The 72,089-nt window shown below is 44.8% G+C and overlaps 3 protein-coding genes and 1 long non-coding RNA gene across 4 annotated transcripts; 3 read left to right on the top strand and 1 right to left on the bottom strand.

The window, feature by feature from the left end:
- The first annotated feature begins 21,632 nt into the window (after positions 1 to 21,632).
- Positions 21,633 to 22,509, top strand: LOC127307539 (uncharacterized). The gene has a single exon (XM_051338260.2). It carries the CDS (start codon positions 21,708 to 21,710, stop codon positions 22,281 to 22,283), a length of 576 nt encoding a protein of 191 aa, XP_051194220.1. The 5' UTR covers positions 21,633 to 21,707; the 3' UTR covers positions 22,284 to 22,509.
- Positions 22,510 to 26,438: 3,929 nt separating this feature from the next.
- LOC127309565 (uncharacterized) lies at positions 26,439 to 27,372 on the top strand. Its single transcript, XM_051340369.1, has one exon. It carries the CDS (start codon positions 26,521 to 26,523, stop codon positions 27,097 to 27,099), a length of 579 nt encoding a protein of 192 aa, XP_051196329.1. The 5' UTR covers positions 26,439 to 26,520; the 3' UTR covers positions 27,100 to 27,372.
- Positions 27,373 to 33,477: 6,105 nt separating this feature from the next.
- On the bottom strand, positions 33,478 to 35,138 carry LOC127309564 (uncharacterized). The gene is made up of 3 exons (XR_007857219.2): positions 34,872 to 35,138; positions 33,939 to 34,014; positions 33,478 to 33,810 (listed from the first exon to the last, which is right to left on the bottom strand). It is a non-coding gene; the product is annotated as an uncharacterized lncRNA (long non-coding RNA).
- Positions 35,139 to 42,295: 7,157 nt separating this feature from the next.
- Positions 42,296 to 43,165, top strand: LOC127309563 (uncharacterized). Its single transcript, XM_051340368.1, has one exon. The coding sequence runs from the start codon at positions 42,371 to 42,373 to the stop codon at positions 42,947 to 42,949; it is 579 nt and encodes a 192-aa protein (XP_051196328.1). The 5' UTR covers positions 42,296 to 42,370; the 3' UTR covers positions 42,950 to 43,165.
- Positions 43,166 to 72,089: the final 28,924 nt, after the last annotated feature.

Here is a 72,089-nt window from a genome sequence, read left to right as displayed (position 1 = left end):
TAAGCCACACGCTGGCCAACTTTGGTCGTCTACATGGTAATTCAGATGTTTGGCCTTTGTCAGGTCCGGGTGATGTTCGGGCACTTTGCCGAAACGAATGTAATCTGGATGTTTAATTAATACAAGGGCTCTCTTTCTCGCAAAAAAAAGGACTCTCTTCTCCGCCGAGAAACCTTGCCTACTAAGGAATGTCGCCTTCGCCGGCCGAAGTTGCTGCCCACATCCCCAAGCTCCAAGTCATATCCTGTTTACTCCTCCGCCGCCGCTTTCATGCCCGGAACATTCTTCCGTTGCGGCTGCGGAAGCGCGGGGAAGCGGCGGCGCCCACGCGTGCAAAGAATTCCGTGGCGGCTGTTCCGGGCATGCAAGGGCTCCCCAAGGCGCCTACGCACGCGGTGCCCTCGCTTCTGGCTGACCGGTTGGCCCCACGGGTTGGAATATCCAATCCAGAATGTTGACTGTCGAGCCGGTCAGTGGTCACTAGCAACTTTATGGGCGACCGGAGGAGTAGTCGTCGCTGTCTGGTTCCCATTCGGTGAAGTGAGTATCTGGAGTCAGTGCGCACAATGCAACAATGAGGCAATAGCGTGCGTCACCGCTCACGGTAGCGATTGGCCTTGCTACTTTCGCATTCCCAGCCCTGTGAGAAGGGAGTATTACGATTGAGGATGACTAGTGTTTTTTTTTGGGAATTTCAGTTTTATTATAGAAGTTCACGAGAAGAGATTTGGTGAGGCATTTGGTGCACATTTGTATCAGTGCTCTCTTCATTTTTAGATTTTTCAAAATTTTAAAACCTCACATTTCAATATTTCTAAAAATTATGACGTTACAAATATAGATAGATATGTATAGGCGGAGTCTACGCAAAAAAAAGTCCCAATAAAGAATACTTTAAATTCCTAGAAATACAAAAAACAAATTTCAGACAGTAAATGGTATAAATCTGTATTTTTATATTTCTCAAAATACAATATATTTTAACGGCATTTTTTTGCATACACCCCTACTATATATATCTATCTATATATTTAACACTATAATTTTTAGAGACATAGTTTTGTGTGGTGTTGAAATTTTCAAAAATCTGAAAGTGGACGGAGCATTGATGCCATATGCCAAAGACAATTTATGAGAGTTCACATTTGATTATAGAAGACATGAAGTACAAACCACCTCATACAAAATAAAAATTACATCAAGGTACACTACAAGGAAAAGGGCTACCGCCGGCGAACCAAAAATGCCCATTGCCGGCGCACCACGAGCCCACCGGTGCGAACGCGCCGGTGATAAATTGTCACTGCCGGCGCACCAGGAAGTGCGCCGGCGATAGATGGTTACTGCCGGCGCACCTTCGAAGCTTCGCCGGCAAAGAACCATTTTCACCGGCGCACAATCAGGTGCGCCGGCAGTAGTGCTTCCAGCACTGGCGCATGCCACGTGCGCCGGCAGTATGTCATTTAGGTGCGCCGGCAACTAATTCGAAAATTCTTTTTTTCCAGCTTTTTTCCAGCATATTACAATACATATTTGACAGCAGTATATATTTACAACGCAGTTCATATTTATACAGTATTACATGCAATATGAGAAGCACATAGAGAGCCAAGTTTCATTTCGGTATCAGTACACAAATACGCAAGTTTCGTTTCGGAATGTTGATTCATACAACACATGTGCATATGCAACATCGAACGACGAAGTTTCACAAAGTTAGAAGTCTTGGTACATAGTCGTCACAAGTATCGTCATACACCTCACAATGTAGGTCCTAACCTAAACTAGAATCACATAGAACATGACCAACATGGTCATGATGACCATCATCACGAAGGCCATGGTCTTCATCCGGTTCCTCCTCATGTCCCTCATTTCTCCCGCTAGATAACGGGCGTATCTTCCTTCCGCCTCCACCCTAGTGGGGTATCCCTTGTAGCTGTTACCGCTGAAACGGTGCACCTGTCTCCGACAGTCCTCCCAGTCGTCGTAGACTCCAGGAACCCTCCCCTTGTACACGACATATGTCGTCGGCATCTCCATTCACAAGACAAGTAAAACGTTAGTACCAATGCAATGAACAAGTGCCAACTCAAATAAGAGACAAGTAGTATGAACTAAATAGCATGTGCCTCATACTTTGTTGGTCGAAATAAATAATAACATACAGGGATGGGGTCAGTGAGGCTAGGTAGGATGCACAATAGATTGATATTTGTGGCCATCACACCAAGCCTCACTGGTCCCACCCCGGAGTGTACAAGTGACCGAACATTTTAATCATCGGCCAATGCAATTAAGAAGTGCGAACTCAAATAGAAGACAAGTAGTACGAATTAAATAGCGTGCCTCATACTTTGTCGGTCGAAACAAATATTAACATCCAGGGATGGAGTCAGTGAGGCTAGGTAGGATGCACAATAGATTGATACTTGTGGCCGTCGCACCAAGGCTCACTGGCTCCACCCCCGAGTGTACGATTGACCGAACATTCTAATCATCGGCGAACTCCAAATACGAGGCAAGTAGTGGTCGAGTAAATGCAAATAATTATTAAGCTATGTACGCCATAATCTTGAAATATATAGCAAAATAAATGAAACTACAGACACATGTTCACATGCACATTCATACAACTAAATAAAAGCAACTAGTCGATTCTATGGGAATATATAGCAATTATTACAGTACGGAAGTTCAAGGACATATCGTTCAAGCTTTAGCAAGTGTTCCCGTCGTAGGATCAGGTTGTACGCCTAGGGGGAATGGACGGCAGCCCTCAAGCGAGTTGAACGGCCTCCTCATCACGCGACATCTCCAAGCGGAGGTCTATCTCGTCATTAGGTGGTAGACCATAGCCGTAGAAGAACTCGCTGCACCTATTGTTGACATCCTGCAGGATTATCGTGCAAATGAACCGCTGGATGCGACCCCAGCTCTTTCTAATCTCTCTATCGTGACATCCGCCATGTTTGCAAACCTGTTTCGAGATTCTCTGGCAGCAACATGTCATCTGCGTACTTTATGTACTCCTGCATCGAAGGATGGCGTACCACGCGTCCATCCCATTGTCGGGCGTCGATCGCTCGAGGCAGGGAAGTTGGTTGTGTGGGTTAAGACCAAGCCTCCTCGGGATTTCCTCTCTACTTTGAGGGGGCCTGCCTTGTTGGCGAAGCCGGTGAGAGCATCATTGAGAAGGGCCCGATGTGGGAGTAGTCTTTCTTGCGGTCCCTACCCGAGTCGAGATAGACTGCATGCGAGTGTTGCGGGTGCACGACGATGAGGGTGCAGAACTTGTCTCTGCGGAAAACACACGGATTAACCTTTGGAAATGCAAATGGAGATATAGGATAGAATGGTGATGGGGACTAGCGAGTGATTACTTACTCGGGGAAGTAAGGGATGAGAATGGCGCCCTTCTTAATGTTCGCCAAAGATGAAATCCTCGACCTGCCGGGTGGCAATCGTGCGATCCCTGTGGTTGCAGTATGATGCTCTCCCGCATATAGAAGGGGTCCATTATCGCGATGGTCGGCGTCCCTCCTTAACAATCCTGGGAAGACAAGCTAAGAGCAACTAGGCGAACCACACTAAAGTGGAGCGCTTGCATGCGATAGATGCTGAAGATGTCGTTGAACCGGATGAAGCACAAGTCCGCGGGGTACTTCTCGACGAAGTTCATGCCGCTGGCACCTTCGCCACGAAGAGAGGGTAACCAGGATCTTTTGATTTGAGAAGAAGGTTCTCCACATGCAAGACAAGCCTCATGCAAGCTCCTCATATCCGGGTGAGTTTCTTCACGACATGCTCCGGCAAAGATCGGTTGACCCAAGTGATGCAGAGGTCGCCAATTGTTTGGCAACTTGTCAAGGAGTGGGACCTTTGTCCTTGGATTTGGCCGCCGCCGCCTTGTCTTGGGCGTCCTTCTTATTTTGCCTCTTCCTCTTCTTGGGTTGTACCGATGGACCCTCCATCGCCGTAGTGGCCGTAGCACGGAGTGTGTTTGGGCTCAACATATTTTTGACGGCGGCGGTGGCGACCTCCTCAGATTTTCCTCCTCACCGTTTCTTGACAATAGAACAGCTTCATGCAGCACACAAATATCAAGCCCGGCGCATCCTCAAGGACAACTTGTGAAGACGTAGGAATATCCCATTGGAAGTTGTCACGTTCGTATTCCTCGGCCTCCGGCGCACTGGCTGTTGTGGTGGGGCGCCGACCTCTCGGCGCAGCCGGCCGTTCTGGTGGGGCGATGACCACGGCGCCGCTGGCTGTCGTGGAGGGACGCTGACATGTGGCGCCGCAAGGTGCTTGTCTTTGCTTGCCGTCGACCCCGAGTAGGTGTTGATCCGAATTAGGGTCTTCGGCCATAGCAGCACCCAACCCTTCAAAGGAGGCCAGATTCAACGGGCTATCGTCATCGGCACCATGCGGTTGATTAGGAGGAAACAAATCCTCATAGCCCGGTAACGCCCGATCCACTTCAACCCGGTAAACGTCATCCGCCATATCTCGTGTGTGCCACTTCTTATCCAGGGGCCGAAGGATGGACCCCCTCGCGACGTCTTTGAGTTCGTCGTTTACTCTCATCAAGAAGGTGCATGGCGTCGAGAGCGCCTGCGAGAACATGTGTATGGCGTTAGAGAGAGGGCAAGGATGACGAAACTAATATATTAACTTGATGTACACATTAGTTAATTACCGTGAGGGCGTTGAGTTCGGCTAATGTCGACGGGCCAGCACATGCGGCGGCGGGCGTGCAAGTGACGGAGGGGCTGCTACCCGGCATCGACGGTGAATCCCTAGCACCAGCGACATTGCCGGCGGCCGGAGGAGTCTCCATTATAACATTGTCATTGCCCGCGGACGGCGGCACCATCGAGTTGCTGCCGTTGAAGCTAACCACTTGCATTTTCGGGGGGGGGCCTTGTTTGCCACCCTCATACCACGCTTGTAGAGCGTTGAAATCTGCTTGGACTCCAGCGGCGACTTCAGCTTTGACTTCAGGTACGAGTGTAGCTTTGAGTTGCGGTACCAGTTGCGTTACCAAACCAGCTTGGACTTGGGCTAGGATTGACTCCCTCATTTCCTCCGCCTCCCGCTGCTTCCTCTCATTACACGCATTTTTATCGGCCGTAGACGACAAGCCATAGTGACCATGCTTGTAGCCTGTACCGGCGCCAGCCACACGGCCTCTATGCGGCCTTCTCGTCGGTGAATGCTCATTAACGATGTTTAGCGCCCGTACGAGAGGCTTGTCCCAGGCTACCCTGCCCGTCGACGCCTGGGACGAGGAGCCTTCGTCACCTTGAGAAAGTCTTTGTCTTTCTTCTTCCTGCGGAAGAAACGCGAACCATTTAGAAATGTTGCTACTATTATATGAACGATACTTGATCTAATTAAACCGGTAAATTGCTTACCGGTTTTTTCTCCAACGCCAGGACCTTCTGGTCGTTCGTGAACCAAATTATGTCGGTTACGACCTTCGGGTCCGTGACAAGTTCCCCGGTTAGTTTCTTCTTATGGTACCGGGACCTGATGAATCTTCTTTCAAGCGGGTCCTTGTACTTGAGCCAGGGGTTCTCAATGCCGGCATTTACATACGCCTCGTCCTCCTTCGCCCAATAGGGCTCCTTTCCCTCGTACCCACGGCTCCCAAGGTTGTGGTTGCCGATGTTAAGCTCCCGCATTTCCTTCCCCCACAACTTGCGATTCTTGGTTGCTTGTAGCTCTTCATTGGCCACAAAAGCATCAAAGTCCGCCTGGGTGACATGCGGAAAGGCGGAGTGGACCTCTTCGAAACCTTTGCCCTCAGCAACCAGCTTCCGCACCATGTACTTATAGCTGCTGAGGTGTTTGGTGAACTTCAGGAGGGCTTGTGAGTTCACAATGTTGTTGGTTTGATGACTGGAGGCGTAGTCGCCTAGGAACTTGTATCGTGCGTGCAACCTCGCAATGAGCTGGGCTCGCAAAGGCACTTTGCTCTCAGCTCAGAGGTCCGTCTCGTTGAGATTGACGACCTCTCGGAGGATACATGCCAGTTGGTTGCCGTACCCCTTGGCAACATCCTTAGGCTCCACCGGCAAACCACCGGCGGGGTCCACCTCTTTGATCGTGTCTCTGCCGGTGCCGACCGTGTTTTGGCGCCTTGCCTTCCGCGGCCTCTTGGCTCCACTTGTCCCGGTGCCACTACTCCCGGCGGCGCCGCTAGGATCGTCGCCGCTTGTCTCGCCGCCACCCCCAGCGGCGCCGGTTGCCTCATCGCCGCTAGGCTCGTAGGTACTACCCCCGGCGGCGGCGCTTGCCTCGTTGCCGCTCGGCTCGTCGGCACTACCCCCAGCGGCATCCTCCATCTCATGGTCCTCGTCGTCGCCAACACCAGTGGCCTCGGCATCCTCCTCCGTCCTAAAGAAGTGCCTATTGTAGTGCTCCTCTAACTCTTCTTGAGACGACATGGTGGCTTGCACTAATAGAAGATGAAAAAGAGTTAGAATTCACGGAAAAATTCGGCATGACCTTTGCTAAAAATTGGTCATGCCGAGTGCTAGAATTGCCGGAACGGAAATGAATCGACATTCCGGCACTCAATAGCAACTCAATCCCTGTAACAGAAATGCAATTCACATATATGATACATTTTTCATTTTCATTTCTTTTCCAACCATCATCAGAGAGTGAACATAGCAACAACATGTGTCATTTCTCATTTGTGAACACTTGACAAAGATCTACCGAACAAATACTAATAAGCGCTTGGAAATTCTTGTTACAGGGAATATGTAGCACACCAGTCAAGATGCTAGCAACATTTGCAACCAGAGACAACATTTCCATCTCAACCAGAAGCAAACCAGAAGCATTTAGTATAACAAATACAACCAGAGACAACATATCCATCTCAACATTTCCAACTACTGCATTTTTCTTTATTTATTTCTGTAGTTGCTACTATCATACCAAACATCTAAATACTGCAGAGTTTAGAAAATTAAACATAATGAAAAACTAACATACTGCCTAGTGCCTAGTTCTTCTCCAACAAACATTTCATTTTCTTTTTTCACCATGTATTCTAGTCTGTACAAAAAGCTAATTCATTTCATTTTCATTTCACAATAACCATCAGTAATAGCACTACAGTAGCATCATTTCCAAGTGAGTCGCTGATGAATTTCATCATGCTAGCCCTGGATTCAAACCATAATTCAAACACTAAAATAAAAACCATAACCATTTTACATCAACACCATGCTACTCTCTGGCTACATAATTAAAACAAAGGCCAAACAGAGCTTGTACCCACTTATACAAAATACACTAGGTACCTTATCATTTTCATTTTGTTTTAAATGAACCAGATAAGGAACATAGCACCAATTTTCATTTTCTTTTAAATGAACCAGAGAAGCTCACATGTGTCATTTCTCATTTGTGGATTATCAGAAAGCTCCAATTATAAATCAACTAAATGAACCTAGCTAGCTACTGTCCATTTGCAACAGCACATCATATATTTGCAAAAACACAATTTTAAATGAACCAGAGAATGAACATAGCACTTGTTCTTCTTAAATTAAGTAAACCAGTAGCTAAACCAGTAGTAGCATTTGCTACTGCCAACTAGTGTTTAGGTAATACATAACAGTAACTAGGTGTATTAGAAATACTGACTATGTTCTCTGTATTAAGAATGAACCCATCTTTAGCATGAAGCAAACCAATGAATTTTATATATCAAATTCTCTAGGTACTGCAAGCATAAAAAATCCTACTGCCTAGCTACCTAGGTACTGCAAGCATTTTTATTTTCATTTTCTTATTTTTGCAAGAAATGATAATATGTTGTTGTTGCCCCTGTGGGACATACTCTCATAGTTAGTCAAAAGTTCTCCCTGAGCTCCTTGTTGATAACAAATTTTGTGAAATTTCTTGTTAACTAATTCCTCTACTTACAAATCTTGTCCAAGCAATTCCTGTCTATGTCAATGAGGACATCAAAAGACCCAAAATTTGCATAAGGGCCAGTTTGACTGTAAGTGCAAGAAATGTTCAGAGCAAATTGCAAAATATAAATCAAGCATGCCTTTCATCATCCTGGATTCCTAAATTGCAAAAGAGCAACATGAGCATGAATAGACGATATCATTTTATACTAACAAAACCTAAATGAGCTAAATGAACCAGAGAACAAATTTATTTTCTTTTATTGTTTACCTAAACATTACTGCTTAATTACAACAGAAATACACCCTTGGTCCTAAATCCTAAACCAGAGAACTAGCATCAACCATGCATAGCACCAATCTAAATCCATTTTAGCAAACCAGAGAGCAAAACCAGATAGCATTCTTTTTTGGCAGTGAGCATGAGCATGAGCAGTAGCATTTCAAAACCATTTCAAAATCTTTATTTGCAACCAGTGAGCATCAACATGAGCATTCATTTCATTTCCATTTCCATTTTAAATAGTGAAGTAGCAATAGTGAACTAAACCAGAGAACTATTTTAAATGAACCAGTAGCATTTCCATTTCATTTACACTATAATAAAAAACCCCAACTCAATTTCTTTTTTCAACAGCACTTAGTATATAAAGCATTTTATTAAAGCATTTTATTTTTATTGCTAACATAATTTGACAGTAGCATGAGCATGAGCATGAGGTTTTTTCACAGTAGCATTTCACCATAACCATCACCCTCCAACACATAACATTCCAATTCTCCAGCTAAATGAACCATTTTAGCAAACCATTTTAGCAAACCAGAGAGCAAAACCTAAATGAACTAAACCAATTTAGCTAGCAAAACCATTTTCATTTTCATTTAATGAAGAACTAACATACTGTCTAGTGTCTAGTTTTTATTTTCAGTAGCATTTCAGTAGCATTTGCATTAGGCATTTTCAGTAGCATCCTACATCTCAATTTTTTCTTACTGCAACCAGAGAGCATAATCCTAAATGACCCTAAATCGACTAGAGCACATCAAAAACTATAAACTACTACAAGAACTAAGGATTTTTGGAGGCAAGAACTTCAATTTTTTCTTACTGCCACCAGAGCACATCAAGCATTCTTGCAAGAACTACTGCAAGCACTAAGGATTCGAATGCACATCAAGAACTACTGCAAGAATTCGGAGGCAGAGAGAGGGAAGGAAGAGGGGGATGGAGAGGGGAAGGGGGTTCTTACCAACGGTGATGGTGGCGTGCTGCTCCTCTCCGTGATGGTGGCCGGTGCGCAACGCCCTCCTCCTCCTCTCGGCGACGGTGGCGACGGCGGCCGGCGCGTGACGCCCTAGATCCCCCTCCTCTCCGCGGCCACGCCCTGCTCCTACTTGCACGGAGGCTCCGGCGTGCAGCGAGGAATCTTGGTCCAGGGCTTCCGCGTGGTGGCGCTCGAGATCGATGGTGGCGGCGACGCTCGAGATCGACGGTGGCGGCGCGGTTCGTCTCGATCGACTGGGAATGGGGAGGGAGAAGAGAGGATCGCGCGCAGCGGTTAAGTCCCAGTATAGCTGGGCTCACCTTATTGCCGGCGCACCACATGTTTGGTTCGCCGGGGACAACTATACCCCAACGAACCAAACATGTGGTGCGCCGGCAATAAGGTGAGCCCAGCTATACCTGGGACTTGTCCCCCAACCTGGCTGGCCATTTCTTTTTATTCTTTTCTTTATTTCTTTTCACTTTCTTTTTATTCTTTTATTTTTATTCTTTTCTTTATTTCTTTTCACTTTCTTTTATGTTTCTTTTCTTTTCCCACAAATCCTATACTATTTTATTTCCTTCTCTTTTCAAGATAATAACCAAGCAATATGAGTTATGCATTACAAAAAATATGAGTTATATACATGCATGCATAAAATATTGACCAACACAATATTAATTATTCATACATAAAATATTGGCCATGACCATATGAGTAGTTATGAATTACACAAAATATGAGTTATAGATTGCAAATAAAGTTTTACATCATCGATTGAGAAGAGTGTTTCGCTTTCTTCTTGCTTTTCTTGCTCGTCGTTGAATAATTTAGCCCCGTGTCGTGACTTCTTCTTTTGAAGGGTCGACCTGACCTCGGTAGCGTGGTCCTGCTTCTTCTTGTGGTGTATGTTGTCTCTTCGTCCTCGGATTCTTCCATCATTGGGTCTCCGACTTGTCCTTCGAAGTCTTCCTCGTTGGCGACTCCATCCATTCCGACGATGGTCCTCTTGCCTCTCCTCACGATAACACGGCTAGGCCTGGATGGGTCGGTTATGAAGAAGCATTGGTGCATGATGTCTACGTTCCCCCTCCTTTCCTGTAGACAGTGTTGGGCCTCCAAGAGCAGAGGTTTGTAGAACAGCAGCAAGTTTCCCTTAAGTGGATACCCAAGGTTTATCGAACTCAGGGAGGAAGAGGTCAAAGATATCCCTCTCATGCAACCCTGCAACCACAAAGCAAGAAGTCTCTTGTGTCCCCAACACACCAAATAGGTGCACTAGTTCGGCGAAGAGATAGTGAAATACAGGTGGTATGAATAAGTATGAGCAGTAGCAACGGTGCCAGAAAAATAGCTTGCTGGCGTGTAGTTGATGGTGGTAGTATTGCAGCAGTAGTAACGCAAAGAAACAAGAAACAAGCAATGATAGCAAAGATTTAGGAACAAGGCCTAGGGATTAGACTTTCACTAGTGGACACTCTCAACATTGATCACGTAACAGAATAGATAAATGCATACTCTACACTTTTGTTGGATGATGAACACATTGCGTAGGATTACACGAACCCTCAATGCCGGAGTTAACAAGCTCCACAATAATGCTCATATTTAAGTAACCTTATAGTGTAAGATAGATCAACAGACTAAACCAAGTACTAACATAGCATGCACACTGTCACCTTCATGCATATGTAGGAGGAATAGATCACATCAATATTATCATAGCAATAGTTAACTTCACAATCTACAAGAGATCATGATCATAGCATAAACCAAGTACTAACACGGTGCACACACTGTCACCTTTACACACGTGCAGGAGGAATAGAACTACTTTAATAACTTTGCTAGAGTAGCACATAGATAGTAGTGATACAAAACTCATATGAATCTCAATCATGTAAAGCAGCTCATGAGATCATTGTATTGAAGTACATGGAGAGAGATTAACCACATAGCTACCGGTACAGCCCCGAGCCTCGATGGAGAACTACTCCCTCCTCATGGGAGCAGCAGCGGTGATGAAGATGGCGGTGGAGATGGCAGCGGTGTCGATGGAGAAGCCTTCCGGGGGTACTTCCCCGCTCCGGCAGCGTGCTGGAACAGAGACTCCTGTCCCCCAGATCTTGGCCTCGCGATGGCGGCGGCTCTGGAAGGTTTCTGTGGTTTTCGTCGAACGCCTCAGGGTTTTCGATCCAGGGGCTTTATATAGGCGAAGAGGCGGCGCAGGAGGGCTGACAGGGGGGCCAAACTATAGGGCGGCGCGGCCCCCCCCTCTGGCCGCGCCAGCCTGTAGTTTGGTGGGCCTGTGGCCCCCCTCTGACCTCTCTGGTGTGTTCTGGATGCTTCCGGGGATTCTAAGATCTTTGGCGTTGATTTCGTCCGATTCCGAGAATATTTCGTTACTAGGATTTCTGAAACCAAAAACAGCAGAAAACAGGAACTGGCACTTCGGCATCTTGTTAATAGGTTAGTTCCAGAAAATGCACGAATATGACATAAAGTGTGCATAAAACATGTAGATAACATCAATAATGTGGCATGGAACATAAGAAATTATCGATACGTCGGAGACGTATCAGCATCCCCAAGCTTAGTTCTGCTCGTCCCGAGCAGGTAAAACGATAACACAGATAATTTCTGGAGTGACATGCCATCATAATCTTGATCATACTATTTGTAAAGCATATGTAGTGAATGCAGCAATCCAAGACAATGGTAATGACATGAGTAAACAACTGAATCATAAAGCAAAGACTTTTCATGAATAGCACTTCAAGACAAGCAGCAATAAGTCTTGCATAAGAGTTAACTCATAAAGCAATAATTCAAAGTAAAGGCATTGAAGCAACACAAAGGAAGATTAAGTTTCAGCGGTTGCTTTCAACTTATAACATGTATATCTCATGGATAATAGTCAACATAGAGTAATATAATAAGTGCAATAAGCAAGTATGTAAGAATCAATGCACAGTTCACACAAGTGTTTGCTTCTTGAGGTGGAGAGAAATAGGTGAACTGACTCAACAATGAAAGTAAAAGAATGGTCCTCCATAGAGGAAAAACATCGATTGCTATATTTGTGCTAGAGCTTTGATTTTGAAAACATGAAACAATTTTGTCAACGGTAGTAATAAAGCATATGCATCATGTAAATTATATCTTATAAGTTGCAAGCCTCATGCATAGTGTACTAATAGTGCCCGCACCTTGTCCTAATTAGCTTGGACTACCGGATCATCACAATGCACATGTTTTAACCAAGTGTCACAAAGGGGTACCTCTATGCCGCCTGTACAAAGGTCTAAGGAGAAAGCTCGCATTGGATTTCTCGCTATTGATTATTCTCAACTTAGACATCCATACCAGGACAACATAGACAACAGATAATGGACTCCTCTTTTATGCATAAGCATGTAACAACAATTAATAATTTTCTCATTTGAGATTGAGGATATATGTCCAAAACTGAAACTTCCACCATGGATCATGGCTTTAGTTAGCGGCCCAATGTTCTTCTCTAACAATATGCATGCTTAACCATAAGGTGGTAGATCGCTCTTACTTCAGACAAGACGAACATGCATAGCAACTCACATGAAATTCAACAAAGAGTAGTTGATGGCGTCCCCAGTGAACATGGTTATCGCCCAACAAGCAACTTAATAAGAGATAAAGTGCATAATTACATATTCAATACCACAATAGTTTTTTAAGCTATTTGTCCCATGAGCTATATATTGCAAAGGTGAATGATGGAATTTTAAAGGTAGCACTCAAGCAATTTACTTCGGAATGGCGGAGAAATACCATGTAGTAGGTAGGTATGGTGGACACAAATGGCATAGTGGTTGGCTCAAGTATTTTGGATGCATGAGAAGTATTCCCTCTCGATACAAGGTTTAGGCTAGCAAGGCTTATTTGAAACAAACACAAGGATGAACCGGTGCAGCAAAACTCACATAAATGACATATTGTAAACATTATAAGACTCTACACCGTCTTTCTTGTTGTTCAAACTCAATACTAGAAATTATCTAGACCTTAGAGAGACCAAATATGCAAACCAAATTTTAGCATGCTCTATGTATTTCTTCATTAATGGGTGCAAAGCATATGATGCAAGAGCTTAATCATGAGCACAACAATTGCCAAGTATCACATTACCCAAGACATTAATAGCAATTACTACATGTATCATTTTCCAAATCCAACCATATAACAATTTAACGAAGAAGAAACTTCGCCATGAATACTATGAGTAAAGCCTAAGGACATACTTGTCCATATGCTACAGCGGAGCGTGTCTCTCTCCCATACAATGAATGCTAGGATCCATTTATTCAAACAAAAACAAAAACAAAAAACAAACCGACGCTCCAAGCAAAAGCACATAAGATGTGATGGAATAAAAATATAGTTTCAGGGGAGGAACCTGATAATGTTGTCGATGAAGAAGGGGATGCCTTGGGCATCCCCAAGCTTAGACGCTTGAGTCTTCTTGATATATGCAGGGGTGAACCACCGGGGCATCCCCAAGCTTAGAGCTTTCACTCTCCTTGATCATAGTATATCATCCTCCTCTCTTGACCCTTGAAAACTTCCTTCACACCAAACTCGAAACAAACTCATTAGAGGGTTAGTGCATAATCAAAAACTCACATGTTCAGAGGTGACACAATCATTCTTAACACTTCTGGACATTGCTCAAAGCTACTGGAAGTCAATGGAACAAAGAAATCCATCCCACATAGCAAAAGAAACAATGCGAAATAAAAGGCAGAATCTGTCAAAACAGAACAGTCCGTAAAGACGAATTTTAAAAGGGCACCAGACTTGCTCAGATGAAAATTCTCAAATTGAATGAAAGTTGCGTACATATCTGAGGATCACTCACGTAAATTGGCATAATTTTCTGAGTTACCTACGGAGAATTAGGCCCAGATTCGTGACAGCAAGAAAACAGTTTCTGCGCAGTAATCCAAATCTAGTATTGACTTTACTATCAAAGACTTTACTTGGCACAACAAAACACAAAACTAAGATAAGGAGAGGTTGCTACAGTAGTAAACAACTTCCAAGACACAAATATAAAACAAAGTACTGTAGCAAAATAACACATGGGTTATCTCCCAAGAAGTTCTTTTCTTTATAGCCATTAAGATGGGCTCAGCAGTTTTAATGATGCACTCGCAAGAAATAGTAGTTGAAGCAAAAGAGAGCATCAAGAGGCAAATTCAAAACACATTTAAGTCTAACATGCTTCCTATGCATAGGAATCTTGTAAATAAACAAGTTCAAGAAGCATAATGCAACAAGCATAGAAAGATAAAACAAGCGCAGCTTCAAAAATTTAAGCACATAGAGAGGTATTTTAGTAACATGAAAATTTCTACAACCATATTTTCCTCTCTCATAATAACTTTCAGTAGCATCATGAGCAAACTCAACAATATAACTATCACATAAAGAATTCTTATCATGAGTCTCATGCATAAAATAATTACTCTCCACATAAGCATAATCAATTTTATTAGTAATAGCGGGAGCAAATTCAACAAAGTAGCTATCATTATTATTCTCATCATCAAATATAGGAGGCATATTGTAATCATAATCAAATTTATCCTCCATAACAGGCGGCAACAAAAGACTACTATCATTATAATCATCATATATGGGAGGCATATCATAATCAACATAAACTTTCTCCTCAATACCCGGAGGGCTAAAGAGATCATTTTCATAAAAACCGACCTCCCCAAGCTTAGAATTTTCCATAGCATTAACAACAATAGTGTTCAAAGCATTCATATTAATAACATTCCCATTAGCATGCATATAAAGTTCCATGGGTTTTTTAATTCTCTCTTCAAACACATCATGTCCTAATTCAAGATAAAGTTCATACAGATCTCTCATATTTTTGTTGTTTTCCATTATGCCTAACTAGTGTAAACAAGAAACAAAAAGTTGCAATTGCAGGATCTAAAGGAAATAGCTTCGAGTACTTACGACGCCGGGAAATAGCTTGGTAGCCGAGGTCCGGAGTGTGAGTACCTTTTACCTTTCTTCCCCGGCAACGGCGCCAGAAAAGTGCTTGATGTCTACGTTCCCCCTCCTTTCCTGTAGACAGTGTTGGGCCTCCAAGAGCAGAGGTTTGTAGAACAGCAGCAAGTTTCCCTTAAGTGGATACCCAAGGTTTATCGAACTCAGGGAGGAAGAGGTCAAAGATATCCCTCTCATGCAACCCTGCAACCACAAAGCAAGAAGTCTCTTGTGTCCCCAACACACCAAATAGGTGCACTAGTTCGGCGAAGAGATAGTGAAATACAGGTGGTATGAATAAGTATGAGCAGTAGCAACGGTGCCAGAAAAATAGCTTGCTGGCGTGTAGTTGATGGTGGTAGTATTGCAGCAGTAGTAACGCAAAGAAACAAGAAACAAGCGATAGCAGTATTTAGGAACAAGGCCTAGGGATTAGACTTTCACTAGTGGACACTCTCAACATTGATCACGTAACAGAATAGATAAATGCATACTCTACACTTTTGTTGGATGATGAACACATTGCGTAGGATTACACGAACCCTCAATGCCGGAGTTAACAAGCTCCACAATAATGCTCATATTTAAGTAACCTTATAGTGTAAGATAGATCAACAGACTAAACCAAGTACTAACATAGCATGCACACTGTCACCTTCATGCATATGTAGGAGGAATAGATCACATCAATATTATCATAGCAATAGTTAACTTCGCAATCTACAAGAGATCATGATCATAGCATAAACCAAGTACTAACACGGTGCACACACTGTCACCTTTACACACGTGCAGGAGGAATAGAACTACTTTAATAACTTTGCTAGAGTAGCACATAGATAGTAGTGATACAAAACTCATATGAATCTCAATCATGTAAAGCAGCTCATGAGATCATTGTATTGAAGTACATGGAGAGAGATTAACCACATAGCTACCGGTACAGCCCCGAGCCTCGATGGAGAACTACTCCCTCCTCATGGGAGCAGCAGCGGTGATGAAGATGGCGGTGGAGATGGCAGCGGTGTCGATGGAGAAGCCTTCCGGGGGCACTTCCCCGCTCCGGCAGCGTGCCGGAACAGAGACTCCTGTCCCCCAGATCTTGGCCTCGCGATGGCGGCGGCTCTGGAAGGTTTCTGTGGTTTTCGTCGAACGCCTCAGGGTTTTCGATCCAGGGGCTTTATATAGGCGAAGAGGCGGCGCAGGAGGGCTGACAGGGGGGCCAAACTATAGGGCGGTGCGGGCCCCCCTCTGGCCGCGCCAGCCTGTAGTTTGGTGGGCCTGTGGCCCCCCTCTGACCTCTCTGGTGTGTTCTGGATGCTTCCGGGGATTCTAAGATCTTTGGCGTTGATTTCGTCCGATTCCGAGAATATTTCGTTACTAGGATTTCTGAAACCAAAAACAGCAGAAAACAGAACTGCACTTCGGCATCTTGTTAATAGGTTAGTTCCAGAAAATGCACGAATATGACATAAAGTGTGCATAAAACATGTAGATAACATCAATAATGTGGCATGGAACATAAGAAATTATCGATACGTCGGAGACGTATCAGTGCACGTGTTCTGCCAGTACCCATGGCTCATTCTGCGCGGTGGCGTTCGTGGACTTTGATTTGTTGGCTTCGGGTAGAAACATGGTGGTGAAATACCGGTCTTCTTTTCTGACGCTCTTAGCCCATCTGATACGGAACATCGGCACTTTCTCCCCAGCGTAGTTAAGCTCCCAGATTTCCTCGATTCTTCCGTAGTATCTAGTCTTTACGTCACCCGTCCAGGAATCCATCGTTACCCCTGAGTTCTGGTAAACACTGTTCTTGTCTTTTTCTTCCGTGTAGAATGTGTACCCGTTGATATCGTACGCTTGGTAAGTCATGATGTTGGGCGCGGGGCCATGTGACAAGGCCAATACTAGTTTATCCTTGTCAGAATCCATTGGTGGGGGATTAGCATCAATGTGGTCTTTGAACCAGCGCGCGAAAGAGGAGTTGTGCTCTCTGTATATTTCTGCTTCCGTCATCATCGGCTTGCCACTGTTCTCTATCATGGTTTTGTGCTCTTTCAACCAAGGATCGATCAAGTCAATGTGTTGTAGCGCTACTAAGTTGGCCCTGTCAAAGTCGGAAGTCCGACCAGACATGTGCACGTGCAGTTCCTTCCTTCCATTTTTGTGGCCTACTCCCTCGAACCTGCGGACGTGCTTGTTTTGAGGCAAACCAACAGGGTCCTCGATGTCTAGATAATTCGTGCAGAAAGAGATGCACTCTTCGGTGAGCCAGCCCTGGACGATGCTTCCATCCGGATGTGACCTGTTACGAACGTATCCTTTAATGACCCCATTCATTCTTTCAAACGGCATCATGTTGTGTAAGAATGCCGGCCCTAGACTGACGATATCATCCATGATATGGATCAACAGATGGACCATCACGTCAAAGAATGCAGGCGGGAAGTACATCTCCATCTCACATAGGATCACCACGATCTCTTCCCCGGAGCCTTGCGAGTTTCTTCACGCTTATCGACTTCCGAGTTATGACGTCGAAGAAGTTACGAGCCCGATCAGCATTGCACGGACATGGTCATCCATTATACCTCGGATTGCAACCGGAAGAATCTGCGTCATCATCACGTGATGCTCATGAGACTTCATGCCGCTGAAGTTTCGTTTCTTGGGGTCCATGTATCCGCTTATTAGCCCGGAGTAACCGAAGGGCACTCGACTCCTAGAAGGCAATTGAAAAATTGATCGACCTCGGCCGGACTAAAAGTGAAGCAGGAGGGGACAGTAATAGTCCGGCTGCTTAATCCTTTTGCGCTTCGACCGCCGTCCGCCTCCTCCTCCGACTGTCCCTCTTGGGCCGGCGGGATCTGAAGCTCTTCCCTGATGCCCAAAACTTTCAGGTCGTGTCTTGCTTTCGGCCCATCTTTGGTCCGGTCCGGCATGTTGAGAAGAGTGCCAAGCAAGCTCTCGCACACGTTCTTTGTAATATGCATGACATCAAGGCGATGGAGGTGTATCGAGAATTTTCCAAAGACGGCAAGTCCCAAAACACGGACCTCCTTTTCCATACACCAATGAGCGGCGTCGTTTCCTTTTTCTTCTTCTTCTCTCCGTGCTTTTGACGAATCTTTCCCGGCGCAGGGCACTCCTTCCAACCTTTCGTAATGTATCGATCTCTTCGCCGCTCTTCTTACGTGGAGGTCCTCGGGTTCATTTGTACCATCGAACAGATCTCCACGCTTTCTCCACGGGTCAGTCTTCTCGTAGCCACCTTCGATGCCCCATGTAAACCGTTTTCGAAGAGCCGGGATCCTTACCAAGCTGCAAAAACATCGTCTCTTCCATGCACACGACACATGCCTTGTGTCCATGGCACACCCGGCACGAAATGTAACCGTATCCGAGGTAGTCCCGCACCGTCGTGATCAACGCGGCTCTCAAAGGGAAATATTCTTCTGCGACGGCGTCCCATGTATCTACCCTTCCTCCGCCCACAACGTTTCAAGCTCCTCCTTTAATAGTTCAAGATACATGTTGATATCGTTTCTGGCTGTGTCGGCCCTTGAATTAGCATACTCATCTGTATGTACTTCCTCTTCATGCACAGCCAGGGCGGGAGGTTGTAGATCCATACAAACACGGGCCATGTGCTATGTGTGCTGCTCGGTTTCCGAACGGATTGAATCCGTCCGTGCTCGCACCCAACCCGATGTTTACGGGATCTGCCCCAAAACTTCTGAATTCATTGTCTAATGCTTTCCACTGGCTTGCATCCGAAGGGTGCGTCAGCACTGGTGCTCAATCCGCACTTTTATCATTCACACTGCCTCCTTTCTTTTCGCGTGCCCAGCGCATGAGCTTTGCTTCCTTGCGGTCCGCGTAGAACCGTTGAAGCCGGGGCGGCGGGAAGTACCACACAACTTTCCGAGGTGCTTTCTTCTTCCCTTTCTTGTACCGTTCAGCTTCACACACAGGACATTTGGTCTTGTCCATGTGCTCCTTGCGATACATGATACGATCGTTGATGCAGCGTGATACTTTTCGTGGGGTAAGTCGAGAGGGCACGTGATTCTCTTGGCCTCGCCTAGACTACCAGACACGTGTTCCCGGCAGGAAGGAGATCTTTCACGTATTCCAGGATGTCGTCGACGCTTGTGTCCGTCCATCCGTGTTTCGCCTTCATCTGCGACATCGAGAGCTACTCTCAAGCGAGACTCCCCAACCCGCGACCTGAGTCGTACAACGGAGTATTCGAGTCTATCTCGAGTTGCTCAAGCTTTGATTTCCGCTTGGCGCCTTTCGTCTTTCGAGAAGCAGATCTTGAAGATGAGGGTCCCGCACGACTGAAGCTAGCGGCACCTCTTCGTCGTCGTCAAGGTTATTGTCGTCGTCAAGGTTATCGTCCTGTGCGACAAGCTCTTCATCGTCATCAATATCATGATGCCCTCCTTCTTGCCGGCCATTATTACCACCTGCTGCCGTCGCCCCATTGACCTCTCGCGCCATCATCACTCATCCATTGAGTGTGTCCATGCATGAAACCATTAGTGAGCAGGTGCCCCTGCAATTTGCCCGAATACGGGTCAAACCATTTCCCTCGTTTGCATCTCCGCACGGACACAATACCTCCGTGCGGTTATTTTCATACATGTCGATGATCGCGTGTTTCAGATATCTCATCACGATGCTTTCACTCATCTCGATAACCATTATCGCGCATGGTAAGATTACATAATTGATTAGAACCATGCATCCGTCGGTAGTTTTCACGGAAAATTTCGGCATGACCTTCCTACACGGTAGGACATAGGAGCGCTGTAAATGTGCCGAAACGGAAACTTAAAGAATCAACATTTCGGCGCAACGTTGGCAACTCATTTTCAACGCCAACACACACAAGCACAAGCACAAACACAACATATATATATATGCCACACACGAGCTTTGCTTCAAATTAATGTCCAATATACGTTGATTTCATTCCTCAATTTGTTCATTAATCACCTATTGGTTTGATATACTCGTCAACAAGATCGAGACGTCGCGCCGCTACCACGGCGTATGGAAGCCGACTTTCTAGATCTAGATCTAGATTGAGCGGTCAATGCGGGATAGTAGATCTAGATCTACATAGGGGGGTGTGGGAGATGCATGTAGGAAGGGAAGATTTGGTAAAAAAATATGATTTTGTTTGGTCAAATTGGCTAAATTTGGGATAGACATGGGCAAAAAATAGGTGGGTTGGGAGAAGGGTCGGGTTGTGTGGAGGAGTGTGGAGTGGTAGTGTAGTGGGGGTGGTTGTTGAGCAGAAATAATCGCCAGTTCGCCGGCGCACCAGGGCATGGGTGCGCCGGCAGCACATAGCCTTTTCGGCTATATCACCCCGGGCCAGGCCCAAGAATCATTGCCGGCGCACCAGCCCAGGGGTGCGCCGGCAATAGCAACTTTTCCACCGGCGCACCACTGGGCCGGTGCGCCGGCAATGATTCTTGGGCCTGGCCCGAATCGGCCGGGGCCATGCCAGGAAATAGCGCCGGCGAGCCTGCTCCCCTGGTGCGCCGGCAGAAGGCCCGCATCCCCGGCGCGGCTGAAAAGAGGTGCGCCGGCAACACTTGTCACCGGCGCACGTCCTTGGTGGTGCGCCGGTACCTACTGCCTCCAACTATAGCCTTTTTCCTAGTAGTGGTATTTAGACCACCCAACGATCACTACCATCGCCAGGGCGCTTATGTCGCCGTTCCCCTAACGGAGTCGGCCTAACAATGTTAATAGCATTCAGGAAGTCTTCGTGCACGTGTCCCTAAGGACTAATGCCTCACCGAACTCTTAAATTGATCTAAATTTTCTGACACTAAACCTGTAACACGCGTAGACTGAATGAAATCCACCACACCATTGTAGTAGCGACAAAACCATTCCCCCCACCTCAACGCCACCGGCGAGATCACCACCAACGTGGTGGATGAATGTTCTTGTCCCGTACAACATCGCTACCAGTTGACCAATCTCTAACTTTAGAGACCTTACTACAACTTCGAACGCATGTTTAAGGTCCCCATTAGCGAGGAGGTTTTGTTGTTTGTTTGATGTAGTTGCTCATTACGGGATTTTACAATCGGAATGTCTGATGTCCATACCTCATGGAATATATGTTTCTCTGTTTTTAAAGATTTTGAGAACCCTATTTTCACAAGTGTCACATCTGCTCACAAAACATAGCTGAAATTCCTTCAGCAAATTTCAGTTAGTGCGTGTGCATTCACACAATTGGATAAGAAGCGGGGGGTCGAAGTGATAAGTCATGCCTCCTTTTTGTTTGTCTCTTTTCTGATTCTCACCACCTACCTCTATATATACACCACCATCCCTTTAATCTCCACATCCAAGTTCCAACGAACTGAAAAGAACATCAACACTTCCACTCACAGTATACAAAAGCAAAGATTCCATGGGAGCCAAGCTTTCCAGCTGTTTCAACCACCGAAGCAGCCTCTCGCAGCAGGCGCACCAGCCGGCACCGGTCAGGATCATCGCCGCGGACGGTTCGCTGAAGGAGCTCCCGGCCAGCCCCCGCGTCACCGTCTCCGACGTTCTCGGCGGCGACGCCGTCTGCTCTTTCTTCGTGTGCAACTCCGATGACCTCTACTTCAACGAGCCCCCACCGGCGCTTGCCGCCGGCGAGCTGCTCCAGCCGGGGCAGATATACTTCCTGCTCCCAGCGGCGGTGCTCGGACGACCGTTGTCGAGCGCGGACATGGCCGCGCTGGCCGTGCGCGCTAGCGCGGCGCTCGCGACCAAGAGGCCGCAACGGCGTGCCGGCAAGAACCAGAAGGTGCGCGTCGTGCCGATGCAAGAGCGGGAGCCGGAAGCCGGCGAAGACGTCCTGTTCAACCAGAAGGTTAACGAGCGGACGCTCGGGGAGTTGGTGCTGTCGATAAGTCCCGCGAAGAAGAGAGACGAGAAGCTCGCCGAACGGTCGCGGCTGAAGCGGGCTCTGAGCATCATTCAGGAGATGGCTGAGTGAAAGCATCCCTGCACGAGAGATAGCTAGATAGCATTGTTCTTTTTTTTTGGGGTCCTTTTCTGAACCATTTTATATGAGGTTAATAAGCCTACATATTTAATTGGTTTTAGTAGATTTAGTAGACATGAAAAAAATTTCCGGGAAATAGGTTGTAAATATATACCTCCCAGGGTGTGTATGATGCAATAGGTACAAGACAACCGGAATGCACAAAACTGTTTCTTGAGTTGTTAATCTTTTGTGTATATTATCCTGTCTCTCCAGATAGAAAAATTATTGATGGCAAATCTGCATTTTTCCTGAAAATATGGGCACAAAGGATCCTCATGTTTGTTGTTGCGTAAACTCACAATGCAATTACAAGGATACACTTTACTGCATATACAAGTAAGCAACTCAACCGTGGAGGCTACAAAAAAACAAACACTCTAAATAGAAGTGCAAATAAAGAGGGAAAAAACTCGTGTCTAAGGACTCAATTGATTTATAAGATAGGAAAAACATAGAAGTGGGAAGAGCGTAGAATTGAGATGGCATGCCTACCTGCATCCTGTAGGGAGACAAAGTGTGTTTGATTGTAGCAAAGGAATTATTCATTAGGTATGACCTAAATTTTTTTCGTATATGATTCACTAAGTACAAGATTCATAGGATTAGTTCCTATGGGACAGGTTCTTATAAATCAAACAACTTGTATAGAAAAATTGTATGCAAGTCCTGTACAAATCCTATTAATAAAATGAGCCCTAAAGTTACTCCCAAATGGAACAAGCTCTTGATTGTCGAATTTGAGTTGAACAGTAAGGTTTGTTAGTCTTCATCAAACCAACCTAACATGGATATATGGTTGCACTCTTTGTCAATGCCCTCGGTTTCCCTCAAAGGATGGAGAAGAGTGACTAGAGAACGACAATATCCAAGAGTATCGAACATGAAACTAGAGAGTGAGGTACATTTTGCAAACAAGCACTGTAAAGGATGACTTTCACTCAAATCAACACCACTTTTTTGCATTAAGCCTAATATAGGAAGGCGGCAGAGACTACACATTGTGGCATGCCAACAGTAAGAGAAGCAACAAACGAGGCCACATGGGGTATCAAAATTTACCATGGACGAGCTCAACAACAAAACAAGAGAGATCGGGCTGCCGTCTGTGTCGGCACAAGATGAGGGGAGACGATTACATTGGTGTGACAATGGGCAGACATGAAAATGCATGTGAGCACAAAAACGAGAGGAGGAAGCAGAGACGAAAGAGGATATACATGTCATCAGCATAAGGGTGGCTAGTGACAAGGTGGATTGAGGGGTAGCATGCTAGAAAGTGATGGCGGGGATCCCGCGTCAGGTACTAGTCTAATCGTTCCTACTAAGATAGAACGGACGGGATATGGGAGACAATGTATTACAAATCATTCTTAGAGCCAAGTTGACACCAATGGTTCCTGGATCGAGAGCCGTGGCATAAAAAAATCATGTGCGACAATAAAACGTGAGGCCCCTTCTTGCTTATGTCCAAGACATCAACAAAGATCCCCTACATTGCTATGATCTCGATAGATCAGAGCTCGAAAGCGAGCGTATCCAGACCATCGACAAGGCATGTACCTTGACGTGCGAAAACCTAATAGAAGGCAGCACACCACACTGGCAACCACAAAGGAGAGAGAAGCCGGGGGAGCATAGGTTAGAGACTAGAGGGAAAGATAGGGGAAGGTTCTTTTCTCAGAGGCTCCATCGCTACCCAGCCGGCCTAGAGCTAGCGGCAATTAAGACGAGGGGGGCAAGGTGAAGGGAGAGATCGGTTTCGCGGCAACACGGGTGTAGCTAGGGTTTGATCGCCTTAAAGAATTGAGAACCAACTATAACTATCTAGTTCTAAATCCCCTTTTTACTCAAGTGCAGCCACACTTGTTAGAAGAAAATTTCAGTCAACTTAGAAAATGCAAAATGAAATGTAAAATGTAGAGCTATATATAGTGAACATCAGACCCATCAAAATAACCATTCTATTGTCGTGACTTTATCAAATCGGCTGTGCTCCAAGTTACTCCCCTGGCATTATTCTTATGCTCCTGTCTATTTTCACAATCGATCTTTTCAACCTTTTTTCACATTTACGTTTAATCTATTTAAAAAATATAAACATTCTTTTTGTTTGTTTAAAAGTAGCTTATCACGTGTACCATGTGATAAATATGAACATTCTACTACTACTACTACTACTACTACTACTACTTTCACTTTTGAATTTTTGAAAATTTCAGATTCTTATATTTCTCTGCTTTCAAGAATTTTGACATTAAATATGTAGATAGATGTGTATACGAGGATTGGAATCAAAAAAGTCTCGTCAAAAAATACGTTATATTTTGGGAGATGCAAAAAAGACAAATTTCTGACAGTAAACTGACAAAATATACGTACAATTGTACTACTATTTATATTTATAATCAGAAATTTGTCTTTTTTGTATTTTCCAAAGTACAAAGTATTTTTTAATGAGACTTTTTTGACTACACTCCTCGTGTCTAAATCTATCTACATATTTAATACCATAATTTTTGAAAACATAAAAGAGCAAGGTTTTGAAAAATTTTAAAAATCTAAAAGTCCAAGCAGCACATGTGCTCATGTGCACATGGTACTTTCCGGAGGTTACCATAAAAGAAGGAAATAAAAATAACAAACACTCGGCCGGCCGAAGTACACCGGTTTCCCGGTTACCTGCTGCGAGAATGTGACCCCGTCGAAGCGACCCAACGTGCCAGACCGGTAATTTGGCTCCGTTGATCGATCCAGAAGGCAACGAAGCGACTACGCGACTCCCGTCTCCGGCGAGAAATCTTTACCTGCGACGGACGGTTACTGCCCGCCGGCCGCATCCGATGAGCTCCAAGTCATACCTGTTCATGAAACAGTCACTGTTTCAGTTTCCTCCTCTGCCGCTGTTCACACCTGGGACATTCTCCAGTTGCCGCTGGCGATCGAAGCACGGGCGAAGCTACGTACGCTTGACGCAGAAAAAGCCGCTGTTCACGTACGCTTGACGCAAGCTTCCAGCCCCAGGTGCGAACGTGCGTGCTGAGGCGAGCAAAGAATGACGGGGACACGCGGTGCCCTTGCCCACAGGTGTGCATCTCCAGAACGTTGACTGTCGAGTCACTTTCAGTGGTCACTACCAGAAGAGGAATAGTCGTCGCTGTCTGGTTCCTATACCGTGGGGTGGATATCTGGATTCGGACTGCAGCGCAGAATTCGGCAAGAGCATGCGTCACCGCTCACGGCAGCTTTCCCCTCCTTGTGTTGTTATTACTTTTGTGTTCCGATCCCTGTGAGAATCGATTTTCGCATCTGAGGAAGATTACTTTATCTTTTTGCACGGTAAGGATCAAGATAAGTAGCGTATGTATTGTCTTGCGATGAATCAACAAGATTAGTTTACCAAGCTATGTTACTTTGGCATCTGCCCTCGAGTGTGCACGGACACTTTTTTGTTGTTGTTGTTGTAAGGATGCATGATCTACGTGCACCCGACTTTTTGAAACATGAGGTTTATAAGGGAATACAGTGTCACAACCATAGTGTTTGATAACTTAACAAGGTACATGCTCCTGTTTTGCAAATTGTACCAAGGAATTAACATATCTAAGGTTAACCTATCACCTACACACAAAGAACATTGAGCAACATTTGCTTGGCATTTTCTTCACTTATGTTGGTATGACATTGACTACCATTACCAAGCCTCATTTCTCCTCCTTACATGGAGAATAAAAATGTCAAACTGGTGACGATAGTTCGCCGCAGAAGACAGAACGCAGAGAGTGGGGCTCAGAAACTAACACAACTGTACTTCTAAACTAATGCTAGTATACACAATAAATATTGAAAATAATTTATTTTTTATGTACTTTCCGAGTTCTGTTGCTACCATGGGTCTTATGCAACTGATCGGTTCAGCCTATCAGGGTATGTGTTATTGTTAACTGTTTTATGCATGTAAGAATTTTACAATCATTGCATGCGCGTTTACACAATTGGACAGTAAGCAAGGGGTTGAAGTGATAAGTCCTTTATCCATTTCTTTATCACCTTTGATCCTCACCACCCACCTGTATATATATGCGCAGCTATCCTCTGAAGTCTGAACCTCTACATCCAAGTTCCAACGAACTCAAAGAGAATCTCAACACTTCCACACGCGAACACACTGCAAAAACGTAAAGATTTCATGGGAGCAAGGCTTTCCAGCTGTTTCAACCACCGCGGCAGCCTCTCGCAGCAGGCGCACCAGCCGGCGCCGGTGAGGGTCATTGCCGCCGACGGCTCGCTGAAGGAGCTCCCGGCCAGCCCCCGCGTCACCGTCTCCGACGTTCTCGGCGGTGAAGCTGCCTCCTTCTTCGTCTGCAACTCCGACGAGCTCTACTTCAACGAGCCCCCACCGGCGCTGGCTGCCAGCGAGCTGCTCCTGCCGGGGCAGATATACTTCCTGCTCCCGGCGACAGTGCTCGGGCGGCCGCTGTCGAGCGCCGACATGGCGGCGCTTGCCGTGCGCGCGAGCACGGCGCTCGCGGCCAAGAGGCCACAGCGGCGTGGCGGCAAGAGTAAGAAGGTCCGCGTCGTACCGGTGCAAGAGGACCTAGAAGACGGGGATGGTTTCTTGTTCAACCAGAAGCTTAACGAGCGGACTCTCGGGGAGTTCGGGCTGCCGATAAGTCTGGCGAAGAAGAGCGACGAGAAGCTCGCCGCTAGGCCGCGGGCCTCGCGGCTGAAGCGGGCTCTGAGCATCATTCAGGAGATGGCTGAGTGAACCATCCATGGAAGCGATAGATAGCGGCGTTGATTTTTCTGGTCCTTTTCTGAACAATTTTTTGTGAGGCTTGTTATGCCTACATACTTAATTGGTTTCAGTAGATTTAGGAGAGAAAAAATGAATTATTCTGGAAAATAGGCTGTAAATACATCCGAGGTTGAGTAGATACAAAACAACAGGAATGCAGAAAACTCTTTCTTGAGCTGTAAATCTTTTGTGTATATTATTATCATATCTCTATAAAGAAGAACTTTTGCAATGGCAAATCAACTATTGGAGGTAAAAATCTCATTGTTTGTTTGCATATAGCTAACAATGCAATTATACAAGGGTGCACATTTGCAGAAACATAGAAAGAACTCAATCACGGAGGTAATAAAAAAAACTACTAGGATTTGGGTATAACAACGGCTAATTCGTACAATCCAAAACTATGAAAAAATAACTATTTTCACCTCCTCCGGTTAACATAGTATATGAGTCAACGCATTCACGCTTTGCTCAAACATAAACTCGATTTTTTAAGCGCAAAAATTGTACGGTGGCATAATTGCATCTTCAGTATGTTAAAAATAAGATTTACTCTGATCCTAGTCTATCACTTTATCATCAATCATAGGAGGAGAACCTGAACCTGCAATGATAAGAAAATTTAATCAGAAAACATTATTTCACAACCAATCCTCTTCAACCTATTTTCACCAATACATTTCATCTACTCTCTCGGTTTTAAAATAATTCAAGTTCTTAGTTTGTCCTATGTTAAATTACTCTAAGTTTGACCGCCTTTGTAGAAAATATGTCAACATCTAAGGCACCAATTTAGTTTTGATGAATTCATCACATAATCCGCGGTGGCCTTTTATTTTCAATTCTATTATTGAGAATTTGAATCTGAGAGAAATCGCTTTGTCGGGGCGGCAATTTACATGGGCGAGTCGGAGAACGATTCCAACGTATGAAAAGTTGGATCGTGTACTTGCAAGTGTAGAGTGGGAACAAAAGTTTCCGTTGGTGACTGTTCGAGCGTTGTCACGTTCCGGGTCAGACCACACACCGCTATTGATAGATTCTGGGGCTAATGCACATAATGGGAATAAAGGAAAATTCTCCTTTGAGTTATCATGGTTCCATCAGGATGGCTTCTATGAAATGGTAGCAGCTGAATGGAATATGGTTCCTCCGGGGAAATCACCTATGCATATTTGGCAGAAGAAAATTAGGCATTTGAGACGTTTTCTGCGTGGTTGGGCTAAAAATATTAGTGGGAAATATAAGAAAGAAAAGCAGCGGTTACTGAGCATTATTGACGGCCTTGATATTAAGGCCGAAAGTACTCCGTTGTCGTTAGTGGAGAGGGAGGAGCTTAAGAAGGCGAATGATACTTTAAATAAATTGAGGTCCGATGAAGAGACCAAATGGGCACAACGAGCTAAAGTTAAGAATATTCAGGAAGGCGGCAATAATACAAAGTATTTTCATCTTATTGCAAATGGCAAGCATCGTAAGAAACAAATTTTCCAACTTGAACAAGAAGAGGGTACTATTGTAGGAGATGAAAATCTTAAAGTGTTTATTACGGAATATTACAAGAAACTATTCGGTGCTCCGGAGGAAAATAATTTCTCAATGATTGAGAACCAAACACAGGATATCCCTCAAATCTCTAATGATGAAAATGCTATTTTGACGGCGGACTTTTCAATGGAGGAGGTTCACGCAGCCATTAAGCAAATGGAACATAATAAAGCCCCGGGCCCGGATGGTTTTCCGGCCGAATTTTATCAGCAATTTTGGGACGTGGTTAAAAGTGATCTAATGGCTTTGTTTGCTTGTTTCCAAAGCGGATCATTACCTCTGTACAAGTTGAATTTCGGAGTAATTACCCTTCTTCCCAAAAAAGAAAACGCAGTGCAGATCCAACAATACAGACCCATATGTTTATTAAACGTTAGTTTCAAAAATTTTACCAAAGTTGCAACTAATCGTATCTCTGAAGTGGCTCATACTGTGGTTAGGCCCACTCAGACTGCGTTCATGCCAGGTCGACACATTCTTGAGGGAGTAGTTGTGCTTCATGAAACTGTTCATGAGTTACATAGGAAAAAATTGGACGGGGTGCTTTTCAAAATTGATTTTGAGAAGGCATATGATAAGGTTAAATGGCCATTCCTCCAACAAGTCTTGCGTATGAAGGGTTTCGATCCTATTTGGTGTGACCGAATCAAACAATATGTACAAGGGGGGAGTGTGGGAATCCGTGTTAATGATGACATAGGCCATAATTTCCAAACTCGAAAAGGATTAAGACAGGGCGATCCTTTATCGCCTATACTTTTTAATATAATAGTGGATATGTTAGCCATTATTATTAATCGTGCTAAAGAAGAAGGGGACGTTGGGAGCCTCCTTTCTGACTTAGTTGACGGAGGTTTATCGATTTTACAATACGCTGATGACACCATTCTGTTCATGGAGCATGACGTGGTAAAAGCGCAAAATATGAAATTGATTCTTTGTGTTTTTGAACAACTATCGGGCCTAAAAATAAATTTTCACAAGAGCGAACTCTTTTGCTTCGGTAAAGCTAAGGAAATGGAGCAACTATATATGCAAATTATGGGTTGCCAAGCTGGCGCATTACCGATTAAATATCTTGGTATACCTGTTCACTATAGAACTCTGCGAAATGCTGAATGGAATCCGGTGGAAAACAGGTTCACTGCTAAATTAGGGTGCTGGCGAAGTAAGTTACTATCTTATGGTGATAGACTTGTTCTTATTAATTCAGTTTTAACAAGTTTACCGATGTTCATGCTTTCGTTTTTAGAGATTCCAAAAGGGGTCCGAAAGAGACTTGACTTCTTTCGGTCTAATTTCTTTTGGCAATCAGATGAAAATCGAAAGAAATATCGTCTATCAAAGTGGAATATGATTTGTCGTCCTAAGGATCAAGGGGGTTTAGGAATTGAGGTACTTGAGCTAAAAAATAAGTGTTTACTTAGCAAATGGCTGTTTAAATTACTTACCGAAGATGGTGTATGGCAACAATTGTTACATAATAAATATCTTCGGAATAAGACTCTAGCTCAGGTAGAAGCTAAACCTACAGATTCGCAATTCTGGAAGGGTTTAATGAGGGTTAAGCAAGATTTCTTTTCACGAGGCGTTTTTAAGGTCGGAAATGGATTAGCGACAAGATTTTGGGAGGATACGTGGCTTGGGGATGTGCCTCTTGCCCAACAATACCCCTCCCTTTATAACATTGTTTAACATAAAAATGTAATGGTATCGACGGTTCTTAATCAAACCCCTATTAATGTATGTTTTAGGCGGGGTCTAAATGATCACAAATGGATTGAATGGCTGGATTTGTGCCAAAAATTAATCACTGTGAATCTAACACTGGAACCAGATAAATTTATATGGAACCTGACTGAATCAGGACTTTTTACGGTTAAATCTATGTATCTAGATTTGATGAATGGGCATACTAGATTTCTTCGTAAATATTTGTGGAAGATGAAAATCCCGTTAAAAATCAAAATTTTTATGTGGTTCCTTCATAATAAAGTCTTATTAACAAAGGACAATTTGGCTAAGCGAAATTGGAGTGGCTGTCTAAAATGTTGTTTCTGTGACTCTAACAAGACCGTTGATCATTTGTTTCTCAATTGTCCGTTTGCAAAGATTGTTTGGCGTATGGTGTATTTTGCTTTTAATATACCCGCGCCAACTAGTATTAATAATATGTTTGGTAACTGGTTAAATGGAGTTAGCAAATGTGATAAGGCTCGCATACGTATTGGTATTGCAGCTTTATGTTGGTCCATTTGGACAAGTCGAAATGACATGGTCTTTAACAAACAAAAATCTACTAATTTCTTGCAGGTTATTCGGCGAGCTGCGCACTGGATTCACTTATGGGCGTTCCTTCTCCCGGAGGAGCAGCGGGAGCACATGGATTCTGGATGCAACCGGCTGTTGACGGTTGCTCAGGACTGCTTTTTCCGGGCTACTGGATGGCGACACATTAGCAGATTATCAAATGGATAGTTTCTTTATGTGTCTCATTTTCTTATGGTTGATTCATGTATCGACGTTGGCCGATCCATGATTGTAATCGTTTAAACTACCGCGTACTTTGAACCTGTTTTAATAAAGAAAGCTGTGTGCATCAATTGATGCAGAGGCTGGGGCTATGCTCCCATTTCGAAAAAAAAAATATATAATTTCATACTATATAGATGTGACGTTGTAGATAATGACACATTTTTTACAAATTTGGTCAAACTTAGGGGAATTTGACTTAGGATGGAAGAACTTCAATTATTTTAAAATTAGGGAGTATGTTGGAAATAGAAGTTATGCTTACAAATAGGTAGTTATTACCCGACAATAAAGAAATCTAAATAGCGCGTGCTTTAGTACACCTCCTGGCAAAGGGGTAACCTTATCAATGCCCATAATGATGGACTTAGATTTTGAGTAAGGAGAAAGCTGGTGAATTTAAAGACCGATCAGCCAAACTAGGCAACGGCGAAAGTAAGATCAAGGGCGAGATTGTATTATCAAGACTAGGGTTACATGTGTATCGCGGGTTGTGAATCTAGTCTCCCCTCGGTGGCTCCTCCTAGCCCTTATATAGTGGGATAGATCTCAGAGTCCACCTCAAGGTTGATTACATTGTCTATGTAGGTTACCCGATATGGTCCTAGCCTTCCTATTTACATAATAACTGGGCTCTAGTTTCGTGCAGATTCCTTCCTGAACTCATACCAGGGATGGCAATGCTGAGTTGTATGGCATACCCATGGCACCCCCTCTCCAGACTAAAACACATTAAGGCCTTGTTTACTCCTATGGTATTTTCACCCCCTAGGGGTTTGGGGATGAGAGGGGATTGGGTGAAAACCCCCCTTTCACCCAATCCCCAATTTTCCCCTCATTTCCCCTCATTTCCCCACACCCTCCCCCACATCCTCTAGTTACTTTATTTTTTGGGGATGAGAGGGGATATAAGAGGATTGAGATCACATGATAAAAACTCAATCTTTGCATCCCAAGACGTGATAATGTACAATCAGTAAATTAAAAACTTTGTCTTTAACATAAACTCGGTGTCATGCAATTATGTTATGCAATCTTCTCGAACAATCACACACATATAAATAAATGCTCCACCCAACAGATGAGCAACCTCCGCCATAAAATCAATGTCATGCAGTTTGACAGTACATTAGAAGTCATGGCGCGCTCGCCCGCCGAACGTCGGAAACCACGCCACCGCCGCCAGAGGACCTCGAGCTAAAAATACATGCAGAGGTAAAATTTAGTACTGATACATCGCTTACAGATAGTTCAAATGTATAGTATCTGCAACTAGTGAGCAAAGGAATCGACAGCCACAAGCACTAACTACTAGAACAATACAGGGTGGTGGCATCATAGTTAAGCATCTAGTAAGGTTGGTGGTATCAACTATCTTACAAATAAAGTGCAAGCAGCTAAATAAAATAAACCACAGCTAGCAACAGGGTGTTGATCGGCTATAGCTAGCAGGTTGACCCTTTCCCCGAGTTGGATCAGACATAGCAGGAGGCAGAGACCGTCTATTTTTTGCATGCATTGAATCTACAGAGAGCTTATAGTGAGTGTGCAAATCAACACAGGAAACACAGACAGAGTAGTATCATTCTTGAGAGCTAGAATAACTTCCAATAACAACCAACAAATTATACTAGTATTGTACTACATCGATTGCTAGTTAGTTCTAGGAGTATCATTCTTGTACGCTTCACTGGAACTTGTAGTGCATTGGGTAGATAAAATTCTTTTGGAAATGCAGTAGCCCAAGGATCAGACCTCAAACCCATGATACTAGTAAAACCAAAATACTGGATAGTTCAAATGTACAGTGACTACAACTAGGGAGCATCCTTATAATTTAACTAAGCCCATCCTTAAAGACCAAGTTCAATGCATACAACACTTGAGTTCAGATTCATATATGGCTAGATATATCACCTGACTCTAGGCTGGCACCATCACTGTCTAAATATATAAGCCATGTACTTAAACAAATGGACGCAACATCACTTGTTAATATCAACTAGCAATAATAAAGTTGAGATGCCTTAGAGCTTGAAGTGAAATTGTGATTCCTTTTCTTATTGGTCGGTGGAGTTTTTCTCACACCAAGAGCAGCTTTTTTCAAGTTGAACTTGGGTGTGCCCACTGGATGCAAAGTCGGCTTCATATCTGTTGTCATAAGAATAATACCGTTAGACTAAAAAGGCAAACATAAAACAGGAATAAGAATTACTAGTGGACATGAATAATTGCAAACATAAGACAGGAACCATAATACAGTGAGTCCATTACAAACATATTGGCAATCATTACAGTGAGTCCATTACAAACTTATTCTCCGACAAAACATAGTACATTGATTCCATTATTACATTAACAAATTACTACTACATGATACAAGAGCTAATCATGTTGGAAATCATTCCACATCTGCATTGCTATTTGATCTCTCAAGTTATTGCCTGCAAGGTTGTGTCCTTGGTGGTTATCATCCCCATTGGGCAAATCAACATGGTTAGCAACAGGAATAAGGTCTTCATCTTCATGGTCAAGCCACTCTTCGTCACCATGTTGACTTCTGATTATGTTGTGGAAGATTGCAGTAGCCGCAAGGATCTTCACTTGGTTGTTCAGTTTGTGAAACGTGGCAACATGTAGGATAGCAATTAAAGGCAGACAATAAGAATACAAAAGCTAGATTGCATGGTTTCACATCAAGTACAAGCAGTAAATATGATTCATACCAAAAACAGGAGTTCTCACAAGTTCCCAAGATGGAGGTGGCTGATCCAATCCAACAATAGGCCAAGGTGCAGGTATCTATCAAAAAAAGAAAAAGCTACTTAATCAGTTGCACATAACAGTCACATGAACTGCTGGGTCAACAAGCTGAGGCTCTTTTTGGGGAAAAGAAACAGCAGGTTTAATGTTCTAGTTGCAACATATGCATAGCACTAAAACTCAAAATGGAAACCAATTGGCCAACAGCAAGAACACGAAGGCAGTATGAAATCCTGTTAAATGCTACTGAAAATTTATCCAATGCTACCGCCATCATGTACAGATGCTCCTTAGTCTTTACTGGGTACTCAAATTCAGGAAACCAGTATGCAGATTGCTATCCACGGTAGAAAGTAAATGGTATCCAGCAAGTATAGCTTAAATATAAACCAGTCGCTCTCAGAGTTCCTGGAAAACACAGGTCACTTGAACAGAGACAGCATGCCTAGCTAACCAAGATTACTGTTACATATGCAGAATTGGATATAATAGAGTTGTCGTTCATTGCTAAGACACTAGCTTTCTAGCCTACTGATTTTTCAACCGCAACAAACGAACCAACCAACCTATCCTATCTGAATACTACTACAGACAGGAGCTACAGACTAGCACAGACAGACAGGTGGTGCACCGGCTGCTCTTGGGTGTGGCCGGATCGGTTGGGTCACTGAGATTTGATCTGGCGGGACGGTGAGAAGTAAACAGCATCGAGCTACAGACTAGCACAAATCAGACGGTGAGTAGATAGCTAGGCGCGGCACCGGCCGTGGTTTATCCCTTCCCTCCCGCCGCGCACGTCGTCCAGGCAACCTCCGTCCGGGAGCTCCGTCGTGGAGGCGGCGGCACCAAGAAACCCTATGGAGGAGGGGAAAAAGGGAGGAGGCGCGAGGACTCACCGGGGATCAGTCGCCGGAGGAGGATCTCGTCGGCGCCGTCTTGATTTGCCCCGCCGCCGTCGCCTTTCCCCGCCGCCGGTCGCCGCCTCGGTCGCTCGTCTCCCCTTTCCACGATAGAATACACGGGGTCGACCTCGTGGCTCAGAAAACCGGAGCGTGTAGGTTACCGGGTCGGGAAGATCTGGGATGGGCCGGAATATTACCCAAAAAACCCAGAGAAGTAAACGGGCCGTCCGGTAACTTTCGGGATTCGGTCGTGGGCCGGTATTTTACTCTTCCAAACCCAAAAATACCAGATAAGTAAACAAGGCCTAAGGACTGAGGTTGATCTGTACCTCTTCACAAGCTTAATAACTATGAAAGGATGCAAGCGATCTCCGACAAAATGCTTCGTGGTGTTGCAAATAAGCATAGATCTAAAGATTCTCAAATAAGTCAAGCTTTCAAACAGTCTCATGAATCCATGAGCGGGCTAGGGACTTGACTTGTTTGGCTTTGGAGGAGGGGGTGTACCGAAACATAAACATATTCCCTCCGTTCCAACGAATAATGTCTATATTTCATCTTGAAACAGAGGCGGTAACTCGTACTCCGGTCAGCCTTAAGAGCATCTCCACTCGTCTCCCCCACAAGACCCCACGACCACTTTTTTTCATCCGGACGGCGAAAAACGGCCCAGTCAGACCCCCGGTTCCTCGTTTTGGTCCGGATTTGAGCCTATTTTCGTCCGGACTCCCCATGCCATCCTCGGTTTCCCGGGGGTCTCCCGGGGACTCCGGATGGAGCAAAACCAATCGTCCACGCCCACGTGTCTCCTCTTTCGTCCGGATTCCCCGGGCCATCCTCTTTTTCCCCGAGAAACGCCGCTTGGGGAGCACACGACTGGAAATATACTGCCCCCCAGACCAAATTTTCGTCCAATCCGGACGAAAATTTCGCCGGATTTGGGCGTGAAGAGCGCCAACGAGTGGGGATGCTCTAAGTAGTTTATCGGCTTCCCCACTATCTTCTGCGACCCGGTCCAAGCGACCCAACGTGCCTCACAGATAACTTCATTCTGCTGACCGATCGAGAAGGCAAGGAAGCGACCCCGTGAATCTTTTTTCCGGCGAGAAATCTTACTTGAGTCCGAAGGTTCACATCGCCGGCGGAAGCACCCCGCATCCTTGAGCTACAAGTTCTATCTGTTGCTGAATATTCACTGTTTTCTCCTCCGCCGCTTTCACGTCCGGAACATTCTTCGATTGCGGACACCGGCGAAGCTGCGCTTGACGCAGAAAAGTCTGTGGCGATTGTTTGGGGCGCACGTACGCGCTGATGGGGACACGTGGTGCCCTAACGTCTGGCTGACAGGTTGGTCCCACGGGGAGTCTCCAGATCGTTGACCGGAGTCGCTCTCTACTGGCCACTAGAAGAACAGGAATAGTCGTCGCTGTCTGATCTCCATATGGGTGGAGTGGATGTGCGTTTATACTATTGTTGCGGCAGGAGCGTGCGTCACCGCTCACGGCAGCTTTCCCCTCTATGGCTTGTTGTCACTTTTGCGTTCAGAACCCTGTGGGAATGGAGTTTCGCATTAATTTGACGACCAATACTTGCAATGAATCAAACATGATTAGCTAACCAAGCTACTCCGCCCTAGAATGCGCACGATCATTTTCTTCGTACGGATGCATGGTGTATGCACAATTGCACATAAACGCTGTTTTTTTGAAATGTGAAATCATCTGATCTAGTACTATAAATAAAGGAGGAGGGTATGACAACAACATTGTTTCGACATGGTGCATGCTTCTGGTTTGCAAATTGCAGGAAATAGTACTACTCCATCCGATTCACAATAAATATGAGGGATCTAGCGCAATGTTAGTATAACTTTATACTAAAATCACGGTACTTTATGGATCAGAGGGAGTACGTGGCATCTAACACCATAAGAGCAAGTACAATAAGTCCTAATCAGCTGGCTATAAGAATTAAAATATTATATTATTGCTTAATTGGAGGAGAGAGAGGAGGAGAGTGGGCTCTTATGCAAGAGCCAGCTCTAGCACGTGCTCATAGGCACTTTGTGAGAGTGAAAGGTGGGTCACACATTGATTAAGTACTACATTTTTATAGCTCACTATTGTATATGTTGCTTATAGATGACATGTCACTTGGCTTATAGCCAGCAGCTGGCTATACTATTGGAATTGCTCTAATGGTTAAGCTATATCTTCATTTCTGTTGGCGTGATATTGACTGTCGCGAGCCCCCTTTCTCCTCGGTCCACAGAAGAAAAAAAAATTAAGGCTACGGTGCATCACCGAAGAAAGAACACATGGGGCTAGGCTAGGTACCTAAAGTTATGTACTACACGAACTAATGCTACGGTTCAAAAAACTAACTAATGCTAATATATGAAATAGATTCCAGAAATAGTAACAAACTTGAGAAAGAGTTATATTTTCTTTGTAATTTCCGCCATTCTACCGCGGATCTTATGCAACCAATCTTTGTAGGAGGTTTTTTTCGTAGAGAGGTTTTCTAGAGTGTTGGGTGCTCCTTTAACATGTGTTGCATATGGCTTCAAACTGAATGCCGAATTCAAGAAATAAGATTCTTCCCTTCTTGGGGAAGTATCTCATGATACCACACTTCACATGATACGGTGCTACCAACCTCAAAATTCGACTTAGAAGCTTCTAAAATTTTTGAGAACAATATGTTAGCATTCACAACATCTGTGTCTACAATCCTTATAATTTTCATAACTAAATTCGAAATAGACACTGAGAAACAAAAAAGACAAACCCAACATAAATAGTGTCAAAAACGACAAAAGCAGAAATGACACTATTCATATGTCGATTTTTTCCTTTTATTTTTTCTCCTTGTGTATTTCAAATCTGATTTTGAAAATTACAAGGATTATAGACACATATATTGCGAGCGCTCACGTTTGTTTTTATTTGTTCAAACTTGAAAAATTCGAATTTTGAGATGTGGTGACATGATATTATGTGATATTACCCGTTCTTCAAGTTACAGTGTGATGTGTATAGAACTATACACTAGCAACACTATATCCTAACCCAGTACCCCTAACACTAGCCGGCACCCTCCTCATCGCTCCTCCTACCGCCCGCTAGATCCTAGTTGTGAAAATCCCGTGCGAGATGATGATGGCGGCGGCGGGGCGTCCCTTCTCTGCGACTTGTAGGCGTGGTTGTGGCGGTGGAACTTGAGCGGGCGCCTCGGGACGACTTGTGCGTGGCCATGGCGCCGGTCACGCAGCGATGTGGCCTCCTTCATCTTTGGTTGTGTTCATTGTAAGAGCATCTCCACTCGTCCCCCCGACGAGGCCCCCGAGCGACGTTTTTCCCATCCGGACGGCGAAATTCGGCCCAGTCGCGCCCCCGGTTCCTCGTTTTCGTCCGGATTTGGCCCTTCATCCATCCGGCGGGCCCACGCCATCCCCGGCCCCCCGGGGAGCGCTCGGGGACTCCGGACGAAACGAAAGCGCGCGAAACGTTCCCGCGCGTCTGGTGGCCCCAACTTGTCGGCGAGAGACACCGATCGTCGTCCTCATCGCATCGTCTTCAGCGCGCTGTAAAAGCCTGCCGCCGGTCAGCATTCGCCGGACGCGTAGCTTCCACGCGGCGAGTTAATGCCGTCGCCTCGGTTTCATGCGCGCCTACCGCTATTTATCGCCGAACTACCCCGGCTGCCCCGCATTCACCTCCTCGCTCGTCTTCCCCCAAATCATCTCCGAACTCGAAGGAACCAGCAATGGCGAACGACGGTGCGGCCAACAACGGCTTCGGCCGCCGCTCTCTCCACCAATGGGAGGGGCGACTCCTGCACGCGGCGGGCTACCCTGCGCCGCCGGACTTCCGCGCGCCGGGAGGCTGGAGGCTGAGCGCAGGCGGCGTGCCGATCCCGCCGCCGCCAACGGGTGGCGGCGCACTCGAAGCGGCGATCGACGAGGTGCTCGTCACTCTCAGTGACGAGCAGCGCGCGGATCCGCGCTTCTTCCCCGACAACCACGAAGCGTGGATCGCGTTCTTCCGGCGAAGGTACGAACGCGAACTCGCCGCTTACGATGGCCCTCCTCCTCCTCCGGCAAGGAACAACGCCGCCGGCCGCCGCCGATGGTGGAGCGCGCCCAACCGCACCCTCGAGAATGTGCTCGCGCACATCGAGGACGGGAACTCCCCTGTCCTGGGGATGCCGCCGCCGGTGGCGGCTACCGTATCGCGTCGGCACGGTAGTTCCTGGATACCGAGGAGGATGGCGCCGTCCTCTTCGTCGTCGGGCTCGAGGTCGGCGTCTAGGTCCGGCGGGTCGACGCCGGCCACCGTCAAGAAGGAGTGGCCGTCTCCGGCCACCGTGAAGAAGGAGCCGGCGTCTCCACCGCCGACCAGAGGGCGCAGCAGCGGCGCGCTCGTCATCCGCGACCAGCCCTCCTCGCCGCAACGCGGGCGGAAGAGGAAGACGGCGAAGAATGAGGCCGCCGCGGCCGCCGCCAACCAGCTCGCCGAGGAGGAGGCGGCGCGCGGAGGACGCCGCGGTGGCGGAGGGCGATCGCCGTGTCGCCGAAGGACCTGGTGCCCGCCGACAACAGCCTCCCCATCGACGCCGCGCTGGAGTGGTCCAGCGCGGCCCGGGAGCGCCGGGAGGCGGAGCAGCAGCGGCGGATGTTGGATCTGGCCGCCGCGCGACAACTCGCCGCCGCGCCGCCGCACCGTCGTCCTCGCGGAACGCCGCGCCCAGGGAGGTGATCAAGCTCGAGGAGAGCAGCGACGACGACATCTACCGGCCGTCGCCTCCACGCGCCGGCGACGCTGGCCAGGGCACGAGCCGCTGGTACGAGGCGCCGCCGCCCCAGGACGACGCCGGCTCCAGCGACGACGACGACGGTGGCGACTACACGACCTTCTACCGCCATTTCGGCAAGTAGGAGGCCGCTTTTAGTTTTAGTATTAGTTTGCCAATCGCCGAATTCAAATATATGTACGAACTCGGCATATTTATGTACGAACTCGCCTCTATATGTTAAATATCATTAAATTTCGCTTATGTTTGAACGAATTCGTCTATTTTGTCTGAATTCGTCGTATTACGTTGCATCCATCCTGGGCTCGCGGCTGGGAAAATGGGCCTCCCCACGCCAAATCTTCCTCCAATCCGGACGAAAATTTCGCCGGATTTAGGCGTGGGGAGCTCAAACGAGTGGGGATGCTCTAAACCTCAGATCTGGGGGAGGCCACCACTGATGGCGGCGCCCATGGGTGTCGTAGCTCTTGTTGGAGGCGTTATGGGTCCTTCTGGATCGGATGATGGTGACGTCTACGTCATCACCCTGGGGGCATCATCTTTTGAGACTTTCATGGCTGGAAGGATGTGTTGACGGCTTGATGGCTGGGCATCCTTCTCCGCGTGGAGGCCAAGGTGAAGCGGATTGTCATCTACCATCTACAACGATGAGTCTTAGTGGCATGGTGCAGCGGGTCTCGGCGGCCGGCATGTGACGATGAACACCCGCAGGGAGGTGGCACTCTCTGACGTCATGGTGGCATCGATGTCAGGAACGACATAGTTTACGCATATATTTATCCTAAAGATTACTCGGCGGTTCGATGGAGGCGGCGGCTTCCGTAGCGTCTGCATGTGGTACTCGCTAAGTTCTACTAGACCCGATGAGCTCTCCTGTTTTGCTTAGAGGGTGTCTCAGGGTACGCGATCTTTTCGGTCCTAGTTGATGAAGAATTTTCGCATTTTCGGGCACAAAGCCATGTTGGCTTGATTTTCCCTCAATGTCGGGTGTGTTGGTGTTGCATGACACCCTCGAATTTTTAATGTATAATTTTTATCAAACCTTTATTAAATAAAATAATAATAATAAGGCTATATGCATCTATCAATGCAGAGGCCGATGCATAGCCTCCATTTCGAAAAAGCAACATTATTTCCAAGTTATGGAAGACATATTATCCGTATGCATTCCCTCATATAGGCATCCTTTCATTCATATGATTTTTATAAAAAAAGATCATAGGATTATTTTTCCTGTAAGAATTTGCACTATAGTAGCGTTTGATTTATAGAAGTGCAGCAAAGAAATTTTGAAGAATTTTTTCCTTTTTTTCCTTTTTGCGAGGGAAAAGGAAATTATATTGAAGTCCCGATCTTACAGAAAGGTCCAGCAAAAAGAAGAAAAAAACAGATAGCTCCACTGGATCCCGATGTTGACGCCGAGCACGATGCCGCCGGTGGCGCGCCGCCGCCGCCGTACCTCTTGATGGCTTGGATCAGGTACAGGCCCTCCGCGGCCGGGAAGTCGCCGGACGCCAGCTCCTGGAAGCTTACACCGCGGCCCTCCATCTCCATCGCGAGGCTCCACTTCATCTCCTTCTCCTTATTCAACACGAACCGGCCCGGCCGCCACGCCGCCGCCGGAGAGGGCTTGACAAGCTCGACGGATCCGCGAATCCGTGAGCTCGGGGAAGACGAGAGCTCCACCGCAGAGCTCCAAAGAGCACCGCCGTCGAAGAGGACGAGCTCCATCTCAAAACGCCACGCCGACCGCACCACCACCTTCTCAGCACCGCCGGCAGGCCACCTAGAGTACCCTACACTATGTACAAGCCGTGGATCGACGATTCCCCGCCCTCCCGCCGCCGGGGTGGCCGCCGGAGGAGGAGGAATCGACGACCCGACGGCGAGCAAGGTGGATCTCCGGTGAGCTTTCAGAAATTCGCCCCTCCCTACTGTAGCGGGGGATGGGGAACGACCAAGCTTCGTTTTTTCATCCTTTTTTTCCTTTGTAATCAGAGTCCCGTGAAATAATACAGAGAAAATGAACAACTCAGTCGGACCCCTTTTTTTCATTCCTTTGCAAGCAACGATGTAAATCAAAGGTAATGCTGCTTGTGCGGAAGTAACGCCGCTGCAGCACAGCACCAGACACCGTTGCCCTTGCTTGTGATTTAAGCTATCAAGTTGCTTAAGAGCATGTCACATATCTATAGTATTTCTTTTATGCTTTAGACAACCACCAAACAAAATGTTCATGTACAGTACCTTAGTTTTATAGCTAGTGCTTTCTCCGTCCCATGAAGATTATTTGAAAATTTTCAAATTTTAGATATATCTAGAGCCTAAATAGCATTTTAGATACATTTAAATTTTGATAAATCATATACAAACTTTTATGGGATGCAGGGAATAACTCATTCTAGGTGTTATCGTTACTGTTCTGTACATGTATTCTTCAAGGAATTTGTAATTTGCAATCATTGCATTGCATGTGCGTCTACACAATTGGACAATAAGTAAGGGATTGAAGTGATAAGTCATTTATCCATTTCTTTGTCACTTTTCTGATCCTCACCACCCAGCTGTATATATATGCGCCAACTATCCTCTGAACCTCCACATCCACGTTCCAACGAACTCGAAGAAGAATCTCAACAATTCCACACGCACACATACTGCAAGAACGCAAAGATTTCATGGGAGCCAAGCTTTCCAGCTGTTTCAACCAGCGAGGCAGCCTCTCGCAGCAGGCGCACCAGCCGGCGCCAGTCAGGGTCATCGCTGCCGACGGCTCGCTGAAGGAGTTCCTGGCCACCCCCCGCGTCACCGTCTCCGACGTTCTCGGCGGCGAAGCTGCCTCCTTCTTCGTGTGCAACTCCGACGAGCTCTACTTCAACGAGCCCCCACCGGCCCTGGCCGCCGGCGAACTGCTCCAGCCAGGGCAGATATACTTTGTGCTCCCGGTGGCGGCGTTCACGCGGCCGCTGTCGAGCGCCGACATGGCCTCGCTCGCCGTGCGCGCGAGCTCGGCGCTCGCAGCCAAGAGGCCACACCGGCTTGTCGGCAAGAACAAGAAGATGCGCGTCGTGCCGGTACAAGAGGAGCCAGAAAACCGCGAGGACGTCCTGTTCTACGAGAAGCTTAACGAGCGGACGCTCGGGGAGTTCGCAGTGGCGATGAGTCCGGCCAAGAAGACCGACGAGAAGCAGAAGCTCGCCGCGCGGTCGCGGTTGAAGCTGAAGCGGGTTCTGAGTGTCATTCAGGAGATTGCTTAAGGAAGCATTCCGGTTGATTTATTTGTTCCTTTTTCGATCCATTTTTTTTTTTTTTGGCTTAAGCCTGGATATTGAATTGGCTTTAGACCTTCAGTAGATTCAGAAGAGAAAAGAACCTGAATTCTGGGAAAGAGAGGTTGTAAATATCTCCCAGTATGTATGATTCAGTGGGTGCAAAACTGCAGGAATGTAAAAGGTTGCTTCTTTAGCTGTCAATTACAGTACTGTACTATATTATCTTGTCTCTCCATGAAAGATCTGGGGTGGTGCAAGTATAACAGCCCACCGTCTTTAACCAGAGACTGGATTTAGGAATTGAGAACCATCAATTAAAAAAAAAATACTGAAGTTGCTCTCCTTAGGAATCAATCATTTGGACGTAAGAAAAATCTCATACAAATTAGGATTAGCAAAAATGAATGTAACACGTATAACTTCCTGAAAAAAAAAAGTGTACCAAATATAGATTTGACAGTAATGCATGATAACGGTGTGAATTTATGTATCCAGATGCTTTATTCACAGTTTCAGGGCTTTTCGTCATGACGTATTAGATATATGTGTTGCTTGATTCACGTGTATTTGACTTATACGATTGGTAATGTTTATCGACCTCACAATAGCATTCCAACCTTGTGTTGACCAGATGGTTAATATCACAGCAATAACAAGTACCGTATGGAATTAGTAGTGGATGTCAAACGATACAAGAAAGAAACTTCAGTCAGGCACCTGCTGGAGTGTACAGAAATCAGAAGTGCGAGACTTAGCTTAAAGATGTTTAACGCATTCGCAAAAAGATGTTTAACGCATAACGATCCTGACCAGTGACAGCCATCACCATCTGTGGCTAGCTTGCCGAGTCAACCAAAACCGTTAAGTTATTGAAAAGTTCCACGGCGATTGGCTCGCAGGCGCTTCACAACCTAGTAGTCAGTCAGCCGGTCAGAAGGTCAGTTCCGTGTTTCGTACTCCGGAATTGTCAAATGCCCCGGTTGCAAGGCAGCGAATTAGAAATCGAGCGTGGACGTCAACAGGAGAAGCAGAGAGGAAGCTGTGAAAGATACGGCGGTCAAGAATGAATGAGCTAGAATTGCAGGGCGCATCGAGAAGCGAGAGTCCCAGCTCTGTCAGTCATCGATAGCCAGGGCAGGTAACTGCGCCCCCAGATCGGCCTTCTGAAGCTGGGAATGAGACGACGGTCAAGAATGAGTACCAGTTTTTGGCGAGTGCCTCACGTATCACAAATTACATAAAAATAATTACATGAATTGCTATCAAAAGTGACCGTGCGTTGCACCGGGAAAAAAAACTCGAACACTCCTGCGAATCAACGGTGAAAGATGTTAATTCTTAGAAGATTAACTTGCAAGGCTCTTGCTGCACCGACTTATAATACCGCAGAGCAAAATTATTTTATTAAAACATTATTTTATTGCCAAAATTATTCCGTTTATCCCCAAACTAAAACTTTATTTTATGGTATTTTTGTGTTCCTAAAACTATTTTAAAATGGCTTTAAAACAACCAGGAAATAAAAACAGAAAATTGTTTTGTATATATAAAAAAGGAAAACCATCAAGCCAGGCCAAGTGGCCCAACTTCCGGGCATTGAGCCCACCAAGCCCGCGGCCCAACCGGTGGAGAAACCCTACAGCCTCCCTGGCATTCTTCCTTTCCCACCCCCGCCGCCGGCCACTTTTCCAGAAAACCCCCTTTCCTTCTTTGTTTTCGCGGGTCGACCACTCCACCTCTTTTCCTCACCCGCTCGGTCCCGCACCCGAGCCCCTGCCTCGCTCGCTTTTCTCTTCTCCCCCGAGCCGCTCCCCGCGCCCGAGTGCCCCCCACTCCGCCTCCTCCGCAGCGCCTCTCTCTCTGCCGCCCTCCCTGCTTCCGCCCAGGGTTGCTCCGCCTCCTTTTGGATCTCGTGCGCCTGCTCGAGCTCGACAGTGCCCCCTGCGGACGAAGGAGCTGGCGTGCGCGACGTGGCTCTCGATGTCGTTGATCTGCGCGCCCTGCGCCTCGACGAGGGGGGCCATGTCGAGGAAGACCTGGTCCATGAGGTTGGCGCTCGATGTCCTTGGCGGCGTCGTGCCGCTCCTGGATCTCTGAGATGGTGTCCATCACCTGGCCGCGGCCCTGGTCCTGGATGGCCTTCTGCATGAAGGACTCGCTCTCCCCGGACGAGATGAGCGAGTCGATGGTGTTGTCCTCCGCGTGCTTCCCGGTCACCATATGGTACCGCCGCGGCACCGTCTCCTTGTACTCTGAATTTCAATCAGTCCCACCGATTTCCAGATCGTATCTGAGCTTTTTCCTCTTCTCCCTTTTTTGAGCTCCCCCTCTGAATTCCTCTGAATTTCTGGCTCCGCACGCGATCAATCTTGGCTCTTGTCTCTCTATGCTATTGGTCTATTAGCTCATGTAATTGCTTGCTGATGATTGGAATTTTCGAGCGTATATAAACCTGATGAACTCGCTATAAAGAATCGATGTGGGACTATTTAACAGAGAATATCAATACATCCTCGTTTCCTTTTCGTATGCAGGGAATCACCCTGGCTATTTTAAAAGCCCATATCTAACAGCCAAATCAAAGCCCAAGATCTTGCTCGTATGTCTGCATCGGGCGTGCGCTAGGCGGACAAAAATCGCAAGGGAATTGGTCGGGAGAGGAGAAAAAAGAACACCGACCCGGTACCATGGCAATGCACAGTAATATGTGATTTGGTGGGAGAGCAAAACGGTCCAAAAAAAAGCGTTGACGAAACTTTTTGGAAGAAACCTTAGCTTCTTTATTATTAGGTATAGATATAGATAAGGATATAAGGATTATACTGTGCGGTTTACCTTACGGTTTACATGGTCAAAAAAATATGTTCATTGTTGCCGACACACTAATTCGTAGGCTTCCTCCTTCGCCCGACGTGATCTTGTGTGGATATGTATTTTCCACCTAGTATGCATGGAATGGTTTTGAAATTTGGGTCTATGTCTTGGTGGAGTATTCTTTTAGTTGCTGAACACGTGGTCAGGTTGTTATTCCTAATTTAGTGGCCACGGTCCCAGAAATTCTTCTTGGCTCCCGGGAGCATTTGCTCCCGGATTTTTGGCGAGCAAATTTTGTTTTTCAAAAAAATTTAAAAAATTCCGAAAAAAATTATGCACGTATCTGACCATGGCACGCACCACCTTGTGAAAATTCGTTGCGAAATGTCATCGTATGCATTCTGGGCAAAAAATGACAAATTTCCAGATCTGAGATTCAAATTTTTTGATCTTATTTCATGTCAGAAATTTGTCATTTTTGTCCAGGGCGCATACGATGATATTTTGCAACGACATTTTACACGTTGGTGCGTGCTATGGTCAGGTACGTGCATGATTTTTTCAGAATTTTTTAAAAAGTTTTCGATTTGTTCTGATTTTTCAAAAACAAATCGCCGCTCCCCAAGTTTTATGCCATTGCTATAATTGTATTAAGCGGGAAACATAGTACACGTGTGGTATGTAAATAAAACCATGTCCCTAGTAAAATCGACCATTGATTAATAGTTGGTCAAGGTTGATAATAAAGTCATGCCATTGGACGAATGATGTGACGAACTCAAACCCAATTAAACTATTGCAATGTGATCCAGTCAAAATGTTCAGTATTGCGATACTAAGAAATGTTCTAACCTAATCCTTAAATCGTAAAATCATATCTAATCACTATCACCGGAGGTTGCTTTGACATCATCAACCATCACACCGTAACAAGGTGGTCATAAAAGTGTTGCTCGGGTATTCCAAATGGATGGGTTGAGGCGTACGTGTCAAGAACGGTATTTATCCATCCGCGTGACGGATATATAAACTGGGCCCACTCGGTGATATTACATCTATAACTCTTGCAAACATGTGACTAGGTTAGGGATGTGATATCACATAAACAATTTGAATGTGTTTGTAGGTAAAGAGATCGAACTAGGTATAAAGGATAGGAAAGATCAAGTCTCGGACAAACTAGGTATCGTCAGACAAAGGGAATAAGACTCAACACTGAGGTTCAAGCGATAATGATACTTGGTGGTAAGCAAAGGGGCCAAGATGGTTTTTCTAACCCCCTTTAGGTCATTGATCGAAGAAGTGTCTCGATCATGTCTGCGCATTCCCGAACCCGTAGGGTGGCACGCTTAAGGGTATATGACGCTTAGGGATTGATTCGGGATCGTTGGAGTAATAAGAGAGAACACCGGAATCGTAAGGGGGCCGGCCAAGCCACTAAGGGAGGAGGGAGGAGGTCGGGCGGCCCACTTGGGTCGGCTAACCAAACCCTAGGGGGTGCGGCGGCTTGGGTGGCACGGTGAAGGCCCAACCTCCTCTCCCCCACCGCTAAAAGAGAGGCATCCCCTCCACCTCATTCATCCTCGTTGGCATTTTCCTTATATATCTCCCTGCTGTCTACTGCTGGCGTGCAGTTGACGTGGGAGGTAGAAATCTCTGTGGTGTAATTTTCCTTCGTTCCCCGGCAACGGCGCCAGAAAATAGCTTGCTGTCTACTGTTGGCTTCTATTCCTGTAGACAGTGTTGGGCCTCCAAGAGCAGAGGTTTGTAGAACAGCAGCAAGTTTCCCTTAAGTGAATCACCCAAGGTTTATCGAACTCAGGGAGGTAGAGGCCAAAGATATCCCTCTCAAGCAACCCTGCAATTACGATACAAGAAGTCTCTTGTGTCCCCAACACACCTAATACACTTGTCAGATGTATAGGTGCACTAGTTCGGCGAGGAGATAGTTAAATACAAGTGACATGGATGTATATGAGCGGTAATAACAATCTGAAATAAATAGGGCAGCAAGTAAACATGCAGTAGAACAGTAAATAAACGGAGATTCGATGTTTGGAAACAAGGCCTAGGGATCATACTTTCACTAGTGGACACTCTCAACATTGATCACATAACTGAATAGATAAATGCTACTTTCTCTACACTCTCTTGTTGGATGACAAACATCATTCATTGTGTAGGGCTACAAGAGCTCCCTCAAGCCGGAGTTAACAAGCTCCACAACATTCGGTGTTCATATTTAAGTAACCTTAGAGTGCATAATAGACCATTGCAATTATACCGAGTACTAACATAGCATGCACACTATCACCGTCAGGCTATGAAAGGGGGAATAGATCGCATCAATACTGTCATAGTAATAGTTAACTCCATAATCTACAAGAGATTACAATCATAACCTATACCAAGTACTACATGATGCACACACTGTCAACATTACATCATGGAGGAGGAATAGAGTACTTTAATAACATCACTAGAGTAGCACATAGATTAATAGTGATACAAAGCTCATCATATGGATCTCAATCATGTAAGGCAGCTCATGAGATCATTGTATTGAAGTACATGGGAGAGAGATGAACCACATAGCTACCGGTAGAGCCCTGAGCCTCGAGGGAGAACTACTCCCTCCTCATCATGGGAGAAAGCAGCGGTGATGAAGATGGCGGTTGTCGATGGAGATGCCTTCCGGGGGCAATTCCCCGTCCCGGCGGCGTGCCGGAACAGAGACTTCTGTCCCCCGAATCTTGGCTTCACGATGGCGGCGGCTCTGGAACTTTTCTCGTATCGTGGCTTATTGGTGTCGAAGTTTTAGGTCATCAGGGCTTAAATAGGCGAAGAGGCGGAGTCGGAAGGGTCCTGGGGGGCCCACACAGTAGGGGGGCGCCCCCCCTTGACCGCGCTGCCTTGTGGGGTGGGGTCCCCCTGGCTCCCCTCTGGCCCCTCTTCGGTGCTCTGGAAGCTTCCGTGAAATATAAGATCGTGGGCCTTGATTTCGTCCAATTCCGAGAATATTTCATGTGTAAGATTTCTGAAACTAAAAACAGCAGAAAACAGGAACTGGCACTTCGGCATCTTGTTAATAGGTTAGTTCCGGAAAATGCATCAAAACGATATAAAGTGTGAACAAAACATGTAGGTATTGTCATAAAACTAGCATGGAACATAAGAAATTATAGATACGTTGGAGACGTATCAGCATCCCCAAGCTTAGTTCCTACTCACCCTCGAGTAGGTAAACGATAACAAAGATAATTTCTGAAGTGACATGCTACTTACATAATCTTGATCATACTATTGTAAAGCATATGAGCTGAGATCAAATTATTCAAAGCAAATGTCTATAGCTGATATAAGAGATGATAATGCAAGAGTTAAACAAGCTAGAAGTTTTCATGAACTATTGCTTTAAAGACATGAAACCGTACAAAGTTCATTAAAGATGTTTTAAGTATCCAGCATAGAAGTTCTATCCTTCATTCCAAGCATCAAGTAAATTTTCACAACATAGAAGGATTCAGTCAAGTAAAAATAAACATGAACATCATGAATCAACTGTTTAGAAGTCTACTCAACCGGTGAGCGCAAGCATTTGGTATTGGCACCAGGATGTTATGGCAAAAAGAACGTTAATGGTGGTTTGGAAGGCCAATGGAAGAAAGTCTCACAAAGCTATAAGTGATCATTACACAAGAGGAAGTCTTATAATCGAAGCTATGTAAGGAGTAGTAATTGCCATGCAACGGATGCACATAGAGCTATATGTGTATGAAAGCTCTCCAATGGAACTAGTGGGGGTGCATCCAACTTGGTTGCTCACGAAGACCTAGAGCACTTTTGAGGAAGCTCATCATTGGAATATGCAACCCAAGTTCTATAGTGTAAATTCCCCACATAGTTATACTAGTAAAACATGAAAACTCTCTCACATGGAGTGTAGGTGCTAAACATGAGCACACATGATGACTATGAATACTGCAGGTGCTAAAACATGAGCACAAATGTGGATAAAAGATAATGATGTTGCCCCCTTTTTCTTTATTTCCTTTTTTCTTTTTCTTTTTCTTTTCTATTTTTTCTTTCTTTTCTTTTTCTGTTTCTCTTTTTGATGGCCTCCATGGATATTTTCACTTTTAGGGGCAACATCCTAATATGACAACACACTTTTTGGTACAAATAACTCATAATGAATAAAACATGATGTATAAAACTGTATGCCTCTGCCAGTGTAGCAGGATGTGCAATGATCTAGTGTAACATGGGTAAACCACACATCAGTTGTATAGAATCATGCAAAGCAATATATAAATAATAAATGACAACAAGTCATGTAATGTAAAATGGAAGTTGCATGGCAATATATCTCGGAACAGCTATGGAAATGCTGTGGTAGGTAGGTATAGTGGCTGTTTTGAGGAAGATGTATGGCTTATGTGTAGGAGAACAAGAGAAAGTCCTCCCACGAGTTTGGATGTACTGGCGAAGTATGCACAATTCTCAATGTGAGCAAAAGGCAATGCACAGTACCGAAGAGGCTAGCAAATTTGGATGGTGGAAGTGCCAAAAACCGTAGCTTAACATTAGTAAAAAAGAACTCACAAGCTTATGATACGTCTCCGACGTATCGATAATTTCTTATGTTCCATGCCACATTATTGATGTTATCTACATGTTTTATGCACACTTTATGTTATATTCGTGCATTTTCTGGAACTAACCTATTAACAAGATGCCGAAGTGCCGATTCTTTGTTTTCTGCTGTTTTTGGTTTCAGAAATCCTAGTAAGGAAATATTCTCGGAATTGGACGAAATCAAAGCCCAGGGGCCTATTTTCTCACGAAGCTTCCAGAAGTCCGAAGGAGAGACGAAGAGGGGCCACGGAGGGGCCACACCCTAGGGCGGCGCGGCCCCCCCCCCTTGGCCGCGCGGCCCTGTGGTGTGGGGCCCCCGTGCCGCCTCTTGACCTGCCCTTTCGCCTATAAAAAGTCTCCGTGACGAAAACCCCGGTGCGAGAACCACGATACGGAAAACCTTCCGCGGAGACGCCGCCGCCGCCGATCCCATCTCGGGATCCAGAGATCGCCTCCGGCACCCTGCCGGAGAGGGGAATCATCTCCCGGAGGACTCTACGCCGCCATGGTCGCCTCCGGTGTGATGTGTGAGTAGTCTACCCCTGGACTATGGGTCCATAGCAGTAGCTAGATGGTTGTCTTCTCCCCATTGTGCTATCATTGTCGGATCTTGTGAGCTGCCTAACATGATCAAGATCATCTATCTGTAATTCTATATGTTGCGTTTGTTGGGATCCGATGAATAGAGAATACTTGTTATGTTGATTATCAAAGCTATGCTTATGTGTTGTTTATGATCTTGCATGCTCTCCGTTATTAGTAGATGCTCTGGCCAAGTTGATGCTAGTAACTCCAAGAGGGAGTATTTATGCTCGATAGTGGGTTCATGCCTCTGTGAATCTGGAGGAGTGACAAGAACCACTAAGGTTATGGATGTGCTGTTGCCACTAGGGATAAAACATTAGTGCTATGTTCAAGGATGTAGTCACTAGTTACATTACGCGCAATACTTAATGCAATTGTCTGTTGTTAGCAACTTAATACTGGAGGGGGTTCGGATGATAACCTGAAGGTGGACTTTTTAGGCATAGATGCAGTTGGATGACGGTCTATGTACTTTGTCGTAATGCCCAATTAAATCTCACTATACTCATCATGATATGTATGTGCATGGTCATGCTCTCTTTATTTGTCAATTGCCCAACTGTAATTTGTTCACCCAACATGCTGTTCGTCTTATGGGAGAGACACCTCTAGTGAACTGTGGACCCCGGTCCAATTCTCTTTACTGAAATACAATCTACTGCAATACTGTTCTACTGTTTTCTGCAAACAATTATCTTCCACACAATACGGTTAATCCTTTGTTACAGCAAGCCGGTGAGATTGACAACCTCACTGTTTCGTTGGGGCAAAGTACTTTGGTTGTGTTGTGCAGGTTCCACGTTGGCGCCGGAATCTCTGGTGTTGCGCCGCACTACATCCCGCCACCATCAACCTTCAACGTGCTTCTTGGCTCCTCCTGGTTCGATAAACCTTGGTTTCTTTCTGAGGGAAAACTTGCTGTTGTGCGCATCATACCTTCCTCTTGGGGTTCCCAACGAACGTGTGAGTTACACGCCATCAAGCATATTTTCTGGCGCCGTTGCCGGGGAGATCAAGACACGCTGCAAGGGGAGTCTCCACTTCTCAATCTCTTTACTTTGTTTTTGTCTTGCTTAGTTTTATTTACTACTTTGTTTGCTGCACTAAATCAAAATACAAAAAAAAATTAGTTGCTAGTTTTACTTTACTTGCTATCTTGTTTGCTATATCAAAAACACAAAAAAATTAGTTTACTTGCATTTACTTTATCTAGTTTGCTTTATTTACTGCTACTAAAATGAGTAATCCTGAAGTTGAAGTTCGCACGTTTAAGCAACGAGGGGGAGAATGTTTGAGAGATGCTTGGTATAGAATTAGCGATGCTCATAATAGATGCACTAAGAAGCACTCCACCATTATTTTACTCAGGAATTTTTATGTTGGTATATCTAGCTGGAATAGATATGTTCTTGATAGTCTCGCAAAAGGTGACTTCCTAAGTACTCCTGCATTAGAAGCTAGTTGCATTATTGAGAGCTTATTTGGAATACCCCCTGTTGATAAAGTTAAAACTGAAATCTCTCTTGAAGATGTTATGAAAAAATTGGAAACCATAGAGAAAAATTTTCCAAGTATTGAAGCTAAATTGGAAATATTACTTGATAAAACTGATGAACTTGATAAATCCTTAGGAGGAATTGATGAAAGAATTAGTGTCCTAGGAACTAATGCTGACCATGATGATCAAATCAATAGGATTGATGAACTTGAAAAAGCTATGGGAACCTTGGGTTCAACATTTTCTTCTCTTAAATATAAGGAGAAAGCTTATGTGGGTAAGGAGCAAAAGTTTATGTATGTCTCTAAAGTGCCTAGACCAAAGAAGTATTATTATAGACCTAAAATTGACAAAGCCCTTAGTACCACTATGGATGGGGGAGCTCATGATAACGATGCACCATCTCTTGATAATACTTGATACACACTTTCTGCGCCTAGCTAAAAGGCGTTAAAGAAAAGCGCTTATGGGAGACAACCCATGTTTTTACCTACAGTACTTTGTTTTTATTTTGTGTCTTGGAAGTTGTTTACTACTGTAGCAACCTCTCCTTATCTTAGTTTTGTGTTTTGTTGTGCCAAGTTAAGCCGTTGATAGAAAAGTAAGTACTAGATTTGGATTACTGCACAGTTCCAGATTTCTTTGCTGTCACGAATCTGGGTCCACCTCCCTGTAGGTAACTCAGAAAATTAAGCCAATTTACGTACATGATCCTCAGATATGTACGCAACTTTCATTCAATTTGAGCATTTTCATTTGAGCAAGTCTGGTGCCATTTTAAAATTCGTCAATACGAACTGTTCTGTTTTGACAGATTCTGCCTTTTATTTCGCATTGCCTCTTTCGCTATGTTGGATGAATTTCTTTGATCCACTAATGTCCAGTAGCATTATGCAATGTCCAGAAGTGTTAAGAATGATTGTGTCACCTCTGAATATGTCAATTTATAATGTGCACTAACCCTCTAATGAGTTGTTTCGAGTTTGGTGTGGAGGAAGTTTTCAAGGATCAAGAGAGGAGTATGATGCAACATGATCAAGGAGAGTGAAAGCTCTAAGCTTGGGGATGCACCCGGTGGTTCACCCCTGCATATATCAAGAAGACTCAAGCGTCTAAGCTTGGGGATGCCCAAGGCATCCCCTTCTTCATCGACAACATTATCAGGTTCCTCCCCTGAAACTATATTTTTATTCCATCATATCTTATGTGCTTTTTCTTGGAGCGTCGGTTTGTTTTTGTTTTTGTTTTGTTTGAATAAAATGGATCCTAGCATTCACTTTATGGGAGAGATACACGCTCCGCTGTAGCATATGGACAAGTATGTCCTTGGTTTCTACTCATAGTATTCATGGCGAAGTTTCTCCTTCGTTAAATTGTTATATGGTTGGAATTGGAAAATGATACATGTAGTAATTGCTATAAATGTCTTGGGTAATGTGATACTTGGCAATTGTTGTGCTCATGATTAAGCTCTTGCATCATATGCTTTGCACCCATTAATGAAGAAATACATAGAGCATGCTAAAATTTGGTTTGCATATTTGGTTTCTCTAAGGTCTAGATAATTTCTAGTATTGAGTTTGAACAACAAGGAAGACGGTGTAGAGTCTTATAATGTTTTCAATATGTCTTTTATGTGAGTTTTGCTGCACCGGTTCATCCTTGTGTTTGTTTCAAATAAGCCTTGCTAGCCTAAACCTTGTATCGAGAGGGAATACTTCTCATGCATCCAAAATACTTGAGCCAACCACTATGCCATTTGTGTCCACCATACCTACCTACTACATGGTATTTTCCGCCATTCCAAAGTAAATTGCTTGAGTGCTACCTTTAAAATTCCATCATTCACCTTTGCAATATATAGCTCATGGGACAAATAGCTTTAAACTATTGTGGTATTGAATATGTAATTATGCACTTTATCTCTTATTAAGTTGCTTGTTGTGCGATAACCATGTTTACTGGGGACGCCATCAACTACTCTTTGTTGAATTTCATGTGAGTTGCTATGCATGTTCGTCTTGTCTGAAGTAAGAGAGATCTACCACCATAGGGTTAAGCATGCATATGTTAGAGAAGAACATTGGGCCGCTAACTAAAGCCATGTTCCATGGTGGAAGTTTCAGTTTTGGACAACAATCCTCAAATCTCAAATGAGAAAATTATTAATTGTTGTTATATGCTTATGCATAAAAGAGGAGTCCATTATCTGTTGTCTATGTTGTCCCGGTATGGATGTCTAAGTTGAAGAATAATCAATAGCGAGAAATCCAATGCGAGCTTTCTCCTTAGACCTTTGTACAAAGTGGCATAGAGGTACCCCTTTGTGACACTTGGTAAAAACAATGCATTGTGATGATCCGGTAGTCCAAGCTAATTAGGACAAGGTGCGGGCACTATTAGTATACTATGCATGAGGCTTGCAACTTGTAAGATATAATTTACATGATACATATGCTTTATTACTACCGTTGACAAAATTGTTTCATGTTTTCAAAATCAAAGCTCTAGCACAAATATAGCAATCGATGCTTTTCCTCTATGGAGGACCATTCTTTTACTTTCAATGTTGAGTCAGTTCACCTATTTCTCTCCACCTCAAGAAGCAAACACTTGTGTGAACTATGCATTGATTCCTACATACTTGCTTATTGCACTTATTATATTACTCTATGTTGACAATATCCATGAGATATACATGTTACAAGTTGAAAGCAACCGCTGAAACTTAATCTTCTTTTGTGTTGCTTCAATACCTTTACTTTGAATTATTGCTTTATGAGTTAACTCTTATGCAAGACTTATTGATGCTTGTCTTGAATTGCTATTCATGAAAAGTCTTTGCTATATGATTCACTTGTTTACTCATGTCATATACATTGTTTTGATCGCTGCATTCACTACATATGCTGTACAAATAGTATGATCAAGATTATGATGGCATGTCACTCCAGAAATTATCTGTGTTATCGTTTTACCTGCTCGGGACGAGCAGAACTAAGCTTGGGGATGCTGATACGTCTCCGACGTATCGATAATTTCTTATGTTCCATGCCACATTATTGATGTTATCTACATGTTTTATGCACACTTTATGTCATATTCGTGCATTTTCTGGAACTAAACTATTAACAAGATGCCGAAGTGCCGATTGCTGTTTTCTGCTGTTTTTGGTTTCAGAAATCCTAGTAAGGAAATATTCTCGAATTGGGACGAAATCAAAGCCCAGGGGCCTATTTTCTCACGAAGCTTCCAGAAGTCCGAAGGAGAGACGAAGAGGGGCCACGGAGGGGCCACACCCTAGGCGGCGCGGCCCCCCTTGGCCGCGCGGCCCCTGTGGTGTGGGGCCCCGTGCCGCCTCTTGACCTGCCCTTTCGCCTATAAAAAGTCTCTGTGACGAAAACCCCAAGATCTGAGAACCCCGATACGGAAAACCTTCCAGAGACGCCGCCGCCGCCGATCCCATCTCGGGGGAGCCAGGAGATCGCCTCCGGCACCCTGCCGGAGAGGGGAATCATCTCCCGGAGGACTCTACGCCGCCATGGTCGCCTCCGGTGTGATGTGTGAGTAGTCTACCCCTGGACTATGGGTCCATAGCAGTAGCTAGATGGTTGTCTTCTCCCCATTGTGCTATCATTGTCGGATCTTGTGAGCTGCCTAACATGATCAAGATCATCTATCTGTAATTCTATATGTTGCGTTTGTTGGGATCCGATGAATAGAGAATACTTGTTATGTTGATTATCAAAGCTATGCTTATGTGTTGTTTATGATCTTGCATGCTCTCCGTTATTAGTAGATGCTCTGGCCAAGTTGATGCTAGTAACTCCAAGAGGGAGTATTTATGCTCGATAGTGGGTTATGCCTCTGTGAATCTGGAGGAGTGACAAGAACCACTAAGGTTATGGATGTGCTGTTGCCACTAGGGATAAAACATTAGTGCTATGTTCAAGGATGTAGTCACTAGTTACATTACGCGCAATACTTAATGCAATTGTCTGTTGTTAGCAACTTAATACTGGAGGGGGTTCGGATGATAACCTGAAGGTGGACTTTTTAGGCATAGATGCAGTTGGATGACGGTCTATGTACTTTGTCGTAATGCCCAATTAAATCTCACTATACTCATCATGATATGTATGTGCATGGTCATGCTCTCTTTATTTGTCAATTGCCCAACTGTAATTTGTTCACCCAACATGCTGTTCGTCTTATGGGAGAGACACCTCTAGTGAACTGTGGACCCCGGTCCAATTCTCTTTACTGAAATACAATCTACCGTAATCGTTTCTACTGTTTTCTGCAAACAATCATCTTCCACACAATACGGTTAATCCTTTGTTACAGCAAGCCGGTGAGATTGACAACCTCACTGTTTCGTTGGGGCAAAGTACTTTGGTTGTGTTGTGCAGGTTCCACGTTGGCGCCGGAATCTCTGGTGTTGCGCCGCACTACATCCCGCCGCCATCAACCTTCAACGTGCTTCTTGGCTCCTCCTGGTTCGATAAACCTTGGTTTCTTTCTGAGGGAAAACTTGCTGCTGTGCGCATCATACCTTCCTCTTGGGGTTCCCAACGAACGTGTGAGTTACACGCCATCAGCTTATTGCAAACAACTAGCAGGTTCATCATTAAGAGCATGATTAAAATTCACTCCAAGGAGGGCCGTTCACGGTGGCACAAATACCCCGCTAGCTCCCTCGACCTTCAGCACAACTTAGTTATTACGATGAACTCTTAGACATGGAAAGCTATCAAGTCCAACTACACCTTCAACTATTTAAGTAGAGTTTGTAGTACGGTACAAGCTTAAAGACAACAATCCACTACTAATTTTAACTTATTCAAACAACAAGCTTTACCATCTAAATACCTCAAAACGCTTGCAAAGAATCAAGTTATCAAAGCTCAATGATCTACAAGATTATGCAAGTGTTTCATTATACCACTACCACATGCAACATTTTCTGAACCAACCATATAACAATGAACGAAGCAGTTTCAACCTTCGCCATGAACATTAAAAGTAAAGCTAAGAACACAAGTGTTCATATGAACGAGCGGAGCGTGTCTCTCTCTCACACAAGCATGAATTTATTCAGAGAATGAAAATAACAAAACGAAAATAAAAGCACACAGATGCTCCAAGTAAAGTACATAAGATGTGACGGAATAAAAATATAGTTTCACTAGAGGTGACCTGATAAGTTGTCGATGAAGAAGGGGATGCCTTGGGCATCCCAAAGCTTAGATGCTTGAGTCTTCTTAAAATATGCAGGGATGAACCACGGGGGTATCCCCAAGCTTAGACTTTTCACTCTTCTTGATCATATTGTATCATCCTCCTCTCTTGACCCTTGAAAACTTCCTCCACACCAAACTGAAAACAAACTCATTAGAGGGTTAGTGCATAATCAAAAATGCACATGTTCAGAGGTGACACAATCATTCTTAACATTTCTGGACATTGCCCAAAGCTACTGAAAGTTAATGGAACAAAGAAATCCATCAAACATAGCAAAACATGCAATGCGAAATTAAAGGCAAAATCTGTCAAAACAGAACAGTCCGTAAAGACGAATTTTTCTGGGGCACTTAACTTACTCAGATGAAAATGCTCAAATTTAATGAAAGTTGCGTACATATCTGAGGATCACGCACGTAAATTGGCAGATTTTTCTGAGTTACCTACAGAGATCCCTGCCCAAATTCGTGACAGATAGAAATCTGTTTCTGCGCAGTAATCCAAATCTAGTATCAACCTTGCTATCAAAGACTTTACTTGGCACAACAATGCAATAAAATAAGATAAGGAGAGGTTGCTACAGTAGTAACAACTTCCAAGACTCAAATATAAAACAAAAGTGCAGAAGTAAAATAAAGACATGGGTTATCTCCCAAGAAGTGTTTTCTTTATAGCCATTAAGATGGGCTCAGTAATTTTAATGATGCACTCCCAAGAAATAAGAGTTGAAGCAAAAGAGAGCATTAAAAAGCAAATTCAAAACAAATTTAAGCCTAACCCACTTCCTATGAAAAGGAATCTTGTACACAAATAAATTCATGAGGAGCAAAGTGACAAGCATAGGAAGATAAAACACGAGTAACTTCAAGATTCTCAACATAAAGAAGGGAAACTTAATATCATTAAGATGCATATAACCATGTTTCCCTCTCTCATAATAGCTTTCAGTAGCATCATGAACAAACTCAACAATATAATTATCACATAAAGCATTCTTATCATGAGTCTCATGCATAAAATAATTACTACTCCCAACATAAGCATAGTCATTCTTATTAATTGTAGTGGGAGCAAATTCAACAAAGTAGCTATCATTATTATTCTCATCACCATAATCATCATATATAGGAGGCATATTGTAATCATAATTAATTTTCTCCCAATAGTAGGTGGACTGAAAATATGATAGTCATCATTGCAATCATCATATATAGGAGGTAAAGTATCATCAAAGTAAATTTTCTCCTCCATGCTTGGGGGACTAAAAATAGCATGCTCATCAGAACCAGCTTCCCCAAGCTTAGAATTTTCCATAGCACAACAATGGTGTTCAAAGCGTTCATACTAATATCACTACTAGCATGCAAATAAGGTTCCATAGGTTTTTTAATTTTCGCATCAAACAATCCATGTCTTAACTCAGGAAATAGATTAAAAAACTCACTGTTATTTTCCATTATGCCTAACTAGTGAAAAATAAAAACAAGAAACAAAAAGATGCAATTGCAGGATCTAAAGGTAATAGCTTCGAGCACTCACACACCGGCAACAGTGCTAGAAAATAGCTTAGTAGTTGGAGGATGTGAATACCTTTTACCTTACCTCCCCGGCAACGGCGCCAGAAAATAGCTTGTTGTCTACTGCTGGCGCGCAGTTGACGTGGGAGGTAGAAATCTCTGTGGTGTAATTTTCCTTCGTTCCCCGACAACGGTGCCAGAAAATAGCTTGCTGTCTACTGCTGGCTTCTATACCTGTAGACAGTGTTGGGCCTCCAAGAGCAGAGGTTTGTAGAACAGCAACAAGTTTTCCTTAAGTGAATCACCCAAGGTTTATCGAACTCAGGGAGGTAGAGGTCAAAGATATTCCTCTCAAACAACCCTGCAATTACGATACAAGAAGTCTCTTGTGTCCCCAACACACCTAATACACTTGTCAGATGTATAGGTGCACTAGTTCGGCGAAGAGATAATGAAATACAAGTGATATGGATGTATATGAGCGGTAATAACAATCTGAAATAAATAGGGCAGCAAGTAAACATGCAGTAGAACAGTAAATAAACGGCGATTCGAAGTTTGGAAACAAGGCCTAGGGATCATACTTTCACTAGTGGACACTCTCAACATTGATCACATAATAAAACTACTCTACACTCTCTTGTTGGATAACAAACACCATTCATTGTGTAGGGCTACAAGAGCTCCCTCAAGCCGGAGTTAACAAGCTCCATAACATTCGGAGTTCATATTTAAGTAACCTCTAGAGTGCATAATAGACCGTTGCAATTTATACCGAGTACTAACATAGCATACACACTGTCAACAATAGCTACAAGAAAATATGCATGTATAGACGCCCAATATACATGTTAAAGACGCTTAATTTCATCTCTACACGAGCGTAGAGTCGCTAAGGAAAGCGTCTTAGGATCGTCTCTTTATGCACCGTCTCAAGTTATGTAGAGACGCTATGCGAGCGTCTTTAGGAGACATTGAGACATTCATAAAGCATCCTTATGATCGTATAGACGTTTTCTTAGATGAGCTTATATATCGTCTCCACAGTCATGTTGAGTCGCTTTATTGCATCTTAAATAATTTGACTGCATGCGTTTTATTTTTCCATGTTGTTTCTCTTTATTAGAAATTGCTGATAATTACCGATTGAAATCAAGAAGTTTTATGTTTTCTATTACAAACCACAAAACAATATAAAAGTACAACACACTCTTAGGGAAAATATCTTTATTTTTAAGAGCAACTATTTTACAATCGATCTGTAGATCTATTAAGAAACTCAGAATGGACAGAACAAAATCCCTTATGTCCTAAATACGTTATCTACCTAGTTGACATATCTATCTACTACCTATAATCTTGCACATGAGCTCTCACGTCACCATCTTAACATCTTAGATTTCCATGATCATTTTTATCGTCCAGCTTCAAAAATCATCGAAAATGATTACCCTGCACAGAAAGTCAAACCAAATAGAAATAGATTAATTGGAAAACTTCACTAGTCAGTCTCACCTTTTCATAGACGTACCCATAAGAGAAATTCACAATGTATATCAGTATGAATATATATAGAGTAAATATTGTGTTGAATATACATGTGATCATTTTCTATAAACTAGTGGCTCGTGAGAACTATCGTTTGCTACCTTTTGAATTTTTGTTCTCCCTTCAAATAGAGAGAAAATTAAATAGGCTCATATCAAATCATCAACATATCCTGCACTGGCTAAACAGGAACTGGATCATCACAAAAATGAAACTTCATAGACATTTATTTATTCCCACACTCCACAACCAAGCATTAACACCTTCAAAAAAAAAACCAAGCATTAACACAGTAGTATATATAGCAAAACAATATATATTATTATTAGAGGCGGTATCCATAACAAAAAAGGACCATCTCTTTACTTTCATATTGTAGCTTCTTGTTTGCAATCGCATATGTACAGGAAAAGAAAACAAAACACTATGCAGACATGCTTTGAAATTCAGTGCTAATAGCTATAGATCTTAATTACTAAAGAGCAGTGGCGGACCCAGAAATTTTTGTTTGCCGGGGCGAACATTTACTAGGGGAAAATTAAACCCAAAAATGCAACCCTACTAGGTATAAATTATAGGTAAATGGCACACACTAACTGCCATGATCAATTACCAGGATTCCAAAACATGAGAAAACAAAAATAAACACTTAGAACGTACTAACATGGATTATTGCAGCGTGAGACCAATCAAAGGACATGGTTCGGTAAATACACCATTCTCATTTCATCTCTAATTTTCGGATAACATAGGAAACACAAAAACGGTTTGAATGATACCAAAATTAGTCTCCGAATACCCAGGATCGGCAATCACATCAACTAATAAATACATCAGCTTTTGCAATGTCCTACTACATAACATCAAATTGAATAGATTGATCTGCTTCTTATTCTCGGTTCTGTGCACTACATGATACCAAAATTGAGTGAAACAAACTTCAAAAGGTCAAAAAATTATACCTGAGCCAGCTCATGCTCCTGCGCCATTTCCTACTTCCCCGGTTTCCAGCGGCGCAATCGAGTCAGCCCTCCTCGTCCGAATCCATCAGCGGCACGGCGGCTAGGTCTGCTCTGCGCTCAAACCTAAGGCATCGCTGCAGTCACCTGGTCCGGTCGAGCGAAGGCGGGGATTTCCTGAGAAAAAGCCGTGGGCTACTTGCGAGGTGGAGATTGTTTCCCTATTGAAACCGTCCAATGCGTGTGCTGGTAAACATTTAAATGGGCTTATTTACCTCTCACTTAAGCCCAATAGTGCAGCCCAGTCGGCCTTTCTTCTTCCTCTGCTCGTACGAGAAACAGAGCAGCGTCTATGGAATCTACACAGAGGGGGCGGCAGGGGTACCTGCTCCACGACGGCCGACGGGAGACCCGGGGCGACCGCCCCTGCTCGCCCCTACGGTGGGTCCGCCACTGCTAAAGAGTGGTGTAGTAGAACATGCATGTGAAGTTCGGTATGCGAAGCATGTCCATCTGTACATCGAATAGAAGGGAAGCGTAACAATCCTTGCCACGCATTGGTGTACATCATCATCAACTAATAATTGATTCACAACCAAATTAAATCACAAAATTGTAACACAGCCTGCAATGCATCACATAGTCAGGGTTCACGACGGGGATAAATTTGGTGGAGATTAGGTACCTTTTTTCATCATTTGGAATTTCATACAGTAATAAAACTTCATCAAAATAGCAGCCTAACAGATAATTAAGCCCAACTTTGCCAAGATGTAGTAGTTAACAGGAGACGGAAAGAAATTTCATCTCAGTAATACTATCGAACACCTCATCTGTATGCACATAAGATGAAAGGAACCAGTGATCTAACCTGCAGATGTCGCCCTGTGTGAACTAGCTATTCTGTAGGATGCCCAAAAAGGCCCGTTATTCACGAAGGAGAGGCGGAATTCATAGCTAGATGCCGCAGGAGCGCCATGGCCGCTGGTGTGGGTAGAGAGAAAGAGTGTTGCCTCGTAACCTGGACGTTCGTGGAGAGAGGGTCGAGTTCACAGAGGTAATGGCAAGAATAGACGGCGACGAGGGGAGGAGCATGAGGAAGATGGGGTGGCACTCTGAAGATCGGCAGCGTAAAGGAGGTCTTCACTTGCGTTTGGATGGGAACTGGCGGAGGCGGTTTGTTTTGTCTATCACAGATCTGATAAACGGTGGGAGGAGGCGTGAGCTTTTTTTCCTTTAACTCAGGGAATGGGCAGCTAACTAGTATTATTAGTATTACTAGGAAACATGCCCGTGCGTTGCGACGGGAGATGAAAAATAGATGTCACCGACCACACAAAGCAAGTTCTCGTTGGTACTTGCATTGAAAACTATTTAAATTCACATTTTCATTCAAATTTGTTATTATGTATATATATATATGTATACAAATCCATAAAAAATTCTAATATATACAAATACAAAAAAGTACACAAATTTCTCACATACGAATGCACAAAACATTTTCATCTGATTCACACGTATATAGATGAAACGAGAGAAACCAAACTCCTTTATGAATAAATGATAAGCTAAACTTGTCAAATATAATCCTTTGCAACCTAAAGAGCACAAATTCTGTATCAAAATCTTATATTGATAATATATTCTAATGTGTATTAATTGAACACCGACGGAGTGGCGTTTTGGCACCGGGAGCATATGCTCCCGGTTTTTAAACTTCGTTTTAAATGCACTTTTAAAATGTTGAAAAATTTGAACACAAAATTGTGTGGATACATATCGAAATTCTACACGTTCACAAATTGGTTGAACAGAAAACCGACATTTTGATAGTTATATGAAAAAAAGACAAATTTTGCTGTAAAAAAAGGTTGTGCACGAGACATTTTGTTTGTCTTTTTCACACAAGTCACAAAAAATGTCGTTTTTTCGCAAGACTTGATGTGCGTACGTAAAATGTTGATACCTAAGCTAGAAATTTTTTGTTTGAACTTTTTAACATTTCAAAATGTTTTTCCGGTGCCAGAAGCATATGCTCACATGTACCGAATTGAATTTCTGATTAGGAAGATGCCATAGAATTCGTGCCATAATTCTTACCTTGTTGTAAGGCTGTAAAGTATTGTAGCTCACAGAGAAAACATATCATGGTAGATACAGATATGGCATTTATGTGCAGTCAAAAATTCTATAAAGGTGCAACAAAACAAATCAATCATGGGCTGACTCGAATGCACAGTGCTATCTATATTGCAAATCGTTTGTCTTATCTACACATTTAGATATGTAGTACAAAGAAGCATCGCCAAATTATAAATCCTCCAATCTGCATATAGCTTTCATTGGATTGCATTGCAACTAACATTGTATGGATGGATCATAGTTGCCGGAAATCCGGTTCATCCGGGTCGTGGTACCGGGTCGAGGGTCGAGGGTCGAGAGTCGGCATCCCAACGAACAAGGATCTACGAGAGGTATACATCTCTTGTACACCAATTTGGGATGTGGATCGCGATCCATTTAATTTTGAGTCGATGACCCCGGGTCGATAAAATTGTTCGTGGTATTGCTATCCAAATGAACGAAGAGAAGATGTGGATACAACAGTCGTGGGAGGTGGACGTTCACGTCGTACAGCGGTCGCGGGAGATGGACGGGCTTGTGTGTACCTGACGCGTCGGGGTGGACATGTTCCGATGTGCTTGTAAGCCGCCGAGCTTCTCCTTCACTCTTTGTTGCCTACAACATGAAGATCTTGTGCCGCGGAACGACAAGAAGTGTGGTGGTAGTGGCCGATTTTTCGGCCGGTGCGTTGTTCTCCTCCTCGGCCATGTCCGTGCGCCATTGTAATGCATGTCGAGATCGAGTCATCGCCGCACGGTCGTTTCCATGTTTCTATGTGACCGTGTATGCCGCTAGCAGAGTCGAGCACTTCGCCAGGAACTCAGGGTGCAAGCGGGAACGGGCCGTCTGCGGCGCCGCAGATATCGGCCCACTTCAATAGCTATGCGGGAGCCCACGGTTACGTAGGAAAAATAAACGGCTTCTGCGGGCCGGCCCGCGTTTGCCGCGTAGTGCCGCATTAGGTCACGGAGACGAGTCAGTAGGCGAAGGTCACCGTAGTCCATAGGCGATGCCCGAGCGGAGCGCCGCCACCGGATTTCGGCGCCGCCACCGGAGCGCCGACAACCGCCATGGCCGCCCTTCCTCCTCCCGCTCCAGAGGCCTGTCCATTTCCACCTCCAGTGCTCCCCTCGACCCCTCCCTGTCCCTCCCTGCTCGGTTGCGTCGATTCAACAGCCCCCAGGGCCGGCGACGGGCAGGACGGGCAGCAGCGGCCAAGAGTTCGTTGGTGGCATGGGGAGGGTCGGCGGCCAAGGGTCGGAGGCCACGGACGGCGACGGTGGTCTCAAGATGGGCAGCAGCGGACAAGAGTTCGTTGGTGGCATGGGGAGGGTCGGCGGCCAAGGGTCGGCGGCCACGGACGACGGCGGGAAGGGGACGCAGTGCAAGAACACGAAGCAAAATCAGCGCAAGAAGCTCAATGGTAGCTCCCTCATCAAGGTAACTACTACCAATCCTGCCGATTGCCATGCATCCATGATCACCATGCACTTGTAAAATGGTTTATGAATACAAACTGCATTTGTTCAGATTGAAGTAATTCCAACAACCGCACACTGTTGGAAGACTTAAAAATGACAGGCTGCAGAGTGTTTCAATCGTCAGTGCACCTGTAACATCACAAATCAGAACAGAGAGATTACCCTTTATGGACAAAGACATAATAATTCATTTTCCCTATAGATAATTTAGGTACACCACTGTGCATAAACATTTTGGTTTCCTCATAACAAAAACAGTATACAGGATAGAGACATGCGCACTTCTGCTTGAGATAAAGGCAGCATATAGTCCCCCTCAGGGACTTCTTCAACAGACAGACGGTACAACCACTGCAAGAAAAAGAAAAATGAAAGCTGTTTGTAAGAGCATTCTGTAATGAACAATTCAATATTTTACATCATCTGCTATCATGCAATTATTCTACAACATGATATGTAACAAGTCTTATCCCACTGATTATTATAGTACAAGAATTACAGTTCATCGACATAGTATATTAGGGGTACAAACTCAACCTTCAGGCCAGGAACATGGCAGTTTGCTGGGATATTGTTTTCTTGATTGTTTCTATGCGCTGCAGACCTTTTATGCATAATGATTTCTCTTTATTCAAACATTGTCTGAAACTGTATTGAATTTGTTGGAGATCTTCTACACAGCAACCGAAACTCTGTCAGGCTCAAAATATCCAACCTCCCATCTTTACTTCTTCCAGCTTTGGAACATCAAGAAAGTGTTGAATACAGAAGAATCAGTTTTGAACAGAAAAATATTGAATGAGGAAGCATCAAGTCAGGACACAACAATTGCACACATGGTCGAACAGATGCAAACAAAGTTCAACCTATATTGGAAGGAGATATACATGTCTGCTTGCATTCCCGTTATCCTTGATCCGAGGTACAAGTACGACTTCCTTGAGTATCACTTGAGTGACTTTGGAAGTGAAAAGGAGGCGGACACATGGATGAGTGAAGTGAAGAATACCACGCAGAAGCTCTTCAATGAATACAATCAACTAATTTCTGGAGAGATGCAAGATTGTGATATTCAGGAGGTGCAAGATGTTAACGACCCACTTGCAGAGTGGGATCAGTACATGAAGTCAAAAAGGCGACAGTCAAGCAATGAGCTAGATCAATATTTGAAGGAAAAGTTGACACCTCGAAGGGATGAGATTGATATTCTAAAATGGTGGAAAGGAAAATCTGAGATATATCCAGTGCTCTCTGTAATGGCTCGTGACATATTGGCCATCCCAGCTTCAACAGTGCCTTCCGAGTCGGCTTTTAGCACCGGAGGACGCGTCATCAGTGATTACAGGAGCAGCCTCGCACCTACTACCATTGAGGCTTTGATATGTCTACAGGACTGGTTTAAGGCAGCCGGTATGTATTTTTCCGCTTAAGTGCTTTCCTTTGGCTCATATAATATTTTCGTGTGGCAAATAAAATTTCTCTTGTACTTTCAGACGCTATGGAAAATGACGACTAGGAATTTGTTTTGGAGCTTTCCTTGCATCATAACAGGTACGTATTCTGTACCCATGATATCTAAGTTCCTATTATTAGCACATGTTCTGCTACATGGTCATATAATGTCCCATTTTAGTTTGCTTAATGGTTTGTATATTGTGTATCCTGGCACTTAATGACTGAGTTTTGGCTTGTGACCTGACCTACGGTAGGAAGGAGATGACATTTGGTATTTTTGTTTACTCCTCTCTAGTGAATCCTGGAGTACATTTTGTGTACATGACATTCATGGACTGAATGTGTATATTTGTTTTTTCCTCTCTAGTGCATGATATATAAATAGTTGAAGTTTACTATTCTGTCCAATGTGTATGATATATAAATAGTTGAAGAATTTTTGTTATTGGCAGGTTGTGAGCTGCGGTCTGGTGCCAGGGGGATGCGGGCGAGTATGTGTGGGAAGGTCTGGTACAGAGCTCTCTTTCCTGGGGCTGCTGCTTGGGACCTCCGTGTTGACTGGCTCTGGGCATGGCCCGTGTAATATTGATTCAGTAGCTTTTGACATTTGGTGGAGCTGTGTTTGTCGTCGTAATTTTGCGCAAATTGGAAGCTGCAATTGTTATTATCATTATTGTGTTTGTAATCCGTTACCCTAAAGCTGCATCATTGAATTAAACTTGTGCATCGGAGTGGAATCGTCTAGTAATTATTATTTGTTGTATGTGTGGTAGTGGAATATTAGAGAATGTCATGTCAAATTCGCCTCCTAGTTAATTAAGGTTAATTAGCCTTTTGATATGAAGATCCGGAAACGAGGAGAAGAGCTCCTAATTGCACTAGGTTAAAGGCGCTGTTATTGGATACTAATATACTATACTTTTGTTGGACTCTCCCAATTAATTCCACAATCGACGATGCAATATTAGGTTCTGGGGTAGTACATTTTACTCTTCAAATCAACTATTGACTTGGTTTCAGCAATTCTACATGCACGCCGGTTAATCTGACTGTACAGGAGGGAGTAGTATTGTTTTTGCTAGACTGGTGTAATAAGGAAAATAAGAAAGAAATCGTTTTTGCGTCCAGCAGAAGGAAGCAAGGATTCAGTTCCATGTGCAGGCAGGTGCACACCCACGTTTGATATATTCATTCATATTGGAAATGAATCCATGGAATGGTGGCAGCGTGCAGGGGAGAGAGAGGACGCGTGATATCGATGAGTTCTATTTATGTGCAGGTGTCATGGCGCGTGCATATGAGTAATAAATCAGTCCATCATGCGAGCGAGAGCGAGCGAGCAAAGAGACTCGCGCACGCTGCTGGCAAAGGCGTGAGGAAACAAGCGGCCCAAGCGGTCTCCGCGTATGCTCACCAGAAATATGGGCCTGCCGCAGGTGGCCCACTAATTAGCTGCGGGCTCATGCGGGAAATATGCGGGCCTCCGCATCAGGTCCCGCTTGCACCCTCCAATCTGCATATAGCTTTCATTGGATTGCATTGCAACTAACATTGTATGGATGGATCATAGTTGCCGGAAATCCGGTTCATCCGGGTCGTGGTACCGGGTCGAGGGTCGAGGGTCGAGAGTCGGCATCCCAACGAACAAGGATCTACGAGAGGTATACATCTCTTGTACACCAATTTGGGATGTGGATCGCGATCCATTTAATTTTGAGTCGATGACCCCGGATCGATAAAATTGTTCGTGGTATTGCTATCCAAATGAACGAAGAGAAGATGTGGATACAACAGTCGTGGGAGGTGGACGTTCACGTCGTACAGCGGTCGCGGGAGATGGACGGGCTTGTGTGTACCTGACGCGTCGGGGTGGACATGTTCCGATGTGCTTGTAAGCCGCCGAGCTTCTCCTTCACTCTTTGTTGCCTACAACATGAAGATCTTGTGCCGCGGAACGACAAGAAGTGTGGTGGTAGTGGCCGATTTTTCGGCCGGTGCGTTGTTCTCCTCCTCGGCCATGTCCGTGCGCCATTGTAATGCATGTCGAGATCGAGTCATCGCCGCACGGTCGTTTCCATGTTTCTATGTGACCGTGTATGCCGCTAGCAGAGTCGAGCACTTCGCCAGGAACTGCTGGCCACACCGCATCTGAACGTGCCGCCATCTGAGTTCTGACCATGTCGTTGCTCCGCGTCAGCCCTGCGAGCCGGGACCACCCAGCCGTGCAGGCCGCAACTTGCCATGCCGTAAAGCTGGTTTCGGCTATGATGCGCCCTCCTCGCTCCTGAGCCGCCGTGCCCTGCTGCCGCCCACACGAGCGGCTCACACAACCTAGTTGTCAGCCGCCTTGGCCGGGCTCCCGCCGTCACACACCACCTCTGATTGCCGCACTACCAAGGCGATCATCTGGCGTCGTCTGCACTCCGCACGCTGAGACTTGTCCAGGTCGCGGGAGGCTATCCAAGGGGCGTTGGTGCTTTATCTGAGACTCGTCACCGTTGCAGAACATCTTCATGGCTTTTTGGCAGATCATTACATGGCTTGTGGATGGCAGCTCTGGAACGACGGACATCATCGAGCAAGCGTGATTGGTTTCCTGGCTTGCAGAATTACTCGTCTACTCCATGAGATACCTCGCGTTCTTGCCATCCGTAGCGGTACTGGAAGCTGTGCTGGCTGACACCGTCCCCGTCGACGACCCTGCTCATGACCGCCGCCGGGAAGCATCGTTATTTTATTCGCGTGTGCAATAGATCCGTATTTATTGGCTCGGGGAAGGCAAGAAGAGGATGGATCGGGTATGATAAGGATTCTATCTTCTCTGAGACGGTAAAGCTCGCAGAGATTCAGTACTACACGGGCCTCCAGAGGCCGCGCGTGACTAACCGCCTCAACTTCAAGCCTACGTAACTGCCGTGCGTATCCATCCAGTTCTTTGGTTCTTTTCTCGCAGTATTTTGCTAGGTAAACCGCGTACATCACGTATAAATTTTTTGGGAGAATCATAGGATACGGTCGACGGAGGAAGCCAGGACGGTCTGATCCGGACTGGATTGGACTCCCCATCAAGCAAGTCGTCCGATCAACCAACTCATACGGCAAGGAACGAGAACAACCCTCTTTCTTTCTCTCCCCCGTGCTACAGTTAGGAGAGGCGAAAAGGGAGTTCGTCTTCCTCCACCCTCGCTCCGCCGACGGCCGATTCGTCGGTCCCCTCCCTCTCCGGCCGCCGTTGCGGTGGTGGGAGAGTGGGGGGACCCCGGATCCGTGCCTTAGGCGTGTAGATAGTAGGGTAGGTTTTCGGGGCGGCGCTGGAGGGGAGGTGGCTGCGGCGACGCCATGGAATAAAGGTGCTGGGGCTCGCTCCCTACCTCGGCGGCGCTCTTTGGGGCGCCGTCGGCGAGCTCCCGGTTCTTTTCTCGCCGGTGTGGTCCTGGCGAGGGGGACTTCACCGTGGGGCGAGCTTTTGTCCTCCCGGGTTTTCCCTCGTGTGGTCGTCAATGGCTCCTGTGGCGACGACAACCTTGTGGAGGAGGGGGATGGCGGCCCTGGTTCTCCAGGCCCTCGTCGTCCTTGTACAGGAGTACGGCCTAGGATGCTCTGGACGGCTCGGGTGGTGGCTGGTTGGTGGTCTCGCTGGAGCATCTTCCTCGACCTTCTTCGGCGAGGAGCTCTGGTGTGGTTCTCGTGGGGCACGGGGAGTTTTCCCGGCTGTCGATGTGTGTTGATTGTTATTAAGATCTCGCCTCCCGCGGCGAGCTACTATAGCGGCGGCTCAAAAAGCTTTTACGCGAGGTGCCCCTTTGGGACTTTGGAAGATTGCTGCAGGTCTTCTTCGTCTCCGGCGACGGAAACGGCGGCGGTTTCTGGAGAAGATGTTCAGCTTGGTGTTGCTGGAAGCTCCAGGAGGACTGGATTGCTTTTCTCCTTTTCTCCTTTGGGCTTTTGTGCAAATGTTGCTGCACAGCTGTCCTTCTGTATCCTTCTAGTCTTGTCCTTGTATTTGTACCCAATACTGTTTGTACTCTTCCTTACTACGGTATGAATACAAGTTCGTATGCCTTCGGGCGTACGGTTTCAAAAAAAAAAAAAACCAACTCATACGGCACAGTCGAAGTAGGAAACAAAACTTTGACGTACGAAACCAAACTAAGCGGAGGAAAACCAAGGAAACTTTTTGAACCGTTTTTTAGAGTGCTAGAGGGGGTAATATTTAATTTCGTGGGAGGGTAAATTGGTCCAAAAAAGTGTTGGACCAAGGAAACAATCCTCCCTTTATTATTAGGTATAGATATAGACTAGGAAACATGCCCGCGCGTTGCTGCGGAAAGGAAATATAGCTAATATTAATAGGAGGGAACTATTCTCGTATCAATCTTGTTGCTCTGTCATAAAATTTTATCGCCTCTATATTAAGCATACAAAAAGAAATAAATTAATGCATTAACACTAATGGCAATACCATAAGATGCATAGTGCTCAAGGATTGCACTCGGAAATATTGGTAAATAAAATATAATTTCGCACATCTAAGTAATATTTTTCAAGACTATTCATATAAATTTAGAACAATTATACAATGCATTTGTACTGCTACACATTGCATTCATGAACCGAGTTTGATTTGAGTCGAATAATATTACGCTAAGAATATCCATCTTTGTCCAGATTTCAGTGGTAAGAACTTAATTAGACACCAAGGCATCCAACCTTTTAACAATAGAACGAAAATTAGTTTCTGCAATGGAAGGAAAAAAACTATCTTACACATGAAGCTTGCTATCCACTTACCGTAAGGAGATTATGTGCGCTAATGAGCTATAAAAGTACCAACGTTGAGGCTACAAACATCTTCTTCACCAAGCAAGTCTTGTAGCAGCAACATTTTGTATCATGAGGTGTTGTTCGCCACCTGGGCAGTGGTGCTAATCATATAAATACACCAAATACGCCGCACCATGGGGAAAATAACCTTGGAGATGCATTGTGGATTCATGGTAGTCGTTCGTGAGGATACACATCATGAGCAACAGTGCAAAGTTCAAACCACAGCTAGACATTATCATTCTAATCTTAATACGCAGCAGACACATGAGAGCCTTAACCCGTGAGATTATAAAATGAAATTCGAAAAACATTTAGACCAACGTCCAAATCCTACATCGTTCTTCCATTGGTCATCGTACTTATGCCGACGATCATGAGCTATAGAATGTGCGTGGTTCACATGCCACAACCAAAATCATTAGGAATACTCCC

This window comes from Lolium perenne, chromosome 6 (assembly GCF_019359855.2).
Source record: "Lolium perenne isolate Kyuss_39 chromosome 6, Kyuss_2.0, whole genome shotgun sequence".
Lineage (NCBI taxonomy): Eukaryota > Viridiplantae > Streptophyta > Magnoliopsida > Poales > Poaceae > Lolium > Lolium perenne.
This window is presented reverse-complemented; position numbering and strand designations above follow the sequence as displayed.

What these genes read in the sequence shown, in the direction of transcription:
- LOC127309563 (XM_051340368.1), top strand. Translation starts at nt 42,371, where the DNA reads ATGGGAGCCAAGCTTTCCAGCTGTTTCAACCAGCGAGGCAGCCTCTCG.
- LOC127309565 (XM_051340369.1), top strand. Translation starts at nt 26,521, where the DNA reads ATGGGAGCAAGGCTTTCCAGCTGTTTCAACCACCGCGGCAGCCTCTCG.
- LOC127307539 (XM_051338260.2), top strand. Translation starts at nt 21,708, where the DNA reads ATGGGAGCCAAGCTTTCCAGCTGTTTCAACCACCGAAGCAGCCTCTCG.